General features: G+C 39.8%; 1 protein-coding gene across 1 annotated transcript; it reads right to left on the minus strand.

Moving 5' to 3' along the window:
* Window positions 1-6,003: 6,003 nt before the first annotated feature.
* Window positions 6,004-24,778, minus strand: LOC132825950 (5,6-dihydroxyindole-2-carboxylic acid oxidase-like). Its single transcript, XM_060841620.1, has 6 exons — window positions 24,086-24,778; window positions 21,496-21,700; window positions 15,176-15,343; window positions 10,262-10,441; window positions 7,201-7,344; window positions 6,004-6,221 (listed from the first exon to the last, which is right to left on the minus strand). Exons 1-6 carry the CDS (start codon window positions 24,776-24,778, stop codon window positions 6,004-6,006), a joined length of 1,608 nt encoding a protein of 535 aa, XP_060697603.1.
* Window positions 24,779-72,089: the final 47,311 nt, after the last annotated feature.

Raw genomic sequence — 72,089 nt, forward strand, 5'->3', positions numbered from 1 at the left:
CCACTTCCTCAGTACTATCTGCCTGCCCACCTAACTTTGTATCATCAGCAAACTTTGCTAGAATCCCCCAGTTCCTTCATCCAGATCATTAATATATAACGTGAACAGCTGTGGCCCCAACACTGAACCCTGCGGGACACCGCTTGTCACCGGGTACCATTCCGAAAAAGAACCTTTTATCCCAACTCTCTGCATTCTGTCAGACGGCCAATCCTCAATCCATACCAGTAGCTCACCTCGAACACCATGGGCCCTCACCTTGCTCAGCAGCCTCCCGTGTGGCACCTTATCAAAGGCCTTTTGGAAGTCTAGATAAACCACATCCACTGGGTTTCCCTGGTCTAACCTACTTGTCACCTCTTCAAAGAATTCAAACAGGTTTGTCAGGCACGACCTCCCCTTACTAAATCCATTTTGACTTGTTCTAATCCGATTTTGCTCTTCCAAGAATTTAGAAACCTCATCCTTAATGATGGATTCTAGAATTTTACCAACAACCGAGGTTAGGTAATTGGCCTATAATTTTCCATCTTTTGTCTTGATCCTTTCTTGATCAAGGGGGTTACAACAGTGATCTTCCAATCATCCGTGACTTTCCCTGACTCCAGTGACTTTTGAAAGATCTCAACCAATGTTTCCGCTATTTTCTCAGCCACCTCCCTCAGAATTCTAGGATGTAGCCCATTGGAGCCAGGAGATTTATCAATTTTAAGACCTTTTAACTTTTCTAGCACTTTCTCTTTTGTAATGGCAACCATACTCAACTCAGCCCCCTGACTCCCTTCAATTGTTGGGATATTACTCATGTCTTCCACTGTGAAAACTGACGCAAAGTACTTGTTACGTCCTTCTGCTATTTCCTTATCTCCCATCACTAGGTTTCCAGCATCAGTTTGAACTGGTTCAATGTCTACTTTTGCCTGTCGTTTGTTTCTTATGTATTGAAAGAAACTTTTACTATCATTTCTAATATTACTGGCTAGCCTACCATCTTATTTGATCCTCTCCTTCCTTATTTCTCTTATCCTCTGTTTGTTTTTGTAGCCTTCCCAATCTTCTTTTTTCCCACTGCTCTTGGCCACTTTATAGGATCTCTCTTTTTCTTTAATACATTTCCTGACTTCCTTTGTCAGCCATGGCTGTCTAATCCCTCCCCGGATAATCTTTCTTTTCTTGGGGATGAACCTCTGCACAGTGTCCTCAATTATACCCACAAACTCCTGCCATTTTTGCTCTACTGTCTTCCCCACTAGGCTTTGCTTCCAGTCTATTTTCGTCAGTTCCTCTCTCATGCCCTCATAATTACCTTTATTTAACTGTAACACCATTGCTTCCGATTTTGCCTTCTCTCTTTCAAAGTGCAGACTGAACTCTACCATATTATGATCACTGCTTCCTAAGTGTTCCCTTACTTTAAGATTTTTTATAAAGTCTGGTTCATTACATAGCACTAGGTCCAGAATAGCCTGCTCCCTTGTGGGCTCCATGTTAAGCTGTTCCAAAAAGCCATCTTGTAAGCATTCCATGAACTCCCTTTCTTTGGATCCACTGGCAACATTATTTACCTAGTCCACCTGCATATTGAAGTCTCCCATGATCACCGTGACCTTGCCTTTCTGACATGCCTTCTCTATTTCCCGGTACATGTTGCACCCCTGGTCCTGACCACTGTTAAGAGGTCCCAACTCCCATTATGGTTTTCTTGCCTTTGTAGTTCCTCAATTCCACCCACACAGACTACACACCATCCATCACACGGTAGTGGAATGAGTCTGAGTGGGTTACTCTTCGGAGGGTCGGTGTGGACTTATTGGGCCAATGGCTTGCTTTCATGTTCTAGGGATTCTATGGTTCTGTGGGTAAGTGTGATGGACTGCACTTTAAGAGATCAAAAATTAAGAAAAAGTATACAGTTAATGGCAGGGCTCTGAACAGTATTGATGTACGGAAGGATTCTGGGTTTCAAGTCCATAACTTCCTGAAAGTAGTCACACAAGTAGATAGTGTGGTAAAGAAGGCATATGGTATACTTGCTTTTAATAGTTGAGAGTTAAGAACAAATGTCAGGATGTCATGTTACAGCTTTTTAAGAGTTTGGTTAGGCTACATTTTAGAGTATTGCATTCAATTCTGATCACCACATGGCAAAGCAGAGGCTTTGGAGAGGATGCAGAAGAGGTTTACCAGGATGCTGTCTGGATTAGAGGGTATGAGCTATCAGCAGATACCAGAAAAACTCAGGTTGTTTTCTCTAGAGTAGTGGAAGCTGAGGGGAGACTTGATTGAAGTCTATAAAATTATGAGATGCGTGGATAATATTGTCGGTCAGAATTTTTTTCCCAGAGTTGAAATTGTCTAATACTAGGGGGCATGCAATAAAGGTGAGAGGGGGTATGTTCAAAGGAGATGGGAGGGGCAAGCTTTTTACACAGAGAGTGATAGGAGTTTGGAAAGCACTGACACTGGTGATCATTGAGGCAGATCCGATAAGGGCATTTAAGGGACTTGTAGATAAGCACATGAATATACAAGGAATGGAGGGTTATGGAACAATGGCAGGCAGAAGTGATTCTTTCATTTGGCATCATGCTTGGCACAACATCATGGGCTGAATGATCCATTCCTACGTTCTATGTTCTGTTCACAGAATTTAGATGTCACTGGCTCGGCCAGTATTTATTGCCCATTTCAAATTGCCCAGAGGGCAGTTAAGAGTTAACCACTTTGGTGTGGATCTGGAGACATATGTAGAGTGTTAAGAGTGCAATTTCCTTGCCTAAAACATATTAATGAGTCAGATTTTTTTTTCCCCAACAGTTGACAATGGTTTTATGGTCATCATTAAAGTCTTAATTCCAGATTTGTTTATTATTGCATTCTAATTCTAGATTTGAACCTGGGTCTCCAGAACATGACTTGAGTTTCTGGGTTAATAGTCTAGTAATAATACCACTAGACCATCGCCTCCTCGTCTCATTCGAATCTGCCTGTTTTCCCTGCAAAGAGGCTTATCTCTTAATTTTAATAAACATTGACTTCAGCTTTGGCTTGATAATGTTGTTACCACTTTACGTCATCCAATCAACCGTATATTCATGAATCACAATGCTATGATGATGTCTGCTCTGTTAATTGATAGATACATTATCACATTGTGTCTGTTTTAAAACAAAATTCAGTCAGAAACTATGACAGTTCAGTTATTAGGGCTGAATCATGACAATGATTAAAAAAACTCCCATTCCTTCAGCAAAACACAGAAAAACGTTAAAATCAATTACCTTTTTAATCATTTCACCGTCACCTCATTTTATATGCTTTTTCCACCATTTCGTTTCAATTAATCCAGCAAATTTTACTCAGCCACAAAGATCTTGGCTTCTTTAGATTAGACCAATATAAGTTTATTGAGGAATTCATCATAATCTATTAAATAGTGCATCACATCCCTATTCTAGTGTAAACATTTGACAAAGACCAGGCATGGGTTTAAAAGAAGTTAAGTAGTTTGTCTTTTCTCAAAGAGCTATGAACTTCCAGCTCACCACTCAGCACACCACAGAGAGAGCTGGATCACAATTGGGGCTGAGACCACATCATACAGAAGGTAAAATAACATGTTTATTGAGAAAACTTTCTGATCTACTGGACTGGCCAGAGAAGTGTGCAGAAGAAGGTTACTGGTATGTTTTTTCCTCATTGTTGTTTGCTCCTGTTTTGCTGCCTCTCCCAGCTCTGATGGTGGAAAGGATATGTCAGAGGAAAAGAAATGTTTAGCCAAAAATGTCCTGCCATCATGATGGGGTATGTTGGATGAACCAATTTTCCTATTTTAATATGTGTATAATAATCACATGGTTAAACATAGATGGTGATTAAATATTCCTCAGACAGGAAGGACATTCTCACAGGAAATGAAATGATTTATGGTTATTGTGATATAGTGCCACATCTAAAAGGATTAAAATCTTCCCAGGCCTTAAAGGATGTGAACTGTGACAAGAATTCTGAGAGAAACATGTAAGAAGCTAAGTGAGGCCTTTCTAGATGAAGAATAACATGGCACATTGTCCCATTAAGTCCTGGACATTGTGACAAGATTTTGACTAACGCTCAGCAGGAAACCAATCAACAAGACTTATTACCCATTATTATCCTCATTATTATTTAATCTAACACAATTGACACACAGGTTCCTACTGTGCTGTCTGATAGGTTGAATCTGAACACCAAGACTTCACGATCCAGTACCTGGTGACTCCAGCTTGATGTTTGATTCTCCAGACCTACATCTTCAACAATCAGCACCAACATATCTCAGGGCATGCTCCAGGGCGGTGGCTGCATACTCCTTATATCTGCAAACACTGGTATCTACCATGTGCCAAGCACTCTGCACCGCCATGACACATTTCTGATCAATTCTCAGAACTCTTATGCACTGCCTAGTTGCAATTAGGCATGTATCAGCAACTATTATTGTAATGTTGATCTCTCAAATGCAATGACCCGTTCATAAGTGATGCAAACTGGGAGAAGAAAGATTCACAGCCTAATCAGCACTTACACTCGCTTACTATCTTTGTCACATGAAAGGACATACAAGTTCAATGTCAAACATTCATGTTGAGGCATTCCATGGCCCATCTTGCCAATGTTCCATATCCAACTGTATGCAGGAAACCACAAAGATATTAGTTGTGCATGTGACTACTGACTCCTCACATTGTTAGGGTCTATTCTGTTTGTGTTTCTCACAGTCATTGCAAGCATGGACTGATGGTTTCAGCGACAGGAGTTATCACTTCTGTTACTGCCATACAGATAGCATCAAAAGATGAAAATGGAACAGATGAACTAGTGAACTCAGGACCAGCAGCAACTTTGAGCAGAACAGCATCCACCTGAAGCAGCCGCAAATGAAGGGCCTCTTAGGTTGGTTCAAGACACAAGGGCGAAAGTCTTTCATCCTCATGCCATTTCCTCTGGCTGAGAGTCATTAGGTTGATGCAGTCCAAGGATATCCAGGGACACTGACTGAATTATGCCAGTGGCTGGGTTGGGTTATGATTCCAGAGAATAAGTGACCATCAAGATGGCTTTAATGTGACTGGCTCATTTACAAAGAGTCATGGAGACATTTGTGTGATCGCTTGATTTCTTATTCTCATATGCAAAGACTGTGACTGATGCAATTGTATCACTGCTACATCTCATTCTGTAAAGAGGTCAGTACTGCAGCATAGGCAGTAGAGTTCAGCAAAAAATGACAGTGCTAAAAAGAAACAGTATGTGGGGCACAGTAGTGCATTATTTAGGTTGTAGGACTCAATGCAGTAACCTAGGCTAAGCAGAGAATGCACACTGGAATCTTTGCTTGCAGTTTAGACAAACTGGGAAATGAAAAGTTAAGAAAATTATTCTAGCTGTTGTAAAGGCTGCCTTTGAAGTGATCTGAAATTGGTGTTAAGTTGTAAAGGTGATGAAAAAGAAAAGCGGGTGGAGCATTCACATCATCAAAGGTATAAAATTGTGGGAGAAGTTACCATGTAATGATACCCTGAGAATATATGAACAGACTAGAATCAAAAGAGACATTGAGAAATCAACAAGATGTACCTAATTCTGACAAAAAGAAGCTTGTTTGGTCTAGCAATATATTCTATTTCAAAGGATCATTTTATTTGATGATAAAAGCAATATTAATTTCATGGTGGTTAGTGTGTTTATTGAAGTCAAAGCTTTTGTAAATCAATTTAGCAGAAAAGTTAGATTTGTCAACCAAAGTTCTCAAACTTTGAGTTTTAAACTAAAAAACATTACAGCTTCCATTTATAGGCCAGAAACAACCATTTTCATTACAAAGATTAGAAATCGTAAATCATCCTTCCAGTTTGTCTTTGGTTTGAACAATTCAGATACATTTGCACACAATTACAGTTACATGAAATCAGTATTTTTCATACCAAGCCAATATGCTGGAAGGAAAGGACAAACAGAAATTCAGATCGATGGTGCTGCTTTTTGGGGCACTGTTGGTGCATCATAATCAGAGTAGTGTGGATATGGAGTCTGTAAGAGAGGTTGGTTCAGTTCACTTGCTGACAGTTTTCTTCTTTTGCGGCGTAAAAGTAGCGTGGAGATTGTGAAAACCACAGCAACCAAAAGTAGAGCAGATATGATTCCCACAGTTATCATCTCTAGCAATGAAAGTGGCTGATCTGCAGAGGATATGCAAGTTTAAGAACGTTTCAGTCAGTCCAAGTTGAACAAATATTGAGCAAAAATGTACCCGTGTCTATTATGTGATGTGATATGTAATTGATTCAAGATATGCCTATATGCAATTTTTGAAATACTCAACTGTAGATATATTTTTGAAATCAACTTGCTCAAAATGTGTTATTACACACTTCTACATCAAGTGGAACTTGAACACAGGCCTTGTAGCTGAGGTAGGATGTGTTTTCCTGCACACACAAGAATCTGAGTACTAAAATTTATACCTAAAGCTCGGTATCTTTTGAGCATTTAGAAAGCTGTACTTGCATGTTTTAGTGTTTTTTTTCAGTCTGGAATTCAAAATACTTTTTACTGAGAACAAACTGATTAATACAGGCCTGCTCATCGCTGGCCATTACACTCTGTTCCACTATTCAATAAGATCATATCCGATTTGATTTTAACCTCAACTTTATATTACTCAACATGCCTGGTAATCTGCCTTAAAAGTATTTAAGCATTTTACATCTGCTGCAGTTTGAGGAAGGGAGTGCCAATGGGATCTGTATTGAGAAAGAAAATGTTTCTTCAGTTGTTTTAAATGACATCCCCATATTGTTAAAACATGACCCCTAGTTCTAGATTCTCTTCCACATCCACCCAGTCAAATCCCCTCAGAATCTTAAATATTACAATTAAGTCATGAGGGGAGGGTTGGGGGAAGAGCAGCTGTTTTAAACTCAAGTGGATACAAGTCCAGCCTTTCCTCATAAGGCAACCACACATTCTCGGTATTGTCTACTAAACCTTTTTTCATCAGTTTCCAGCACATTAATATCTTTTAGAAACAAAAGTTCAAGCCTGGTTGAAAGCTACACAAATTAGTCAACACCTTCAAAACCTGATGCTTAAGATTGCTTATCCTATTCACTAAAGGGAGAAGGAGAACAAGTGTTTGCTGGCTAAATGAAAACTTACTTGGCCATTGAATGTCATAGGTGTAGCCAAGATTTTCTGCAGGTACAAACATTTCTGCATTGGTGACTGGAGGCCAAAAAGGAACCATATTGTACTCTTGATTATGTCCTATGGGAGCATTTTCAAATGGAAAGGCAGATAAATCTGAGGAGAGAAAGGGGGAGGAAATGAAGTGATTTTTAAACCAAACATGGTGGCATTAACTAGGCATACGAACCATTTCATTGTACGATATTAGCAAAAGAAAACTCCAAGTGCTAGAATTCATACCAAGTGAAGGGACTGAAGAGATAAACAATGTTCTTTGGGGAGAGTGTAGATCCTTTTTCAGAAATGGAAGATTATTTTGGAGAAAGTGTATTTAACAAAAAGGAACTGGGCAACATGTAAAGCTGAGGGATCACAGACAAATAATGAGAACGATGTGCAGAGTGCTTGTGGCTATGACTAAAGAATGGAAGTTGTGTTCCAGTTAAGCAAAATTTGAAATAGATCCAGGCTTCAGATAGAAGACACCTTTGGTCTAGTCCCATGACACAAACTATGCTAAATGGAACAGAATTAGAATTGGGTACTCTGTGTAGTCATAAGCAACAGAAGTATATTTAATAGCATGCAACATGTATCATATGTCATTTGACCAATTAGGATAAAGTGAAGGGATCAATCCTGGGTCAATGCAGAGTGTGGAACACCAGGTGGAGCGTAAGAAATATGATGCCAACCTGATGAACAAACAATACAGGGCTACAAAAGAGACAAATGCAACAGTGCATCTTAGAACAAAGTGCTCCCACAATCAGGGGAGCAGATCAAAGCTCTGACCAGGACACAGCCACTCTAAATGGTAGTGGACAATCAACCATTATATCAGGTTACACACAGCTTGGCTGATATTTCTAATTATCACAGATTCGTCAGGATGGGATAGAGAGGTCCTTGAGAAGACAAACAGAAAAGATTTACTAGAATTAAATGCATTGTTAGGATGAGGAATTTATTATATGTATAGGTTGATGAAGCTGGGAATTGTGATCAGTGACGCAAGGGGAGATTGGATAGGCAGGTAAAAGGTTATGATAAGTTTGAACAACAAAACGCTGTCCATATCAGCTGATTTTACAATGGTGTTTTGATACAAAGCATGAAATGGGTTGGGGATGGGGGTAAACAGTGGGGAATGGGAGAAAAAAGTTACTTAAAAGCAACATGTCATGATAGAGAATGTGCTGTCCAAGAGAATGCGGGAAACAGAAACAGAATGATTTCTGAAAAAAAGGAATTTGGATTGGCTAGTGGAGTTTAATGAAGATGCCACGGGGACAGGGTTTGGAAGTGGACTGGCTGCATTACTCTGGGCAGAACTGGTTTATGCTTGATGGGCCCAAATTGACCCTGTATGCCATTATGTTTCTAGGACTCTAACTGGCTATGGTCCTTGACAACATACAGGAAATAGCTGAGAATAGGTTAGTATCTGTCAGAAAAGATCATACATTAGTGAGGGGTTTAGATTTGTGATTTAACTTTTTGGAGAGCTAGCCTTGCAATAACAGTTTGCTGTTACTATTGGGGAAGGTTGAAACTAATTTAGCAGGTGAATGGGTTTGAGGAGAGACCACTAAAACAAAGGGGTTAAAAAAGACAAGGTACACAGAATTGGCACAGATAGCACCAGAGTAAGAAATGGTAAAGTAATATATGGGTTAGTGAATGTAAATACAATAAAGCCTGTATTTGATTTACTGAGCTGGGATGTGAATGTATGACATGTTTCATGATATTGGTTTACTGTTTGTAACCATGCAATTGGATAAAAAGCAGTCCAGAATAAAGTTAGTCAATCAGGGTGTGGGTAGGGTGGTTCAGTGTGCTTAAATCACACTTTAACAGACAAAACTGGCACAATGAACCATCTGTAAAGAGCGACTCAGTTAGTCAAGCTACATTCCCACAAGGAGGGTAAAGGTGAAACATCAAACCAGAACACTCTGGATGAAGAAAAAATGACAAGTGATCAAATGAACGAAAGGAATTGATTCATGGAGGCATATGGCATCTATAAAGGGAATAAAGACAGTACTTTGCATCTGTCTTCATCAAGGAAGATACTGCCAAAGTTTAGAGGTGGTAGCTGAAATGTTGGATGGATTACAGATTGGTTAAAAAAAAGACATTAGACTACACACAGTTTGAAAATCCCTATGATCTAATGCATCCAGGGATACAATCATATTGGAATGCTGCAGATAAGATTTGAGAATGGTTCCAACAACCTGCAGCATTGAAGGCTAAGGGATGACTTTAGAGGGTTATAAAATCATGGGCATAGATGAGGTAGAGGGCATAAGTTTAAAAGGAGAGAGGGGAAAGATTTAAAACGAGAGACCTGAGCGACAATGATTTCCCAGAGGCTGGTGCATATATAGAATGAGCTGCCAGAGGGAATGTTTAAGATCAATATAATTACATTTTAAAGACATTTGGACAGGTTCGTGGATAGGAAGGTAGAGAGTGATATAGGCCAATGCAAGCAAATAGGACTAGTTCAATTTAAGAAACCTGTTCAACATGGACGAATTTAGCCAAAGAATCCATTTCTGTTGTAGGATTGTGATTCCATTAAGATTGATTTTTTGAATACTGATTTATAACAAATATAGTCATTCCATCAAGGTCACTGGGTTAAATTCCTGAATCATCCTTCCAAATAGGACTGAAGGTGCCCCTACTTCCAAGGGCTGCAATGGTTCACATGGCAGCTTACCACTGCCTTCTCCAGGGCAATAAGGATGGGTAACAAACGCTGGAATAGTCAATTTTACTCACGTCATGAACTATAAGAAAAATAAACGCTGGAGAAACTCATTAAGCATCATCTGTGAAAGAGAAAAAATGTGTTAAAATTTCAAATTCTATATGACTGTAGAACCCAAGAACTGTGCTGACCAATACACAAATTATTATAAAAATGACCAAACTCTTATCGGAAGTCTCCATAAAAAGATCAATATTAAAAAAAGGTCCAGCAACAATAATTAAAATGAATTTGTCAGATTACCTGCTTTACTCCTCTTCAACCATTCATCAAAGATTGCATCAGTAAATGTATGCAGTAAAACAAAGATAGGGTCATTCGGAGACAAGTGGGTTTGTCCACCAGTTCCGTTAAGAAATAAGTGTGCCAAGTTATGTAAACTGCGAACTGCTGGATCATACAGTCCTGAAGGATCATTATAACCTAAAAGGCAGACCACAACCAATTCAAAAGTTAAAAATTAGAAAGGCAGTATATTTAAGACAAATTCTAAAACTAGCACAGGAGTCCTGTTTGAGTAGACTATTTCCCCTTGAATCTGTTCCTCTCAGCATTCACTAAGATTTGGCTACAACCCAACATGAGTTAACCTGCCTTTGTCCCATATTCTTTAAAACACTTTAGGAGAATGAAAAAAACTCTCAAATAGCATACATTTTTAAATTGTGAAAGAGTTCCCAATTTCTATTAGTTTGTGTGGAAGTCCTCAATTTTGAGGAAGGTCTGGCACTAATTTTAAAGACTATGCTGCCTAATATCAGCAATAATAGTTCCACTAACCCGATTATTTCTTCACTTATCTTTGAAGTTACTTCACCCTTAAAAATCATTCATGGCAATATCATTTTCTCCAGCTTTCCTGCAAGCAGTAAGCTGGTATATTCAGCTCCCAGATCTGATGATTGGAAGTCTGCCCTTTCACCTTTACCCATTATAGCAGTGTGGCCTCAAGCTATATAGAGTTGATGGAAAGAAATGCCTAAAGTCCTTTAAACTAGGTCTCTTGGTTGAATCACTTTTGACCTTTCACTTTCCCTTTTGCGATTGCCCAAAGCACAGTTTTTGACTTTAGCTCTACTTGATGGGCTGAAATAGCCATTATCTGTACTGCAGGGATTATATGACACTAGCTTTTCTATCTGACCCTAATAGTTTCTTCTTTAATTCACAGAATGTGGGGATTTATCCTGGAACAGGAACTACAACCATCATCATACTTAGTACAATAGAGGAGTGTGAGAGAGCAAGAGTTCTCACCACCACTGCACTGCCATGGATTCCAGTGTTATGCAGGGTTATTGACTGCAGATGGTCAAATTCAGCATTGACTGGCCTTGACACCACTGTTCACCAGAAGCTTAGTGGCCCTTGTAGGTCACAAATATAAATAACAATTTATTGCAAAGCATACTTGATAGGACTATTACTGACACCTTTCAATCATTTTACAGATGATGGAGTACAGCAGCAATTGACCAGGTTGCATTTGTCTTGTCCATACAGTACATCCTGGGCAATTATCCATATTTTGAGTAATGGATACTGGTATGTCAAGCTCTTGAGCACAAGTCTTTATTACTATTACCACAATGCTGTCAGGCTCCATATCCTTTGGTGCATCCAGTGCCTAATAGTTTATTGATATCACATGGCGAGAGTCACATTGGCTGAAGACAGGCATGTGATGCTAGGACCTCTGAACTCAAGCTGGATTATGCACTCAGCACTTTTGGCTGAAGTGCAAATGCTTTAGCCTTCTCTTTTTGTCCAAAACTAGATTGTTGAGTTCTACACATAATGGACACTGGGTGAATGGTTATGGAGAGGAGGCTGACTCCCGCTGTAATAACTAAAGCCAAGATATCCAGACAGGCTCACCTCAATCTGTTTAAAATGTAGTAAGATAAGTGGTATAACCCAATCCACGCTTCCCCCCCCCAAATCTGTTAAAAAAGAGAGAAAATGAAAGGAAATCCCTTCACTCATTCTATAATCAACAAATAATTTACTTATCTAACTCCAACAGTGATCAAATTAATAGAACCACTAACAAACTAAGCAATTCCCCTCTTATTACTGGCTATTCCCAAATAAAACAACATTCCAATGGTGTTCCATTAAAAATTAGAATTTAGTCTCAAAATTACAGGCAGAATACATCTTCCTGAATACCCCACACCCTCTCCACTGATCTTTCAGGATGCCTCCTCAATTCTTGCATCAGGAATTACCTCTTTCTATTCTTGTGTTAGGAATTTTAGTTGAGTACCACTGTACATTTCATCATATGATAGTAATTGAGACAGTAATCTCTTTAGATGACAGTTTGCTTTCTCTGATTTTCGAATACATCTTTGATGACCTATTAATCTCTTTACAATCTCATTGGTTCCAGGTTGTCACAACCTTCAGATTTAAATTCAATTTTTCCTTTGCCGAAGTGCCTGGTTTAAATTAATTAACTAAATTTTAAAAATCTGTTGTGCCTGCTAACAGTGTCGTCTTCTGGTACAAATATTTTCAATTTGAGCACCTGGAACTGGCAAGCTGCTGCCCACAGACCTTTTTAATCTTTAAACATTGTGAAAAAAAAAATTTAAACCATGTACTCTTTACACCTTTCCCTCCTGCTATTTTACACACAAATTCTAACATCCTGCCTTCCAATCCACAAATACTCTATCCGACTTCACACATACAGGAAATAGGAATACAGGAATGGGATGTGGACTTAAGATACGAGAGACATAACAGCCTTTGTCCACACCAATCCCTCAACCTCTTATTTTCCCAAATCTTCCTTAGCTCTGGTAATAATCCAGAAATTGTAAACTTTTTAGGCCATGTTAAGACAAGGCCATTAGTAATAAATAGGTGGCCATTTGGCCCTTGAACCTGTTCCACCATTCATTAGGAGTTTGGCAGATCTGACATTCCTCATGCCCATTTTCCTGCCCTTCCCAATAACCTTTTGATTTATTACTGTCACTTGTACAAGTGTTGACTTACATGCTTTACAGGCAGATTGTACTATAGGTACATCAGGGTAACAGAACACAGAATGCAGGGAAGTATTACAGCTGTCAAGAAGATGCAGACAGACATTTAAGAGGTCTATTCAAAGTCTGTTAATAGGGAAGAAGCTATTCTTGTGACAGAAGAGGGTGGAAAAAGTGTAACCAGGGTGGGGGGTCTTTGATGTTGTTTGCTTTCCCAATGCTGCAGGAGTATAGATGAAGTCAATGGATGGGAAGTTGCATAATGGACTGGGCTTTGTTCACAACTCTGTAATTTCTTGCAGTTTTGAGAAGAGAAGTTGCCACACCATGCTGTGATGCTTTCTTTGGTTCAGCTATTAAAATCTGAGAGAGCCTTCATAGACATGCCAAATTTCCTTAGCATTCTGAGGAAGTTGAGGCTTTATGCTTTCTTAACAGTAGTATCAACATAGGACGAATTGTTGGTGATCACCACTCCCAGGAATTTGATGATATTGGCCATCTCCACCTCAGCACCATAGATAAACAGGGACTTGCCCTCCACTCCGCTTCCTGAAGTGGATGACCAGTCCCTAGTTTTGCTAGTGTTGAAGGAGAGATTGTCTTTACACCATGCTGCTAAGTGCTCTTTCCTGTTCTTGATTTTGATGTTTGAGTTATGATGCACAATAGTGGAATCATCAGCAAACTTGAAAATGGAGTTGGGGGGGAATTTGGCCAGTGTGTATAAGGAGTATTGTAAGGGATTAAGTATGCAGCCTTACATACACACAAGATTAGGATTATTATGGAGGTGTTGTTGTCACCTGTCCTTATTGACTCCAGTTTGGTAGTCGGGAAGTTGAGAATCCAGAGACAACTCCATCCTAACCTTCCAAATAAAAATGATGGACAGGGCCCTTTTGAAAAGATGGGGTGTCTTCAGGTTTACAAATTTAACAATGTGATACTCACTTGGTTAATGAAAAATCCAGCCCATCTCCTTTGAGATCCAACCCCTGAACTTTCCTCTGAACCTCCTAAGATTGCAGGATCTCAATCTACTTAATTTCTAGCTCATTAAAGTTAATCTCTGTTTTGAAGAAAGCTGTTCTCCATCCATCTACTAATCATACCCTTGACACTAAGAAGGGAACACATCAAGCATTGAGACTTGCTACCTCGACCCCATAGATATGGAATCCTTAATGGACTATAATTCACACATTTTAAGTGGTGTCTTTCTTAGAAATTTGTCCTATCGTGAAACTGTTTACTTTTGAAAATGTTGTCATTCCCAATACAAATTGGTTCGAGTGTGTCAGACTTCTGTGAATGGTCAGCTCTTCAGATCCTATCAAATGATCTGAAGTAGCTTATCAGTCTTCGGTCGCATTAGTGGTTGAGAGCTCACCACCTTTTAGTCAGTGAAACTTTCAGCCTCTTGAAGATTCTGACACCAGCTGAGCATACAGAGCCTTGTGCTCAGTTTCAATTTCTTTTGCATATGTGGCTGTCTCGACCATACAAAGCATCCTGGGATGCCCTCAGTGCAATACTTATGGGGAAGTACAGACTTCTGCTGACTTTTTTTAAATGAAATAGATTTTTACAGCGAGGTTACTGTAAAAATTACAAATCACTCTTGGAGGCTATTTTGTCATTCAACTACCTGGGTTTGCAAAACTGATCAAACAACACTTGAGCATTTCTTACACTGCTTTTATTCAAGCATATCCCTCAGCATCATTTTCCATTAAAAAGCAAAGAGGCAAGGAACCCACTGTGTAATAAAGTCAGATTTCAATACTGGTTATCTTAAGTTTTTTTTTGTTTATGTAAACTAATTTTATTGTTATCAATATTCAATAGTTTTGGTTACTTTTGTCTCATGTTATTGTATTCACCCAATTATAACAGCTATGCTTGTCTAATTACAATATTCAATTTCTAATAGCATTGTTAGAGCCAAACTTTATCCTCATCAGTGGCTATTATCTTGAATGCTGTCTTATATATCACTTGACAGTTAATTTTTTTTTTGACCCTACATTAGAAAGGTTTTTCTTTGACTTTTGTATTCAGAAGTTTTATTTTCTATCACTGTCAGCATTTTTCTTTAGAGACCCTTATTAAAAAAAACTTTACAAATCATTGTAAAAATATTAACTATACTTACCTTCCACTGTATTTCGGAAGCTATTTTCGGAATTGGAGTAGAAAGGTGGTGTATCATAATCAGATACTTCTAAACATTTTGCTACGTCCTGAGCATCAGGGAGACGCTGCACCATTGGTCTAGCAACATTCCCTCCTGGATTCCGTCGGATAGGACCACCCTCAGTATCTGAAGATAGTGGTATGAACAAGTTAGGATCTTTACTATCTTACTCTTTGTTTAGCAAAGACCAAGCTTAACAGATTGTCAACGTAGCTAGAGGTCTAAGTTGCATACAGATCTGAGTGTCCTCACAGGCCTTGCACAAGGTTAGTATGCATGTACAGCAAACTATTAGGAAAGCTGATTAATAATAATGGTGAGGGGAAATTGAATGCAAAAAAAGTAGAAGGTTGTACTTCAGGGAGAGAGATTTGAATATTGCATACAATCGTGGTCACCTTATTTTAAAATGTGGATTTACATGCATTGGAAGCAATTCAGAGGAGGTTTACTAAATTTATACCTGGAATGCCCATGTTTTGAGAGCTTGGACAAACTAAGTTTGTATCTTTTGGAATTTTTCAAAATTAGGAGACAATTTGATTAAAACACATGGGTGCTGACAATGTACATGTACATAGGATATTTCTTTTTAATAGGAGAATCTATAATGTGAGAGAAGGGTCACTTTGAAAAGGAAGAGAATACCCATTTATAATGGAAATCACACAAAATTCCCTTCCTCTGAACCTCAAAAGTCTTTAAAGCTCACTTCTGGAAAAGTTGGTAGAAACAGTCTTTGAGTATTTAGGGTATAAATAGGTTGATCGATTCTTGGTAAGAAAGGAGTGAAACACTAGACGTAGGCAGGAATGTGGATTTGAGATTAAAAGTCGGATCAGCGATATTCTTACTGAATGTCTAAGCAAGCTTGAGTGGACACTGAAGGCTACCCTCCTTGTGCATAGCCTCAACCACATCTCAAGAGCCTTCAATTCAAGACTTGAAAGAATACCACCTACCACTGTCCCACTAAGCTCCTGAAGCTTGGGTAGTGTCTAACAAATGTTATGTTCAGGCAAGACTTCAGTACCAAAGTTCATAGTTCGCCAATCAGCTGAAATGGCCTAATAGAGCTTGGTCTGGACAGCATTCATGTATGGAATCTTTTGCTCCTGAAAACAATCATGATCTCCGTCTCTCTCTCCCCCCCCCGCCCCCGCCAAATTCTGATAGTGTCAGGCAAAAACATTCAAACAAACCTCGATTTGGAGTGGAAATTCACAGGGGAAGGGACAGCTGGAAAGTGGGAAAGCTTCCCAAATGAGTTAATATGATTCCAGAGACAATATGTTAGGGTGACAGACAAGATATGTAGGTGTAGGGAATGCTAGATGACTAGAGAAAGAGTCAAGAAAAAGCAGCATGTTGAGTATAAACAGCAAGGATCAAGTGAATCACTAGAGGGGTGTCGGGCAGTAAAAGTATACAAGAGGGAAATCAGGATGACAAAAAGGTACATGAGATAGTTTTGGCAAGCAGAGTTAAGGAGCACCCAAAGAGATTGTACAAATACAATTTAGGGCAAAAAAGTAATCAGGGAGAGAATAGGGCCCCTTGAAGATTAATAAGGCTGCCTATGTGTAGAACTGCAGGAGGAGGTTGTGGTGGTGGTGGTGGGGGTGGGGGTGGGGGGTGGGAGGTGGAGTGAGAGAGAAATATTTTGCATCAATATTTACTGTGGAGAAAGTCAGAAATAACATGACATGACATCAGGTTATAATCCAACAGATTTACTTAAAATCAAAATTTCGAGAGTGCTGCTCCTTCATCAGGTGAAGGAGTAGTGCGTTGAAAGCTCATGATTTTGAATACACCTGTTGAACTTTAACCTGATGTCATGTGACTTCTGATTGTCTACCCAGTCCAACACTGGCTTCTCCATGTACTGTGGAGAAAGACACAAGCTACAAAACTTGGGGAAATAAATAGCGATATCTTGGGAAATGTATGTATTAAAAGAGTCTGAAAACAAGTGGATAAATCTGCAGAACTGATTGGGTGTGTCCCAAACCTTTGTGGGAAGCATTTGCTAGGCCCCTTATGGAGATACTTTTATCATCGACAGCCACAGGTGAGGTGCCAGAAGACTGGAGGTTGGCTAACTTGGTGCCATTATTTAAGAAAAGTGGTAGGGAAAAGCCAGAGAACTTTAGACCAGTGAGCCTTACACTCAGCTCTGGGTAAGTTGTTGGAGGGGATTCTGAGGGACAGGGTTGTATGTATTTGGAAAGGCAAGGACTGATTAGGGTTTAGATCAGAGTGGTGCTGGAAAAGCACAGCAGATCAGGCAGCATCTGAGGAGCAGGAAAATCGATGTTTCAGGCAAAAGCCCATCATCAGGACTGATTAGGGATAGTCGACATGGCTTTGTGCATGGAAAATTGTATCTCACTAACTTGAGTTTGAAGAGGTGACAAGATTGATGAAGGTAGTGGACTTTGAAAACATGGTTTGACAAGGTTCTTCATGGTAGACTGGTTAACAGGAATAGATCACATTGGAATCCAGGAAGAATTAGCCATTTGGGTACAGAACTGGCTTGAAGGCAGGCGACAGAGGGTGGTGGCAAAGGGTTGCTTTTCAGAATGAAGGCCTGTGATTAGCAGTGTGCCACAAGGATCAGTGCTGGGTCATATTTTTAGCCATATGATTTGGATTTGATCTGTTATGGCTGCCCATGACAGAAGGAAATAAAATGGCTGACTAAAGCCCCAACAAGCTTTGCAATATATGTTTGACAAAAATTAGAGAATGTGGGAAAGATGTGGTCTCAGCACAGTTTCACTTTGCACAGATATCGGGGATAACAGAACAATAGCTAAGAATATTCCACTCAAATTAATTGTTTCTCTTAAGTTTTCTTCTAATCATTTACAATATTATGAGTGTTTTTAAATGAAGATTCTTCAGGATAATTATAAACAGATTCCAAAGTGGTGATAGATATAATATAACAATCAATATATTAGAATGTTTAAAAACTAATTACAAGTAATGGAAGGAGGCCTCTTCTTCTAGCAAAGATAGCATTTAGTAAAAGTCTGTGTTACAGCCTGGTACAGACAACAGATTAAAATACACTACAGCTGCCATTACTGGATGATAAGGGATTCCTCGCAGTAAAACAAGTATCTGAAGTTTAACTTCTTATGCACTAAAATGGTCCAATCAAAACAATAGCAGCAATTACTAATATAGAGTGATGCACTGAAAACTAAACCAATTGAATAACCCAGCATTAGTTGGCCAATAAAATACAGGGAGAGTGAGGATCTGCCACCATGTTAGAGTCAAGGAAATTTGCTTATATTAAAATCAGACTGCCATTGACCTTGCTTCCAATTTGAGCTAAAGATTAAGGGGGCAACTGAGCCCTCACACAGAGGCCAGATTCATGGTGGTCTCTGGCCTCTCCAAGATACCAGGAAATGCTTGAATAAACTACTACATGCCTGAACTCTGCCATCTCCTGAAATTTATTGCCTTAGAATGAATTGGCCTGGCATGAGTAGGAGAAATGGTTAGTAAGTTTGCAGATGACATCAAACTTGGTGAGGTAATGGAGAGCAAATGTTGTTTCTCAAAACAATGGGATCTTGATCACAGGGTTGAGGAGTGCCAGATGGAGTTTAGTGGAGATAAATGTGAGTTGTTGCATTTTGGGGAGGCAAATCAAGGCAGGATGTATACACTTAAAGGTATGATTCTGGGGAATGTGCTCAAAGAGACCTTGGAGTACAGGTTCATAGTTCCTTGAAAGTGGCATCACCGATAGGGTAGTGAAGGTGGTGTTTGCTACATTCCCCTTTACTGGTCAGTGAATCGAGTATAGGAGTTGAGATGCTGTGTTGTGGCTGCACAGGACATTGGTTAGGTCACTTTTGGAATACTCTGCACAGTTCTAGTCTCCCTGCTATAGGAAAGATGTTGTGAAACATGAAAGGGCTCAGAAAAGATTTACAAGGATGTCACCAGGGCTGGAGAGTTTATGTTATTGGGGGAGGCTGAATTGGTTGGAGTTATTTTCCCTGGTTTGTCAGAGGCTGAGAGGTGACCTTATAGAGATGTATAAACTCATGAGGAGTATGGATGTGATGAACAGCCAAAGATCTTTTCCCAAAGGGTAGAGGAGTTTAAAACTACAGCATATTGATTTCGGGTGAGAGGAGAAAGATTTAAAAAGGGACAACTTTTTTCACTTATAGGGTGATGCATATATAGAACAAGCTGCCTGAGGAAGTGGAGGCAGCTGGCTCATTTATGACATTTATAAGGTACCTATCCAGATGCATGGATAGGAAGGGTTTAAGAGAGATATGAGCTAAATACTGGCATATGGGACCAAATCAATTTAGGATCTGGTCATTGCGGATGAATAGGACAGGTGGGTTTCTTTCTGTGCTGCACAACTCAATGACTAAGATTATATTTGATATCCAGCCAAGTATTCATAATAGAAAAGCTTCATATTGAACCGCTTTCATTTTAAAATGAATTGTCTGACCAGTATAAGGAAACAAATGTAGTCATTTTCTCTTAAAAGCAGGGTTTTGTTAAAAAAAAGTCATTCACTGGTCAATTTAAATCTGAGCACTATGTTATAGGTGAGTTTTGCTTATACGTATTAAATGATGGTACTTTCTCCATTACTAATACTGTACTGCATATGCACAATTATGAACTGCTTATAATGAAGAAAATATACTTACTTTAAAAGAGGGCTATGCCTTGAGACAAATCACTGCATTAAAGTCATATCTACAGTATAATACAACACCATTTGTGACATTTGAAGATAATACTTTAGACTTTTGGTTTTCAGAAAAGTCAACTTCTCTGAACTGAAACCTGGCATTCTCTTAATAGGCTTTCAAAATTCCTCATGACCTGATAGAAATATGCTGGAGAAAAACAGAATTTCAGCCCCTATTAAAAATGCAAATCTGGCTTCGTCAGGAACGTACATTTTGCACCTGAGGCAACTGACTTAACAAAAAAGTATGAAGTAAAAAAGCAGTTCTAAATGTTTAGAACAATTAAGTTGCCTGAAAAAAATGGGATGGCTAATAGACAACACAGATACCATTACATTACCAAGTGTACTTTGCAGGTTAAACAAGTGGGAAAGACCAAGAGGAACAGTTTTAAAAGGAAATTACAAGGTAGTGCCAAAAGGATAGAATGCAACTTAAAAGATACATTGTCAACATTTTGCACTTGCAAAAAATATCAAATGTCAGGGAAAAAAAACATTTTAACCAACTCATGAAAGAGCATTATCAGACAATGAGACAGTTAACTGCCAAGCTTATAGTAAAAAGGCAGAGAAGGAGAGGAGTTCAAAAATGCATTCGGGAGAATTTTCTTCATCAGTATATTACCAATCCAACAAGAAAAGAGTCATTGCTGGACCTGGTTGAGAGGAAGGAGCTAGATCAAGCATTCACTCTGAAGGAAAGTGAAGTGATCATCGTATTTAATGCTTAGGCTGGCTATCAAAAATGACAAGGAATAATCCCAAGTAAAATTATTTTGAAAAAGACCAGCTTCATTAGATTGAACACAGAACTGATCAAGTAAAGTGCAATCAAGATTTGGTGGTCAAAACTACAACAGAACATTGAGGTTTTCTTTGAAGTGGAACTAGTTTAGTTGCAGTCAAAATACATACCCTTGAAGGGAAGGTGAGCAAATTTGATAAACATGTTCAACATGTTGAAGTGGGTGAGATAATAGGTAAAGATTGGCTCATTGGTGACAAGAGAACCGGGATATGCAAATTTTCAAGATTTGCCAAAGAACCAAAGGCAAAGAAAAATATTTTAACCCAGTGAGTGGTTAGGATTTAGAATACATTGCCAGAAGACTGGTTGGTGGAGGGTGGAGGGGGGTGGGGGGTGGGGTTGGAATTAAGCAACCGCTTTCTGAAACCATTTAGATAAACAACTGAAGGAAAAAAAAGCTTAGCAACAGGATAGGAGAGAGGAGTGGGGCTTCCAAGATTGTTCTTGTAGCAAGCTAGCCTAGACCTGATGAGCTGAAGGGTGGTGAAGTGACTCTAAGTGATCGTCAAGACAATAGGTTACTGGCGTCCAAACTTTCAAGGAGCAGAGTGAACTTTGCAATAAGTAACAACTCCTAAGAAATGAGAAAAATACCAAGTTTTTCCCTGTCCAATATTTATTCAAAAAAAAAGTCACCCAGCTTCTAAATAGATAGAGATTAAAGTGTTCCATTTCCTGCAATTTTCTCTTCGTGGTATTTCTAAATGTTACCATTGCAGATAGTTCCCAGAGTATCGTAGTCTTCCAAACTTTCACAGAGGTTACGCCATTGGGAAAAGATCGAGTTTGGACTTATTAGCGTTGGGTCAAAATTGTTTCTAGCTCCCATTAGGTCATCAGTGCAGATGTCACAGGTATTTCTCCCTGTGGCAAAGTTCCAGTATGGAAGTGAAAATGTGGGGTCCTGCAGCATCACCTATATTAATGAGCAAGGCAAAGCAAAACAGTCAGTCAATCAGACTTATATAGGATACAAGCATGTTAATCTGAAAACTTTGTTTACAAAATAATTACTATTGAAGGAGTACTGTAAAAAAAAAGAGTTACAAGGAGGTGGTTTTAGAATTGATTTTATCTTGGCTCAGTAAATCCCAAGTTGTAAGGTGTTTGGTCAAACTATAAAATCAGAGTCAATTAAGCCAATGAAAATCGTGGTCCATTTCCAAATTTTGATATTGTCCCAGCTTCAATGTGCTGCATTAACATCCATTCCCCTCAAAATTAGTCAATGTTATGCCACCTATTAGAAATTAAAACTATCACTTCATCATTGGATGTGTTCAAATGAATAGTTACAAAGTCAATTGCTTAGAGTGATTTCTGTTAATGTTGTCCTTGATAATCGACCTGAAAGATCTGGTATCAGGACTCAACTCCAGTCACTAATATATCTTAGAAATGCTAATACTCCTGCACACGCGCAGTACTTAACAGTTTAAAATTGCCATTGTAGTTTTCAAAAGCCTATCTGGATTGTCACATAATTCACTCCCTTTTAGTCCCAGGCTGCTTACCTATTCTTCATTTTACAGATTTACTGTGTTTTTCACTGTTTAAAATCTGCTCACTTCAGCAATATGAAGTAAAACATTTGGAATATCAAAGTACACCACAGGAACATACATCCTGACACTCAGCCAACCTTCCTCCTAGCTGATCCCCATCCCATTCACCATTGGTGTGAGCATTAACCAACAGTTCCTTAACACTCTCCAAATCCTATCTTATTCCTACCTGGCTATTCTCACCCAATCCCATGTTTACACAATCTCCTGGAATTGCTGCCTCCCACCCATCGTAAAAAATATAGGCATGGAGGCTAAGGCTGAAGGCAGGTGTTGTTAGGAGAGGTGTGGGAGTGACAGCGAGCAGACCTAGCTGGGGCAAGGGGGAAGCCAAGCATTTTGAGGCAAGGGGATAGGGTTGGGTTAAAATTAGCCTTCTTCACTTTAGAAATATTAAAGTCACAACAATTTCACCTCAGTCAATGGATCTAAATTTTATGATGCAGTGATCACTTTTATCCAAGTGACCCCTACAGATGCTTTGTCCAATTGGCTGACCTCTTTCACCAGCACCAGATCCAGTAATGTTCCCTTTCATCCATGGGTACCCACATGGGTTGCAGTTATGCATACATTTGTGGGATATCTGGAACATTTCTTAATACAGTCCTACATAGACAACATTACTCGTGCTGCTTTTATCTTTCATCTGGAACTGGAAACTTTATCCATTTCATTTCCAATTCCCACCCTGCTTTCCTTGAGACCTGTTTCTTTTTCTAGGGGATATGTCAGCACTAATATCCACCAAAAACCCCTCAGACTCCAACCATCTGAACTATGCATCTGCAAGTTCTGCTCTGCCAAGAATCCATTCTCCGGTCCCAGTTTGTCTGATGATTCCAGTAAGAAAAACAATAGGGTTCTCTTGCTCCTCAATAACCACCCAACAACATTCATATCCAAAGCATCATAAGCTGACATTTCAGCAATCTCCATTCGAGACAAAAAAAAATTGCAGATGCTGGAATCCAAAGTAGACAGTCGGGAGGCTGGAAAAATGCAGCAAGCCAGGCAGCGTCAGGAGGTGGAGAAGTCAACATTTTGGGTGTAATCCTTCATCAGGTCTGGCAAGAAGGGTTACACCCAAAACTTCGACTTCGCCACCTCCTGATGCTGCCTGGCGTGCTATGTCCTTCCAGCCTCTGGAAAAGTGCCTCTTGATGTTTCATTACATCAAGACCACTATGAGCCTACACTTCGTTGTAAAATAATATTGTACTAATTCCCTGGTAACTTGTCTGGTTAGGGCATCAATTGCTTGATCTTTCCTGGTGATTTGAGGCATGAGGATTTTTCACTGTGCCAATCTCCCAGTGTTCGTAAGGTAAGGATCATTTAAGTTAGTTCCCTGACAATGTAGTGACCACAAAATGACAACCCTCTCACTGGCGACCAACAAAAAAAATGACAAAATTGACGTTGCATTCACAAAGACTCACTGCATACCTTTTTTTGGTTAGTTCAGTTGGCTGGATGACTAGTTTGCAACGTACAGTACTGCCAGAGTGAGTTCAAGTGGGACCCATATTGATCCAACTTTCTCATTATCTCATCTTGCCAGCAGGGTGATGACCATCAGGTTAAACCACTACCAGTCATTTCCCTCTGACAAGGGGCATCCCTCTAGGACCACAGCGACTTTACATTTACTGCATGCCCTTACCATGTTAAATACAGCCTCTCGCACCCTCCTGTGTGATTTGGGAGTAAGGTGGGGGAGGATCTATCCTTACCTGCATGTCTTGTTCTAGTTGCAGTAGATGGTAGCGGTGCCAGGTGAGAAAGGCAGGCCCCTCATGGGAGAAGTCGATGCCCCCGAAGGTGCGACCCTCGCCCAGGTAGGTTTTACTGACTGAGTAATAGTGGCTCCAGACGAACAGGTTGTAAATAGAGATGTTCTGGAAAGGGGGCAGTTGCCCGGCGCTCAGGTTGCCAGGGTGGCGGATAACTATTACTAGCTCAGGGTGAGGGGTGACCTTGGCGAGGTGCAGGGCACGGACAAGGCGCCTCCTGTTGGTGTCACTCAGGCTCAGCACATCCTGACGGCGGCGTAGCGGCAGAGCCGGGCTCCGGCAGTCAACCCCACTCCAGCCCGGACGGCATAGGCTGCAGTCGGAACCGGCGAAATTCGCAGCGCAGCGACAGCCGCGGCGGAAGAAGCGCAAGGGCCAGCGTTCCCGCTCGTCCAGACCATCGTGCGGGTACTGGGGACCGTGAGGGGCCGAATCGGCCTCTAACTCAACGCAAGAACCCCGTCCCCGGCTGGAGCTGCAGCGGTCAGCGGGGTCCGAACTCGGACCTGGGCAACACTCTCCACTTCGCAGCATCTCTGGTTGCATACACACCCGGGGGAACTGAGCCAATACTGCCCTGGAGTAAAGCACAGCCAGCATCAGGCAGATTGCAGGGAAAAACACTGATCCCATTTGTCCCCCACCCCTCAAAACAACACCTTTCAATTTCTTGTTACAATTTCACTAATTTCTTTCGGCATCAAGATGATGTGGACTGACTTAACTGGGAACTAATCCTCTCCTCGTCTTTTAAATACCCAATTATCTCATACCAAAGTCTGCTGTTCACCTCGTGATAATTCTTTCTCCCTCGAATGTCCAGGTCTCGAATGTTCAGGTCATTGATTAAACGGGAAGCGGTTGAATGACTTTCTTTTAAACATTGTTGCTATATAAGTCTCTTTGCCAACTATTCATGTACTTTCTGAATCTTGACTGTGCACAGAATTTTACTCTTCCCTGCATCTGGGATGGCTGCGAGCATAATCTCTTCCCTCAACATCCTCCCCATCAAATACATGATGCCATGGAAAAAAAAACTGAGCTAGTGTTCTTAGGCTAAAAGTAAAAGGAGGCATATGTAAGGTTGAGGAAACTAAAGGCAGACTAGAGCCCTTGAAGTACGTAAAGATGGAGGAAAGGACTGAAACGAGAAATTAGGAAGGCTAAAATGGGCCATGAAATGTTTTTGGTAAACAGGATCATGAATGTTGAAAATCACACAACGCCAAGTATAGTCCAACCGGTTTAATTGGACGCACTAGCTTTTGGAGTGCTCCTCCTTCATCAGGGACAACCACCTTATGAAGGAGCAGCGCCTCTGAAAGCTAGTGCTTCCAATTAAACCTTTGGACTAGAACATGTTTTTGTGTGATTTTAAACTTGGTACACCCCAGTCCAACACCTGCATCTCCAAATCAGGATGAAGGAAATTCCCAAGTGTTATTTACATGCATGGAGCAAGCGGGGACCGAGGGAAAGGATCCACTCAAGGTCCACTCAAGGACAAAGGAGGGAATTTATTCATGGAGAAGTTAAGAACAAGGAGGCATGTGACTTGTATTGGCAGCTGGGATCAAGTGAATTCCTTGAGGAGTACCAAGGGTGCCAGAGTACACTTAAGAGGCAAATCAGGAGGGCTAAAAAAGGACTTGGTATTTCTTTGGATTCTCCTTTACCTTATCTGTCAAAGAAATTCTATAAATACGTGAATGGCAAAAGAGTAGCTCAGAAGACAGTAGGGCTTCTTAAAAGTTAACAAGGTTGTCTGTGTGGAGCCACAAGAGATAGATGAGAGTCTAAATGAATATTTCTCATCAGTATTTACTGTTGAGAAAGGTATGAATGCTTGTGAACTTGGGGAAATAAATGTGATGTCTTGAAGAGAGTCTAGATTACAGAGGAGGAGATGCTGAAAGTCGTTAGGTAGATGAATCTTTGCCACCTGAAGCATATCCCAGGACTTTTTGGGAGATTAGGAAGGAAATTGCAAGGGTTACTAATTGAGATATTTTTATCATTGACAGTCATGGGTGAATCCTGGAAGATTGGAGGTAGTTAATGTTGTGCCATTATTTAAGAACGGCTGAATGGAAATGCCTGGGAACTGCAGATTCTGAGAGATAGGATGTGCAGACATTTGGAGAGGCAAGGACTCATTTAGGATAGTCAGCATGGTTTTGTGCATGGGAAATCAAGTCTCATGAATTTGACTGAGTTTTTTGAAGAGGTGACCAAGAAAGTAGATAAGATAGACATTGTCCACGTGGACTTTAGCAAAGCCTTTGAGAAGGCATTGCTTGGTAGGTTGTTGAATAAGGTTAAATCTCATGGTATCCAGGGAGAGCTAGCCAATTGGATACAATATTGGCTTGACGGAAGAAGACACAGGTTGCTGGTTCGAGGGGTGTTTGTCATACTGGAGACCCGTGACCAGCACTGTGCCACAGGGATCAGTGCTGGATCCATTGTTACTCATCATTTATATAAATAATTTGGATGAGAATGTAGTAGGTATGGTTAGTACGTTTGTGGATGTCACCAAGATTGGTGATATAGTAGACAGTGAAGAAGATTAGCTGGGAATATAGCAAGATTTTGATCAACTGGGCCAATGGACTGAGGAATAGCAAATGGAATTTATTTTTTTTAAATGTGAGGTGTTGCATTTTGATAGGTCAAATCAGGGCAGGACTTACAGAGTCAATGGTCAGTTCCCTGAGGAATGTTATAGAACAAAAAGATCTAGGGGCACAGGTTCATAACTCCTTGAAAGTGAAGTTATAGGTAGACAGGGTGGTGAAGAAGACTTTTGTCATGCTTGCTTTCATTGGTCTGGCATTGAGTGTAGGAGTTGGAACATCTTCTTGTAGCTGTAGAAGACATTGGTCAGGCCACATTTGGAGTATTGCAAGCAGCTCTGCTTGCCCTACAATACAAAAGGATATTATTAAAGTAGAAAGAGTGCAGAAAAAAATTACTGGGATGCTATTTGGACTAGAAGAGTTGAGCTATAAGGAGAGATCGGTTAGGCTGAAACTTTTCTCCCTAGACTGTAGGGTGATGTTATAGAGATTTTTAAATCATTAGAGGCATAGCTAAGGTAGATAGTGAACAGCTTTTCCCATGGTAGGGGAGTCTAAAACTAGAGGGCATAGATTTAAGATAAGAGGTAATAGATACAAAAGGGTACAGAAAGCCAGTTTTGCCAGAGAGTGGTGAGTGTCTGTAATGGGCTGCCTGGGGTAATGCTGGAAGACAGTACAATTTTATCATTTAAGAAACATTTAGACAAAGTACATGCATGAGATAGATATGGAGGGAAATGGACCAAATGCAGGCAAATTAAGTTAATTTAATTGTGAAAACTGGATGACGTGGACAAGTTGGGCCAAAAGATCTGTTTCCATGCTGTAGACCTCTATGACTGTATCACTCTAAATGTGTGAGATCCTAAATGAATGCTTTGCAATGGTATTCACAAAGGAGAAGGACATTGTGAGTTTCAGGAGGGGTATGTTGATATTCTAGGGCACGTCAATATAAAAAAGATGTTGCGTATTTTGAAAGGCATTCAGATATATATATATTGTGGTACAGTGGCTTAGTAGTTAACACAGTTGCCTCTCAGTACGAGGCACCCAAATTCGATTCCACAATTTGGGTAGAGTTCAGGGTTCCATTTCACCCACTGTGTGTGGAGTTTGGATACTGTCCCCGTGTCTGCATGGGTTTCCTCTGGATTCTCCTCCTGCAAGATACACAGGTTAAGTGGATTGACTACGCTAAATTATGCATAGTGTCCAAGGGTGGGGAGGCTAGGTAAATTAGCCATAGTAAATTCAGGATGTAGTGACTCTGGGTAGGATGCTCTCCGGAGGGTTGGTGTGGATTTGGTGGGCTGAATGGCCTGCTTCTACACTGTATGGATTCAATGATTTTATGACCCCTGGACCTAATGGGATCTATCCCAGAACACTGAGAGAGGCAGGTGAGGAAATTGCTGTGACTTTGCACGAAATCGTTGTACTCGCTTTAGTCACAGAACAGGTCCCAGGGGACTGGAAAATAGCTATTGTTGTTCCTTTATATAAGAAGAGCAACAAGTCTAATCCAGAAAATTATAGGCTGGTGAGCCTTTACATCACTGGGAGGGCAATTATTGGAGAAGATTCTTACAGATAAGATTTGCCAATGTTTGGAAAAACATCATAATATTTATTTGCAGTAGGCAGCATTGCTTTGTGTGAGGTAAGTTCTGTCTCATAACGTTGCTTGTATTTTTTGAGGAAGTGACAAAGATGATTGATGAGAGTATGGTGGTAGATGTTGTCTATATGGAGGCCTTTGACAAGACCCCTTATTGCAATTTGATACAAAAGGTGAAGTCACAAAGGATCTGCGATGAGCTGGTATGATAGATATACAACTGGCTTAGTCATATATGACAGTGTAGTGGTGTAAGGGTATTTTTCAGATTGGAGATCTGTGACTAATGACATTCCAGTGAGTAATTGAGAAGGTGGCAGAGGTAGGTCCTCTCCACAACTTTTAAGAAGCCTATGGGTGAGCACTTAAAATGCTAGAGTATAGTGGACAATGGGCCAATTAGAGATAAGTAAGACTAGTGTAATTTGGTGTTTTTTTTGGGGAACATTGGTGTGTTGAGCTGAAAGGCTTTCTATCCTGTACAGCTTGTTAAATCTATAAACATTCCAAATCAAAAGTGTTTTCTAAAAACCCTGAAGGGGCTATTTGAAGCTGAAAAAGACTACCTTCAGTGTGAAGGCTTTATGAATAGGATATCAGATTCTCAAGGTGGGGAATTAAAACCACAGCTAAATTCAGCCTACTGATGTGAAGTAGGCTGGTTTAAGAGATTTTGCTGTGTGTAAGCTGGTTGCCATTTCTCGTACATTCTAACAGATAACATTAAATTGGTAGCAAAACATATTGTGATGGTCCTGATACCATGAGAGATATTTATGTGTATGTGCTAGTCTTTCTTGTTTTCCTGCTCTGATAAGGTTTGGGCAGAACCAGTTCTGCTCTGATTGTACGTCCATTTTGGCAATGTTGTCTGTTATAATTAAATTGCATTCAGCAATGTAACAGTTGCAACACCTCAGGATTTATCTCCTGACCTCATCGACTCCTAGTTCAAATTAATCTGAAATATGCAGCCCAATTTATACCAACTACTTGAAATGATACAGCACCCTCAATTATAATAAACTGTCTCAAGGTTTATCACAGGAACTCTGCTAAAAGAGAAAGGTTTAAAGAGCATCTTAAATGCGAGGAGAGATCAAGAAGTAAAAACGTTTAGGAAGGGAGATCCAGCATACTGAGGGCCAAGGCACCTGAAGCCACAACCCTCTTAAGTCTCATTTACCATAAATTGTAAGCAAGTATATAAAACCTAACAAGATAAAATTCCTCCCATTCATCAGACTGAACTAGATACTTTAATCAGAAGAAATTCTGATTAATACTGTTTAAAATCTACAATCTACTTGACTCATTGTTAAGCCATGAAATTTTGCTATGACACTTTGGAAGTAAAATAAACAACTGAATGTTTTATGCTCCTTGAGTTGACTTTTTCTCACTTTGCAGCACTAAACCGTTTACGTTGCAAATTATGGAAGTGTGGATTAATAATGAGGCAAGCACGTTTAAAGAGTAGTTGGCGCTGAATAAATCATACAGGACTCTTAAGTCTCATTTACCATAAATTTAGGTCCCTTTAGGTCGCATCATCGTGGACTCCATCAAACCCTTAAGAAAGCAGGACTGATAGAAGAGATGGTTAAGAAGGCATTTGGGATATTTGTCCTTTCTAAGACAAGGCATAGACTTTAAAAGCAGGGACTTTATGCTCGAATAGTATAAACACATTGGTTAGGTTATGGCTCGAGTATTGTGTGCAGTTATGCAAACCACATTATAGGAGGAATGTGATAGCACTGGAGAGTGTGTGCAGGAGATTTACCAAGATGCTGTCTGGGCTGGAGAGTTTCCATATGAGGTGAGTTTGAAAACACTAGGGTTGCTTTCCTTGGCACAGAAGAGACTGCGAGGAGACATGATTAAGATGTGGAAAGCTATGACGAACATAGGTAGGGTAAGACAGTGGTGGAGGAATCAATGACCTGGGGCAGAGTTTTAGACAAGATGAGAGGAAATGTTTTTCATCCAGAGGAACTCACTGGAATTTGGAACTCACTACCCTTATAACATTTAAGAATTTTTTAGATGTGCACTTGTGATGCCAAGCTATACAAGGTTATGGGTTAAGTGCCAGAAAACAAGATTAAAATAGTTAGGAGTTTGTTTTTGACTGGTACAGACTTAGTGGGCCAAATGAGTCTTTTTCTGTGCTGTAGACCTTGATGACACTGTCATTTTCTGGACTTCAAACATCAGTTCTTTTCGCTTGCTGCAGATGCTGCCGGATCAGTTCGTTTTCTTTAGCATTCTCTGTATTTGGTTCAGTTTTCCAGCAGTATTCTGCTTTTGATAATGCGGTCTCTTGAACAATTAGAGCAACCATCCATCTCCTTAAGCAGCAAAGCTTAATAGAAAAATAAACAGATGTGGAAATGGAGTAAATGAAACCAAACAAACAAAAAATAGAGAGCAACTGGAAGGTTTGATAAAAAATGAATAAATGAGCCAGAAAGGAAAAATAAGTAAAAGCATTTCAGTTTGAACCAGACTCCCACTTATGTGAACAAGAGGCTGGTTACCTGACTGTAAATAAATTTAGAAGAGTTGAGGTTTTTTTTAACTTTCTATTCAGGGATCACTCAACCTCCAGGTATATCTGAGGTGGGAAAGCATTATATCGGGCTGTGTACATAAACTTGTGACTTATATTAGAGCATGTTGGATCTTTAATAAGCACAACTTCTAAGTGATCACTCTTTCTCAGAAAAATATGCTGTAGCTGCTCTGTAACAACATTTACCTCATCACCAGGGAAGCAACATACTGGCCTGGAGTCTCATTGAAAGCTACAGAAATGCCTGTCTGATCCCCTGATTATGGATTCCTCTAAGATTACTTCTTCTTCCCCTTCTGTGCAGCTGAGCCAACTGTGGTGCTACCAGCTTGACTCTGACTGCAAGTTCCACCTGCACCTATGTCATAACAGTTCCAAAGAAGTTGACAAGAAAATATCTAGAATGCAAGACTGATTAGCAAGCACAATATTTCAGCAAACTGCTGCAATGCTTGCTTATATTTCTAATACTGCCTGGTGGTGACATCTTCCCTCTCTACCTGTGTGCTTCTAAATCATGATGTGACCACCTCCCGACATGTGCTATAACACAGTTGACAATTTTCCAACCAAAACAACCAGCCCTTTCAAAGTTTAATTTCTTGACAGACCTTAGACTGTTATCTGTAGCTTTTCAGTTGAGCCCCTCTTTATGTTTAATACCTCAGTCCTGGCCTCCTCAAGTTTCTTGGCATCAGCTGGTGTGGCAACCACACTAGGACAGACTGGGTGGATTGGACAGTCAGCAGTAGACAGCAAGGAGGTCTTTCAAGGCCAGGTATGAGTGAGACTTCTCATGAGCTAGGTGGACTGGGCAGTGCATCCTTTACACTGTAACTATGCAAGCAAAGAAACACCTTAATTAAACATGCTGGATGTGGTTTACTCAAGAGGTATTAATTCGCCAGAGCTCCCAGAAGCAATCTACCCAGCCATGTGCATGTATCATAAAACAGAATAAGGTGTGGTTTTCGAAAATGCAGCTTTCTTGATTTTCTTAATAGGATTGTGATCGTGCATGTAATTCAGCAGGTTGAGACGTTAAAGAATATCCATTGAATGTTAATTAATGTAAAAGATATTTCCAATTATCACTGTCAAGGAAGGTTGATTGTCCTGAAGGTTTGAATTTTGGGGCGATGCTTCCAATTAACTTCTATCTTACATCTTTTCAATCATTCTGGGCTAGCCTGGAAGTCATCACTTAATTTTGTTTTGTGTTTTTACAGTCAGAATGGAACCCATTTCCATTTATGGGATTCATTTCACAATAATAGTGAATGTATAGAAAATGTGGTCTCTTTCTTTACACCTTTGGTACTTATCAAAGTTTGATTAGTTTATTGTTATGAAGTTGTACTCCTGAGTGCCCTTTGATATTCAGTGGTGTTACCATCACTGAACCCCGCATTATCAACATCTTAGGAGTTACCATTGACCAGAAACTCAAATGGCCTTTCCACACAGACACATAGTTACAAGAGCCGGTCAGATCCATGAATACTAGTAACTCACCTCATCACTCCCCAAAGCCTGTCTATCACCTACAAGACAGTATCAGCTACAAGGTGAATCCACACTTCTGATCATAGGATAGAGCAAAAGTCATTAAAGCAGCTGAGGACAATTGAAGATGGCCTCTACACTGAGAAACTCCTGCAGATATATCCTGATGTTGAGATGACTGATGTCCCACAACCACAATCATCTTCATATCTGCCTGGTCTGACTCCAAACCACAACAGAGTTTGTCCCCTGATACTCATTGATTCCAGTTTTGCAAGGGCTACTTGATGCCATACTCAGTCGAATGCAGACTTGATGTTAAGGGCGGTCGCTCTCATCTCACCTCTAGAACTCAGCTCTTTTGTCCATGTTTGAATCAAGGCTGTAATAAGGTCAGGAGCTGAGTGACCCGAGCAGAACATAAATTGAGAATTAGTGAGCAAATTATTGCTGAATGTATCGAATTGATAGCATTTTAAAGACACCTTCCATCAGTTTACTGATAATTGCAAGTAGACTGATGGGACAGTAATTAGCTGGGTTGGACTTGTCCTCCTTTATATGTACAGGATATATCAGGGTAATTTTCTACATTGTCAGGTCAATGCCAGTGTTTAACTATACTGGAACAGCTTAACGAGGGAACCAGCCAGTTCTGGAGTACAAGTCTTCAGTACTATTGCTAGAATATCATGAGGGCCCAAACATTTGTAGTCTCCATTGTCTCCAATTGTTTCTTGATATTACATGGAGTCAATCAAATTGGCTGACGACTAGTAACTGTAATGCTAGGGACCACAGAAGGAAGCCAAGATGGATCATCCACTTAGCATTTCAGTGGTGATGGGGATACTTGTGGAGTGAGTTGTTTAATTCTTCAACATCATTCATGACTGATGTCATAGAACTTACATCTGAAACATTAGTTGTGGGAGTGTTTAGCTCTGTCTATAAATTGTTGCTTATGCAGGTTGACATTGAAGTAGTCCTGTTTAGTATCTTCACCAGATTGACACCTCTTTTTTTCAGTATGCCTCATGCCTGCTCCTGGCATGCTCTCCTGCACACTCCATTAAGCCAAGGTTAATCTCCTGGCTTAATGGTAATGGTTTATTAGGAGATAAGTCTAGTCACGAATTGTGCTGGAATACAATTCTGCTGTTGTTGATGGCCCACAGTGCCTCAGGTTTGAGTTGCTAGATCTGTTCAACATCAGATCCATTTAACATGGTGGTAGTGCTGCACAGCACAATGGAAGCTATTCTCAACGTGAAGGCAGGACTTTGTCTCCACATTTGTCATGAACAGATGCATATGCAGCCAACAGACTGATAAGGATGAGGTCAAGTGTGTTTTTCCCTCTCATTAGCTCCCTCATCAACTGCTGCAGATCCAGTCTAGCAGCTATGCCTTTAGGACCCAACCAGCTTGATCAGTTTGCTGCCAAACCACTCTCAATGGTGGACATTAAAATCCCCCAACCAGAGTACATTTTGTGCCCTTGCCATCCTCAGTGCTTCCTCCAGGTGTTGTTCAATATGGAGATGTACTGACTCATCAGCTGAGAGGTTGGTATGTACTAATCACCAGGAGGTTTCCTTGCCCATTAGACATCACTGAGTCTGGAGTCAATGTTGAGGACTCCATGGCAACCCCCTCCTGACTGTATACTGCTGTACTGCCACCCCTTCTGGGTCTGTCTACTGTTGAGACAGTACATATCCAGGAATGATAATGATGGTGACTGCACATTGACTGTCAGGTAAGATTCAGTGAGTATGATGATGTCACGTTGTTGTTTCATTAGTCTATGAGACAGCCCTCCCAAGTTTGGCACTGCTTCCAGATGTTAGTAAGAAGGACTTTACAGGTCTGACAGGATTGTTTCTGCCTTTGTCTTTTCCAGTGTCTGGGCTGATGTCAGGTGATCCACCTGGTTTCATTTTTGTGAGACTTCTTAACAATTGATGCAACTTGGTAGGACACATACGAGTCAATCACATTATTGTGAGTCTAGAGTCATGTATAGGCCCCAGGTGGGGGTGACAGATTACTTTCCCTGAAAGGACATTTGTGAATCAGGTGTTGTTTTTCTGACAATCAACAATGATGTCATGGTCATCAGTAGATTCTTAATTCCTCCTGTGCAAATTACAGAGGAGGAAGTGCTGGATGTCTTGAAACGGTTAAAGGTAGATAAATCCCCAGGACCTGATTGGGTGTACCCGAGAACTCTGTGGGAAGCTAGAGAAGTGATTGCTGGGCCTCTTGCTGAGATATTTGTATCATCGATAGTCACAGATGAGGTACCAGAAGACTGGAGGTTGGCAAACGTGGTGCCACTGTTTAAGAAGGGCGGTAAAGACAAGCCAGGGAACTATGGACCGGTGAGCCTGACTTCAGTGGTGGGCAAGTTGTTGGAGGGAATCCTAAGGGACAGGATGGACATGTATTTGGAAAGGCAAGGACTGATTAGGGATAGCCAACATGGCTTTATGCGTGAGAAATCATGTCTCACAAACTTGATTGAGTTTTTTGAAGAAGTAACAAAGAAGATTGATGAGGGCAGAGCAGTAGATGTAATCTATATGGAATTCAGTAAGGCGTTTGACAAGGTTCCTCATGGGAGACTGATTAGCAACGTTAGATCTCACAGAATACAGGGAGAACTAACCATTTGGATACAGAACTGGCTCAAAGGTAGAAGTCAGAGACGGTGGTGGAGGGTTGTTTTTCAGACTGGAGGCCTGTGACCAGTGGAGTGCCACAAGGATCGGTGCTGGGTCCTCTACATTTTGTCATTTACATAAATGATTTGGATGCGAGCATATGAGGTACAGTTAGTAAGTTTGCAGATGACACCAAAATTGGAGGTGTAGTGGACAGCGAAGAGGGTTACCTCAGATTACAACAGGATCTGGATCAGATGAGCCAATGGGCTGAGAAGTGGCAGAGGAGTTTAATTCAGATAAATGCGAGGTGCTGCATTTTGGGAAAGCAAATCTTAGCAGGACATATACACTTAATGGTAAGGTCCTAGGGAGTGTTGCTGAACAAAGAGACCTTGCAGTGCAGGTTCATAGTTCCTTGAAAGTGGAGTCGCAGATAGATAGAATAGTGAACAAGGTGTTTGGTATGCTTTCCTTTATTGGTCAGAGTATTGAATACAGGAGTTGGGAGGTCATGTTGTGGCTGTACAGGACATTGGTTAGGCCACTGTTGGAATATAGCGTGCAATTCTGGTCTCCTTGCTATTGGAAAGATGTTGTGAAACTTGAAAGTGTTCAGAAAAGATTTACAAGGATGTTGTCAGGGTTGGAGGATTTGGAGGGGCTGAACAGGCTGTTTTCCCTGGAGTGTCGGAGGCTGAGGGGTGGCCTTATAGAGGTTTACAAAATTATGAGGGACATGGATGGGATAAATAGACAAAGTCTTTTCCTTGGGATCAGGGAGTCCAGAACTAGAGGGCATAGGTTAAGGGTGAGAGGGAAAAGATATAAAAGAAACCTAAGGGGAAACGTTTTCACGTGGAGGGTGGTACGTGTATGGAATGAGCTGCCGGAGGATGTGGTGGAGTCTGGTACAATTGCAACATTTATGAGGAATTTGGATGGGTATATAAATAGGAAGGGTTTGGAGGGATACAGGCTGGGTGCTGGCAGGTGGGACTAGATTGGTCTACCCTTTGATTAATAATGCCTGATAGATGCTGAATGCTAAGAATTTCTTATGTGAAAGTCATACAGATACCTGGTGATTCTAGTTCATTGCTTACTCCTCTGGACCACCATCTTGGAACTCCAACATGAATAAATCAGGGCACCATACAAAGGCAGTGGATGCATGCATCCTAACTCCACCGAAACTGTCATCAAACATATGTCTGCCTCTGTTTATCATAATGGTACATTACTAATTTATTAACAGTACACTTCAGCACTTTAATGCCACACTTTGGAGCACACCGACACCTCTCATTATAAGTGGATGTAAGGACACTTTGTGCAGGAACCAGCACCCAGCTGATGGATTGGACCAGCTGCATCTTATGGCTGCTCATTTGCTTTCTTAATTCCCACTTGATTTAACACCTATCTGGATGCTCACAGTATTCTTGCCTTGTCTTGCCTTTTATCACTTTGTCCCATCAAAGGGGATGTGATGGATGTTGAGGTAGAGTGGCAGCGATTTTCTAAATAGGAGGAGGAGAAGGAAGACATTAATCAGGAGGAACATCACCTTCTGCGTGTTTGAATGGTGTAGCATTGGGCACAATAAACAAGATGCAGCTTAATTGATGTCCTGTTCCAGTTGAGGAGAGCTGGGTGCAGTGGTCATTACTTCACTTAAAATTATTGGTTGTTAACAGACAAGTAGTTTATTTGTGTTCCAAGAACAAATGCAGGTTCTATTTGGTTGATTTGTGTTCATTGCTGGTGAATGTTAGACTTTGGTTATCTTCCTTGGAGTAGAGGACACTGAAGAGGGAAATGTTTGAGATGTATAAAATTATGAGTGGCATAGATAGGGTAGACAGGAAGAAACTTATCCCTTTGGTGGAGGGATCAATGCTGTAAGGAGTAGGAAGTTCAGAGAGGATATGAGGAAAACCTTTTTCCAGAGAGTGATGGGAATGTGAAATCCACTGCCTTATAGGGTGATGTTTGGAAGTAGGTAACTAGCTTGTACTAGTTTGAATTTTTGAGGAGAAAGTGAGGACTGCAGATGCTGGAGATCAGAGCTGAAAATGTGTTAGTGACATTTCGGGCATGAAACTAGTTTGAAAGCTTGTACTTCTAAATAAACCTGTTGGACTATGAAATGGTGTTGTGTGATGTTTAACTTTGTTCACCCCAGTCCAACATTGCCACCTCCACATCATGTAAGGGTGATAGAAGAAGAAATCCTCAATTACATTTAAGTATTTAGGCATACAAGATTTTGGACCAAGATGCTAGAACGTGGCATTAGAATAGCTTGGTGGTTTTTTTTGTCAGCGTAGACCCAATTAGCTAATGGGTCATTTCTGTGCAGTAAAATTCTGTGACTTTATATGATGTGATATTCCAGCACTGGAGAGTATTTCAGGCTATGGAGAATGGGAAAATTCCATTAGCATTGGATGACAGGGACACCATGGAGAGTGCAAGTAGTTATTGAGTCAGGTTTGGATCAACAGTGCAAGAAAACCCACAAGACCTCATGGAGAGAAACTCTCCAGGAAACATAATGAAAATAACATTTAGTCAAAATGTGTTAAGATTTAACGAATTATACTAATATCTTCCAGCTTGTACTGGCAGGACTGCAATAGATTCTGGTCCATTACGCATTCTGCTCGGATGAATTCGAGGACTGCACTATATCCACTGTAGCAGCAACAAGTACCCATGTTTGTGCTTTATTACAGGAACTGTTGATTCATTTTAACCCACAACATTGCTTTAAAATACACAACTTAATAAACAAATTAGTTTATATTGCAAAAGTAAATTTAAATTGAGTCTAGTTTTCTTCTAGCGCAGGAATATTCAAGCATACTTCTGGTCTGGTAGTAAACTAACTGAGTCAAAGACAATTTTTTGGTTGATCTGTTATTATCAAATGTGTTTTAATATAATAGAAATCAAATTTGTGGAATGTAACAAGCTGTGTCAAGATTAGCATCCAAGTGATTTTATAAGGTATGAATGCTATCTGTAGCTTTACTGTTCTCTCGATTACAGGTGCAGCTGAGAATAGTCTAGTCTCCAGCTGATTCTAATTATGTTATTTTGAAAAAGAAGGCACAACTCAATATCAAATTTATTAATGATGGTTTACTTTTCAAATTTTTAATTCTGGCCATTGCTGATCATTATTGTTTTCTTAGTATTATTATGTTTCAAGATTGATCTTTGCTTCCCCAGTGCTCTCTGATTCTTATCTCCATTTTGCTTGTTGGTGACATCATCAGTATATCCAATATAAATCTCTACATGTATGCAGGAAAAATTCTCCTCAACGTCACAACAATCTCTCTCAACTTTTCCACTGCTTCTAAATTGCCAGCTTGCCTAACATTCAGGCTTGGATGGGAAGACCTTTGCACCAACTAAATATTGGGAAGACTATTGCTTTTGGTGGTGCCACAGCCTCCATTTGCTATAGCCACTAGCTTGTTCTTTCTGCTTTGTTACCAGCAGCTGTCTGTCACTGAACTGGTGGCCCTGAATTCGCATTTGAGGAAGTGAACCTCAACTTTTCACTTTGCACTTACAACCTTCTGGACCCAATATTGAGTTCAACAATTATTGGTCATGAACTTGTTTGCATCTTCTTCAGTATATTGTTATTTAAGTTTGGAGTTCACTTCTTTTTTTTATCCTTGACAGTTGTATTCAGATGAGTGTTATATAATTGTCTAAACAGAATCTTTGTCTTGTTATTGTGCCCAATACTGTTCTCTTTGGTATTTTGGATCATGGACTTCTGTTATTTAATGTCTTCTGTCCTCAATTTTATCAGAGCTTCACTTTTTGCTCTCCCTGACCCCTCCCCACTTCAACCAACTTAGAAACTTACTACCCACCCTGTCTCAGAAAACCTCAAATATAGCAAGTAAACAGTTAGTAAAAGTACTGTGAAAGTTACCTTTCCAGTTGCAGCAAAGAAACCATGTATCACTGAGTATCCAGTACAGCATCATGTTTGAGCTTTAGTTAGCCACCTCATTCTTGTCATACTTTCAATAGCGTCAAGTTTCAATTATCCCACAGAAGCAATGGTAAATTTTAAACTGTGTTAAAATGTTGTTCCATGTTACCAAATGATAAGGCAGCTCACCTCTCCTCTCCTAAGAGATTTACCCACAATCAACTCAATGGACTAAAATTAAATGCGAAAGGCAAGGTAGAACAGACTTCCTACCCTGCTGACATTCTTACCCTCCTCACCCACACACAAAATCATACACCTTCCCAGACTAAAATCAACCCCCCGGGCACTCGTTAAAACTATGACATACTACCGTACAAGTAAAGCTTCAACTGAGGCACTCAATGAAAATTGAGTGTCCTTTTGTGTTCTTAAATGTTTGTAAAATAGATGGATCTTAAAGTTCTGAAAGGAAAATTTTATTGCATCAATGTAAACTCCTGTGCTTAGTACAAACACCAGATTGTTATAGTTTAAAACTAGTTCATGTTTGTAGTAGAGCATAATGCAATTGAGAACAGAAAATTAAATTCTACAAAGCTGAAATTTAGGCTGTGAAAATTTAGCCTTCAAAGTTTGTGTCCAGATCAGATAGATCTTGGGAATCCTCATCAATTGCTTTCTTTGCCACTTCAGAAAAGTTTTCAGTCTCGGATATCTCCAAGGGACCTTTTGCTCTGAAATGTTAATAAAAACTAATTGAATTGCACAGTAATTGATGTAATGCATATGCAGAGTGTTTATTAAAATAAGCACAAATAACAATAAAGTTGAATTTAACTCACAAGAAATGATGTTGATAATCATTGTAATGTTAATATAAAGGTCAGTATTTAATATTGAATTTGCTCCATTGCAGGTAAATTAAAAAAAAGTGTACTTCACTTGTGTGCTACTATGTGGGAGAGAGTAATTACAGCTAGATATTTAGATAAGCTGTTAATATAATTGTGGACATGTATAATGTATAAAGGAAATATAAGTCCAAGGATAGATTTTAAGTACTGAATCTGAATATGTACTGGTCCAATGAGTATTTGTCCTTTAACCTGCCCCTCCTGCAAGTTAAAAATTACTTGAACTTCTGGCAGGAGTGAACGGGTATACTCCGTCTAAGGAACTTTACCAATGTTATCAAATTTTTAGCTCACACATTTTCAATTTTTATGTTCATTTCTGCAAATAAAATGAAGTTAACCTGACAGTATTATAGCTCTTAATCTGACACTGTAAATAACCCAGTTTTTCTGATCCAATCTTCATCAAAATTCTTATGATCTAAACAACTCTAATTTACTTTAAACTATTGATATTATAATATATAACACAACATGCAATTCAATATATCCTACTAAATTATTTATTTCCTAATCCTGTTATTCTAACTGCAGCAGCCCCTCATTCACCCATTTCCCCCTCTTAACTTTAACCCTGCCATAGTTGCTGAGTCTTTACTCCCTATTAACAATGCCAAAAAATTATTAATTGGTCAATTTTTTTCTTTCATGGGTGTTGCTAGCAAGGCAAGCATTTTTGAACCGAATGGCTTGCTGGACTATTTCAGAGGGCAGTTCAGAATCAGCCATATTGCTGTGGGTCTGGAGTTACATGTCAGTCAACCAGGTAAAGAAGGCAAATTTCCTTTACTAAAGGAATCAGTTAATCAAATGGGTCATCATTACTGATGATGAGGTTTATAATCCAGTGTTATTCACCGAATTTCAGTTCCACCAACTGATTTTTGAATCCATATCTCAAACTTTGACCTATGGATTACTAGTCCAGTGACAATGCTGTCATGCCACTGTCTCCCTCTTGGTATTACGTTATTGGGATTGCATTATGCAGTTCATCAATTCACTCGAATCCCATTTTGGCAACCCTGCTGCTTGGAACTTGCAGTACATAGACCAGACCAGCTCAGAACATCTCTATTCTCAATGCTTTTCTTTCAGATAGCCAAGTTGTTCTTTGGAGAGCTTGACTTTCCTTTTGCATATAGTCTTTGAAAAATTTGGTGATGTTTGAGTCTAATATCCATTTTTGGAGAGGGAGGGAGGCCAAATTTGTAAGCCCCATACCACTAACTTCTCTGATAATGTTGGAAATGTTCATATAGAGAAGATTGTGCATAAACTATCAAACCTGTGTTTATAGCTGGAGGCTGAACTACAGCGTCTGTGACACATCAGGGAGGGGTGTTCACCTGGATTCTTTATATCAGGAGGCAGTCATACCTCTCACATGGTTCTTCTGACATGGTTTGTGGTCAGGGACAGGAGGGTGTGACTTTGAATGAAGCAGGAAAGAAGGGGCAGAGGGCAAGAGTTCAAAAATGTCAGCCTCCGCAATTATTCAAAAGGCTTGAGGTTGTATCATCCTGTTCAGATAAGAGCAATGGCTGCAGGGTGAATATGCAAACTGGCACTGGTATAATGGTACAGGAAGCAAAGTGATTTCAGGGAATTAAGTTGGAAACTAAAAAGCAGGAAGAGCAGAATAGTAATCTCAAGCTTATTATCAGTGCTATGTGCTAGTGAGGTGAAGAAGAGGGAGTGAGTGCAGCTGAATACATGGCTACAGGGCTGGTGCAGGAGTGAGGGCTTCAGATACATAGATGATTGGGGTACCTTCTGGCGAAGGTGAGATTTGTACATGAAGGACAAGTTGCACTCAAACTGGAGGGGCACCAATATCCTGGGCGGGAGATTTACTACAGCACTTCAAGAGGGTTTAAACTAGTTTGGCAAGGGGATAGGAACCAGAGCTACAGATTAGAGGAGAGGGTAGTTGTTGAACGAGCAGAAATCGAATGAAGAGAGTCTGTCAGGAAGGATACACAATTGATAGGGCAAAGAGATGGGTTAAAGTGTATCTGTTTCAATGCAAGGAGGGTCAGGAATAAGAGTAATGAACTTAGAGCATGGATCAGTACTTGGAACTGAGATGTTGTGGCCATAATAGAGACATGGATTTCACAGGGGAAGGATTGGTTGCTGGATGTTCCAGAGTTTAGATTTTTTAAAAAGAATGGGGGGTGTAAACAGGAGGGAAGTAGCATTCTTAATTAGAGCATCACAGCAGCAGAAAAGGAGGTTATTGTGGTGTGTTTGTCTACTGAGTCAGTAACAGGAAAAGAACAGTCACTTTTGGGTGTTTTCTTTCAACTCCCCCAATAGCAGTAGAGAGATGGAAGAACAGATTGGACAGTAGATCTTGGAAAGGTGCAGTTGTAAGAGAGTTGTTGTTATGGGTGACTTCAACTTACCCAATGTTGATTGGAAACTCCTTGATGCAGATGGTCTGGATGGAACTGATTTTGTCAGGTGTGTCCAGGAAGGATTCCTGGCTCAACATGCAGATAGGCTGACTGGGGCGGATGGCCATCTTGAATTTGGTGCGAGGCAACGAGCCAGGCCAGGCATCAGATCTCTTGGTGAGAGAGCATTTTGATGACAGTGACCGTAACTGCCTCACCTTTGCCATAGCCATGGAGAGGGATAGGAACAGACAGTATGGGAAGGTCTTTAATGGGGGGAGGGGAAATTACACTGCTATTAGATAGGAGCTGTGGGGTATAAATTGGGAACAATTGTTCGAGGGGAAATGCACAACAGAAATGTGGAGGCTGTTTAAGGAGCACTTGTTGCGAATATTGGATAACTTATTCCCACTTAGACAGACAAGGAATGGTAAGGTGAAGGAGCCTTGGATGACAAGAGAAGAGGAGCTTCTCATTAAGTGGAAGAATGAAGTTTACTTAAGGTTGAGGAAGCAAGGATCTAGCACAGCTTTAGAGGATTACAGGGTAGCTAGGAAAGAACTGAGGAGAGCTAGAAGGGGGCATGAAAAAGCTTTGGTGGGAAGGATTGGGGAAATCCCAAGGCAGCCTCCACTTATGTGAGGAATAAGAGAATGACCAAAGTAGGGCTGAGCAGGGCAGGGCCGATCAGGGATAGTGGAGGAACTTGTGCCTGGAGTCTAAAGAAGTAGGGGAGGCTCTAAATGAACTTTTTGCTTCAGTATTCACTAGAGAGACGGACCTTGTTGATAGCGAGAACACAGTGTACCAGGTTAATAGGCTTGAACAGCTTGATATTAAGGAAGTGGATGTGCTAGAAATTCTGAGAAGCATCAAGATAGATAAGTTCTCAGGGCCAGACCAGATATATTGAAGGTTACTACAGGAAAAGAGGAATGAAATTGCTGTGCCTCTGGCAATGATCTTTGCATCTTCACTCTCCACGGGAGTAGTTCCTGATGATTGGAGGGAGGTGAGTGTTATTCCTCTGTTCAAGAAAGGGAATAGGAAAATCCCTAGGAATTACAGGCCAATCAGTCTTATGCTTGTGGAAAGCAAGGTACTGGAAAGATTCTGAGAGATAGAATTTATGACTATTTGGAAAAGCATAGTTTGATTAAAGATAGTCAGCACGGCTTTGTGAGGGGCAGGTCATGCCTCACTAGTCTTATTGAGTTCTTTAAGGATGTGACGAGACAAGTTGATGAAGGTCGAGCAGTGAATGTGGTGTATATTGATTTCAAGAAGGCATTTGATAAAGTTCCTCACAGTAGGCTCATTCAGAAAATTAGGAGGTATGAGATACATGGAAATTTGGCTGTCTGGATACAAAATTGGCTGGCTGAAAGAAGAGAGCGAGCGGTAGCGGATGGAAAGTATTCCTCCTGGAGGTCGGGTGACCAGTGGTGTCCTGCAGAGATCTGTTCTTGAGCCTCTGCCCTTTGTAGGTTTTGGAAATGACTTGGATGAAGAAGTGGGAGGGTGGGTTAGTAAATTTGCCGATGACACAAAGTTAATAGAGTCATAGAGATGTACAGCATGGAAACAGACCCTTCGGTCCAACCCGTCCATGTCGACCAGATATCCCAACCCGATAGTATCGAGGGCTTTGCAGGCTACAACAAGACATTGACAGGATGCAGAGCTGGGCTGAGAAGTGGCAGATGGAATTTAACCTGGATAAATGAGAAGTGATTTATTTTAGAAGGTAAAATTTGAATGCTGAATACAGGGGTTAAAGACAGGATTCTTGGCAGTGTGGAGGAACAGTGGGATCTTGGAGTTCATGTACATAAATCCTTCAAAGTTGCCACTCAAGTTGTTAGGTTTGTTAAGAAGATGTTTGGTGTTTTAGCTTTCATTAACAAGGGGATTGAGTTTAAGAGCTGTGAGGTTTTGCTGCAGCTCTATAAAGCCCTGGTTAGATTACACTTGGAATATTGTGTTCAGTTCTGGTCACCTCATTATAGAAAGGATGTAGATGTTTTAGAGAGGGTGCAGACAAGATTTACCAGGATGCTGCTTGGATTGGATGGCTTGTCTTATGAAGAGAGGTTGAGTGAGCTAGGGCTTTTCACACTGGAGAAAAGAAGGAAGAGAGTTGACTTGATAGAGGTGTACAAGATAATAATAGGCATAGATAGAGTAGATATCCAAAACTTTTCCCTAGGGCAGAAGTGGCTGCCACAAGGGGTCATAATTTTAAGGAGATTAGAGATGTCAGAGGTAGGTTCTTCATGCAGAGAGTGGTGGGTGCATGGAATGCACTGTCAGCAGTGGTAGTAGAGTTGGAGACATTAGGGATGTTTAAGCAACTGCTGGACAAGCACATGGACGGCAGTAAATCAAGCGGTGTGTAGGTTTGGTTGATGTTAGATTAATGCCCAGCTCAACAATGTGGGCCAAAGGGCCTATACTTACTGTACTGTTCTACGTTCTATGTTCTATGTTTTAATTCAAATGAGGTAAGCAACAAGGAATGTACTAGGAGTACAGGATAAGCTACTGAGGGTAGTTGACACTTTTTTCTTAAAGAGTTTGAGTCCAAAAAGCTGTGTTGCTAGCCCAGGGCCGGGCTTCAGGACATCTGCACAGGGCAAAACAGGAACTTGCAGTGGGAGGCGAAGGATCCAGTTCTCCACAGGTAGACACAGGTAGTTCTGGGATAACATGTGTTTTGGCATCGCAGTTTGGCTATAATGTCACTGAAGAATTAGGTAACGGTACTTTCAAGAATGTGTGCCTCCGTTCGCAATAGCACGATTCCACTGGGGATCGATTCGCACACTTTGTTCTGCGTGTGTGCTGATGTCAGCACTGTAGTCTCCATGCCATTCTGCACATGTGCAATGTCAGCTGCTGACCAAGCAGCTTTCTATGAGAGGTACTGTACAGAGAGAAGCTTTCTTTTTTTTAATGTATTATGTTAAATTTATTTTTGTTTTATTAATGAAGATGATTTATACCTTCATTCAGAATGTGCTATACTTTGTGTTCTGTTTTTGGGTGATTTGAGTGATTGTGAGTGATATGTTTTGCTGGTCTGCCCCTCGCCCCACTTCTCCCATAGGCCCATTATTTATATTAAGCTTTTCACTATTCAGCAAGGTTTTGGTGGGATGCAACTATAGTGTTATAGGAAAACTATCTGTATATGAAAGAGGTTCTGCATTGAGAGTTTAAAAAGCTAGACACTAAATTAAAATGCAGAACTTTAAAAGTTCTGATCATCCCTGGATTATTATGTGAGCCATGTACAAGTTGACATTCGTACTTAAAAATTAGAAAGATGAATACATGGCTCAAAGATTGTATAGGAGCAGTGAGGTGCAGTTGTGTGCCTCTGGCACTGGAGAAAGAGTGGGCTACACTTTTGGAACAGTCTGCATTTGAACTATGCTGGGGCCAGTGTTCTTGCAAATGATATGACTGAGGAATTAGAGAATGGTTTGATGTAAATAGTGGAGGCAAGTGATCAAATCTGGAAAGATGTGGTCTATCAAAGAGTAGAGACAGTGTAAGAGAAGAAAATCAGGATGTGGAAAATGATGTTCAGAGAATGGCAGGAAGAAACAGACATAAAAATAATAGGAATACACCAACAATTAAGACTAGATGTTACAAGGATAACAAAACTACAAAATGAATGTTTCCATATCTGAATGCAGCTATAACAGAGTAAATTAATTTGGAACACACTCTAAAGTACATTCATGTCATCTGATAGCCATTATGGAGACAAGGCCCCAGCATGACAAGTTTTGGGTCCTGAATTTTGAATAATATCTGAAATTAAAGAAAAACACAGGAAGCTAAGTAAAGGTGCAGGGGTAGCAATGTTGATCAAGGATGGTATTGAAGCAGTAGTTAGAGATAACTTTGCTTTCAAATGTCAGGATGTAGAATAAATTAGGATGGAGTTGAAAATGTGTTGCTGGTTAAAGCACAGCAGGTCAGGCAGCATCCAAGGAACAGGAGCTTAGTAAATATGACATTAATGGGAAAGATCTGCAGGCTGCTAAAAGCAACAGTAATGTGAGATAAAGTAGACAAGAAAAAAATTGCTTGTGATGAAAGGATAGCAAAATCATAAATTACATTATTTTACATGTAAACTAGAAAAATCAGGTTAGCAGTAGTAGAGGAGTGTATAGAATGCTTTTGTGATATTTTCTTTGGATAGAACATTCTAGAATCAAACAAGAGAGTGACTTACTTAAGTCTTGGTATTGTGCAATGTAACAAAATTATTTCAGTACCTCAGAATAAAAGCATTCCTAAGTAGAGTGATCACAATATGATTGAATTTTTCATCCAGATTGAAAAGAACAAAATTGAGTCTGAGATTAGTTTTATGCTTAAATAGCAACATAATGGACATTAAAGCTGAGCTTGCCGAAGTGAACTAGGATACTAGGCTAGGAGATACATAGTAGAGACACCAGATAGTTAAAGGCATATTACAGAATACTTGGAGAAAGTTTATAGAACATAGAACAAAAAACGTTACAGTGCAGTACAAGCCCTTCGGCCCTTGATGTTGCATTGACCTGTGAAAACAATCTGAAGCCCATCTAACTTACACTATTCCATTTTTATCCAATGTCTATCTAATGACCATTTAAATGCCCTTAAAGTTGGCGAGTCTACTACTGTTGCAGGCAGTGCGTTCTACACCCTGACTGTTCTCTGAGTAAAGAAACCACCTCTGACATCTGTCACCCCTCAGTTTAAAGCTATGTTCCCTCATGCTAGCCACCACCATCTGAGGAAAAAGGCTCTCACTGTCCACTCTATCTAACCCTCTGATTTTATTCCTATTTTAAAGAAACAAAATTCAAAAATGGGGTCACAGTCTGTGGCTAACCAAAGAACTTAAAGAAAGCATAAAACTGATGGAAAGCTATGTAACAACACAAAGATGTGTGTCATCCAACTTTGGAACTCCCTGCATTAGAATGTAGTGGAAATAGAGTTATTAAATAGTTTTACAGCTGAGGTAAATAGATTTTTATTGTTAAGGGAATCAAAGGTTATTAGGGTAAAGGAAAGTAGAATTTGAAGCAGGAACTGATCAGTCATGATCTTATTAAATAGCAGAGCAGACTCATGGGCCTATTTCATACATTTGTGTGTTGATAATTGTTAAAACTGTCAAAGTGCTGAATTTGTCGAGAGGGCGGCACGGTGGCACAGTAGTCAGCACTGTTACCTCACGGTGTCAGAGACCTATTTCAATTCCTGCCTCAGGCAACTGTCTGTGTGGAGTTTGCACATTCAACCCAACAACTCCTCACCGACCCTCCGAAGAGCAACCCACCCAGATCCATTCCCCTACATTTACTCCTTCACCTAACACAACGGGCAATTCAGCATGGCCAATTCACCTAACCTGCATATTTTTGGACTGTGGGAGGAAACCGGAGCACCCGGAGGAAACCCATGCAGACACTGGGAGAATGTGCAAACTCCACACAGACAGTTGCCTGAGGCGGGAATTGAACCCACTTTGAGGCAGCAGTGCTAACCACTGTGCCACCGTGCCGCCCAAAGCGCTTGACCTCACACTTTCCCACATTGTATTTCATCTGCCACTTCTTTGCCCACTCTCCGAACCTATCTAACTCTTCCTACAGTGTAGCCACCTCCTCAGTGCTACTTGTCCCTCTATTTATCTTTGTATCATCTGCAAACTTAGCCAGAATGCCCTCAGTTCCTTCATCCAGATCATTAATATATAAAGTGAAAAGTTGTTGTCCCATCACTGACCCTTGTGGAACACTACTAGTCACTGGCTTCCATCCTGAGAAGGAATCTTTTATTCCCACTCTCTGCTTTCTGCCAGACAGCCAATCTACTATCTATGCTCGTCCCTTTCTTCTAATACCATGGGCCCTTAACTTACTAAGTAGCCTCCTGTGCGGCACCTTATCAAAGGCCTTCTGAAAGTCCAGATAGATAATGTCATTGACTCTCCATGGTCTAACCTACTCATTACCTCCTTAAAGAATTCTAACAAATTTATCAGGCATCACCTACGCTTGATGAAACCATGCTGACTTTGCCCTATTTTATTATGCATTTCCAAGTATTCAGAGATCTTATCCTTCATAAAGGACACTAAACCCTTACCACGATTGAGGTCAGGCTAACCGGCCAATAATCTTTCATCATCTGCCTTAATCCCTTTTTAAACAGGTGGGTTACTTTATCGATTTTCCAGTCCTCTGGGATCCTCCCTGACTTCAGTGATTCCTGAAAGATCACTACTAATGCCTCCCACTATCTCTTCAGTTATCTCCTTCAGAACTCTAGAATGTGGCCCATCTGGTCTCGGTGATTTATCCATTATTAGATCTTTCAGTTTTTCCAACACCTTCTCCTTGGTGATGGCTATCACACTCATCTCTTCCCCTTGACTCTATTGGAGTTTTGAGATATTACTCGTGTCTTCCACTGTGAAGACTGACGCAAAGCACTTGTTCAGTTCCTCAGCCATTTCTTTGTTCCCAACTATTACTTCTCCAGCATCATTTTCCAGTGGCCCAATGTCCACCTTTGCCTCTATTTTGACCTTTATATATCTAAAGGAACTCTTGAAATCTTTTTTTTTAATATTACTGGCTAGCTTACCCTCATATTTAATCTTCTCCCCTCTTATTTATTTCTTCGTAGTCCTCTTTTTTAATTCATTCATGGAATTAGAGCTTCTCTGGCTAGGTCAGCATTTAATGCCCATCCCTAATTGATGAGAGAGCAGTTAAGATTCAATCACATTGCTCTGGGTCTGGAGAGTCAGATACCTAATGTAGACCAGACCAGGTAAGGATAGCAATTTCCTTCCCTGAAGGACATTAGTGAACCAGATGGTTTTTTCAACAATCGACAATGGATTCATGGTCATCCTTACAGTCTTAAATCCAGATATTTATTGAATTCAAATTCCACCATTTCCCATTCGAACCCGAGTACCCAGAACATTATCTGGGTCATCAGTTCCACTGCAGGCATGCTGCAAGAATATGTAACGTCCTATCCTTTTGTTTTAAATTTTGTACTCAATCTTGAAACCTTAAGGATCTTAAAGCAAGCTTTCCACAAAGTCCATTTTAGAACCCATCAGTCTCCTCAGTTCTTTCCATGTCCCTGCCCTGTCTTACAGTCCAGTCCACATCCTTCCCTCAAACCTTCTGACTGAAATGCAGAGTGTAGGTCACGTATTTTGCATGGTTGAGGTTTTCAAGCCGGGGTTGTCCCTCCTCTGCCTAACTACCATCCTAAGAAATAAAATTAAAGCCCTTCTCTTCTTCAATGTTCTTGGTCTCCAAGTGAGAATATTTTAGACTTAGAAAAACGGAGGAAAATGACCCAAATAACTGCATAACCAATTAAAACTAAATGGATTTTATTGTTTTGAACAATTCAAGTTATTATTTATCCCCTTTTGGCACATTATGCCATTTACTGCTGGTCAACTTACTGTGCGAGTGTTGTGTTCATTGTCACGGTATTCTCATTGGATTCAGCATTAATTGTTTCAGCAGCTTCGCTGTCATCATAGCTTTTCACTGGCATTGCTTTCCTAATGGGTTAGAGAAACTGGTGAATACTATAGCTATTTACCATTTATATTAAATATTAAGGAGTTATCTAAAACTTCACACATAAATATACATGTCATAATTGTATGGTTATGATCTGATCATTCTTTAGGGGAAAAGTTACTAAATGTTACAGCATTTTGTTTAAAAAAAGTGAACCTAACTGTAACTGGCCAAAAGAAATAAAAAAATAGCTGCTACACGTCACCTGACTCTACAACTGCACGTTCTATAAAACATCAGTGAGACATGGCAGTTATGTAATGACTCCCAGCCAAGAGATAATGAAGTTCCTTGATGACTCATTACAAAATTGTAAATTGGGCATTAACCAGAAAAGAAAACTAATGACCACAAATTGGAGAGGTGCTGTCTCTAGAAGGCCAATGTTCCATACAGAACATGATGCACTTTTGCCACAGTCACCTGGTAACAGCACAGAATCATAGAGCATGGAAACAGATCCTTCATTCCAGCCACCTTAGCATTGAAGCTGAGGATGATTCAAAAAGGTAAAGAGAGATTCAATCTTGAACTAGCTGGGGAAAAAAAAATCCTTCAGGCATTGAAAGCAAGTGGAAAGAGAGAGAGAGGCATGTTGAAATAGCAAGTGATTGGCTATAAAGTACTGTAATTGGGAATTCATAAGCACTATCTTGACAAAACTAGAAAGGGAGAATCCTCTCTTGCTTCTCAAAATCCGCTCTCCTGTGGATCTTGCTTGTACAAAAAAAATTGACTACTCAACTACAGAAGTCATTGTACCAGCCAACTCTAAATTCCCCTCTTCAACAACAAGAAACCCAACCAATGGTCCCAATGGGAGTTGTTAGAACTTTCCTCATATAGGTACTTTTTTTGTCTTCTCTACACAAGTTTCAATATCGATTTCAATAATTTCATCTTAAATTTCTTTTTGTCTCCTAAGTAACCGCCAGAAATAAGAACTGCAGCAATTCAAGAGTTCACCTTCTCCAGGAATTAGGAATAAACAATAAATGCTGGCATGGTCAGCACAGCCCAGTTCCCAGGAATGAATTAAATGAAACTAACTTGTAATGGACTAACCTTTAACCTATTTAAACTAGAAGCTTGATTATAAGTCTACTTCAACTTTAATTGGAGCATTGAGAAAGAGGCTAAATGAGTTTTATTAATTCAGCTCGCTAACTACTAGGAACACACATGGAAGTCACAGTCATAGACGTCTATAGTGCAAAAAAAGGCCCTTCAACCCATCAAGTCTATGCTGATCAAAACCAAACACCAACCTATTCTCATCCCATTTTTGATCATTTGGTCCATAGTCTTGACAACATGGAAGACCTTTTCTGTATATCCATTTTTTTGAGAAAATGTGCCCACTAATATCAAATAAGTAAGTTATCTATTTAAGATGAATCACAATATTAAAAATAAAAGTTTAAGAAAAATGCACATATCTAGTGGTTCAGTAAAAGAACATCTTAAATTGACTCCCTGATTTCTATGTTAGTTGACATCTGTCAGAGAGAGAGGGTCAGTACAATTTGTGTTAGTGTTCTTGAAAATGCTCGACATTGCCACCAGCCTTGATTGTTACCTAGTGTTGAAATATGCCTAAATTGGTATTAGATAATATGACTTTAGATCTAACACCACCCTTCTTCATGCACTTGACAGCTGAAAAGGCTCCTGGTAATCGTTATCAAATTAAATGCACCTAAATGGGGTAGTCGCCAAAGAGCCAGAGAGCTTGTGTGCATGGAATTATAATATATTCTGAGTACCATGGTTCCCTGAAAAAAGAGAAGCAAGAATTTGTAAGAAATACAAGTTATGAAAATATTTTTCTATTAAAATCATTTTGATTTGTTTGCTGTACTTTATTAGATTACTTACAGTGTGGAAACAGGCCCTTCGGCCCAACAAGTCCACACCGACCCGCCGAAGCGCAACCCACCCATACCCCTACATTTACCCCTTATCTAACACTACGGGCAATTTAACATGGCCAATTCACCTGACCCGCACATCTTTGGACTGTGGGAGGAAACCGGAGCACCCGGAGGAAACCCACGCAGACACGGGGAGAACGTGCAAACTCCACACAGTCAGTTGCCTGAGGTGGGAATTGAACCCGGGTCTCAGGCGCTGTGAGACAGCAGTGCTAACCACTGTGCCACCGTGCCGCCCATTAATCTCAAAGTATTAATAAGGACATTACATCAAGCTGCAATGTTATGCACCTCTGCTGTTCACCATTATAATTGTTCACTCTCTGTAATTCATTTTGTATCCTGCTTTTCAAAATTATTTGGTACAGCCAAAATGTGAAAATTCTGCTTACAATTTATGCCTGGAAATGAGAAAAATGTTCAAGGGTGGATTGAGCCAATGTTGTGCACTTTACATTGTTGTCTAAAGTTAGAACGTTATATAACAAAGTTGAAAATGTAATATTTTACATGTCTATTTTGAATCTTTTAATAAAAATTTAGGAATAAATTGTATTAAAATATTTTAATAAATATCAGTTATAAGATTGATTTTTATTTATTTTGTTAAAAAGTGGAAGAGCCTCTTAAGATAATTTATCTATTGCATTGGCACAGACTTGTTTGATTAAGCAATTAGTCAAGAAGAGAAGTTTCTCAGTTAAGAATAGTGTATTTGAAGTTCCAGTGAAAGTGTTCATAAGATCTCTGTAATTCATGGAAACTTTAGTGCTTTTTTTGCAAGCTGTACTTAAATACAATGTAAAAGTATTTTCAACTGTTTTGACCTTAATTATAATGATATTGCATTTATTTCTCAACAAAACACAGAGGGTCTGAACTATTGTTATGTGATGACAGTTTTGACAATCATAAGCTAAAATTGCCTATATCCTTGGCATATCCTGCATGTTATGAAACTTCTGGTTTTACTTTACATGAATGTACCCATTTCACTGTATAAATGTCAAGCCTAGTAGCTATTCTTCAGCAAGGTCAATACGCCATTGTTTCTATTAAACAGCACATATTGTATCAGAAGTTTAACCAAATTTGCTTGGAGAATAAGGGACTGTTATAAATTCATTCCAGATGTGTTTGTGTGAAATAACTACCGTGCTTTGTTCTGCCTGTCTACATCCTTGGTTTTTAGTTAAGCATTTCTAAATAAACTTGATCAGCAGTTTTAATCTACATATTGTTTGGATGAAATTTGGCAAAAACCCACAAAACACAGTTATTTTGTCCACAAATTTGCAGTTGCTGTTTACAGCTGCAAATGTGTTGCTGGTCAAAGCACAGCAGGTTAGGCAGCATCTCAGGAATAGAGAATTCGACGTTTCGAGCATAAGCCCTTCATTATTCCTGATGAAGGGCTTATGCTCGAAACGTCGAATTCTCTATTCCTGAGATGCTGCCTAACCTGCTGTGCTTTGACCAGCAACACATTTGCAGCTGTGATCTCCAGCATCTGCAGACCTCATTTTTTACTAGTTGCTGTTTACACCTTTGTTAAAGATCATTCTCATCACCTGAGAGTCTCCGAACTGGTATTTACTGTCCTCTGAGTTAATACAGATGATTGTATGAATCCCTTACAAGTTTGAATGAGGCTTTCATGCTAATTATGATACTCCTAGGTTTTGGGTGCGTCTATGTCATGGCTAAGGAGAATGAAAGACCAAGGTTTCAGATATATAGCTATTTCTATCTTGCTCTTTGCATGGAAAAAATGATGCTGAAAGAGTGAGAAAGGAAAATTTCATCCTCAAAATTTATTTCAACAGAAAAGCCAAAAATAAATTTGTTCTGACCTATTCCTTCACAGATTAAAATGATTTGCAAAAGAAACAAATGTGAGCTGAGAAGAAAACTGTTTCACCCAGTGAGAAAGGTTTAATACCTAAGTGTGGAGGAGGCAGGCTCAATTGAAGCATTCAAGACAGCTTTGGATGATTATAGATGGGAATAATGTACAAGAGTATAGGGAAAAGGCATGAGATTGGCATGAGATAATTAGGTTCATTTGAAGACCTTGTGGAGACAAAATGGCCTCTTTTTCTGTAGTTATAATTCTGTGATTCTGTGAAATCATATTGCTTTGGATTTTGTCATGGCATTTCAGCATTTCGGAGCGATGATTGTGACTACACCCCTTTCCTCTCACCTCTTCTCCTGGCCTGATGCATGATAGGGTTCTGTTTTCTTCTGTGGCCACCACTCAAAACCCAGGGTTATAATTAACCAGCCTCTTTACTGTTTTGAAGAACAGTTATACAGGACTTGAAATTTCTTGCTTGTATCTTTGTCATTTTGGGTGTATTGGTGAGTCATTGGTGCTTCTTTCTTTTAAAATAAAAAATGTGAAAGCAGGAGTAAATCATTCAGTCTTTAGGTCTGATCAGGCATTCAATATGATAATGACTAATCATCTAGCTTCTTACCCTGTTCCCGTGTCTTCCCATTCCTTTGATCATTTTAGTCCTAAGAACTACTCTTAGCTCATTCTTGAAAATATTTAATGTTTCATCTCCAGCTGTTTTCTATGACAATGAATTCCACAGGCTCACCATTGAGGGTGTTTTAACCGTTTGGATCAGAAGACAAAGGGAATGTTCATCCTGGAGTTCAGTTGCTAGTGGTGTACCGCAAGGATCTGTTTTGAGGCCACTGCTGTTTGTTATTTTTATAAATGACCTGGATGTGGGTGTAGAAGGATGGGTTAGTAAATTTACGGATGACACTAAAGTTGGTGGAGTTGTGGATAGTGCTGAAGGATGTTGCAGGTTACATAGATAAGCTGCAGAGCTGGGCTGAGAGGTGGCAAATGCAGTTTAATGTGGAAAAGGGTGAGGTGATTCACTTTGGAAGGAGCAACAGGAATAAAGAATACTGGGCTAATGGTAAGATTCTTGGTAGTGTAGATGATCAGAGAAATCTCAGTGTCCATGTACATAGATCCCTGAAAGTTGCCACCCAGGTTGATAGGGTTGTTAAGAAGGTATATGGTGTGGTAGTTTTTATTGGTAAAGGGATTGAGTTTTGGAGCCAGAAGGTTTTGCTTCAGCTGTACAAAACTCTGGTGCGGCTGCACTTGGAGTATTGCGTACAGTTCTGGTCACTGCATTATAGGAAGAATGTAGAAGCTTTGAAGAAGGTTAAGAGATTTACTAGAATGTTGCCTGGTATGACGGAAGGTCTTATGAGGAAAGGCTGAGGGACTTGAGGCGGTTTCCGTTAGAGAGAAAAAGTGACTTAATTGAGACATACAAATTATCAGAGGCTTAAATAAGGTGGATAGTGAGAACCTTTTCCTTGGATGTTGATGGCTAGATGAGGGGACATAGCTTTAAATTGAGTGATGATAGATATAGGACAGAGGTAGTTTCTTTATTCAGAGAATAGTAGGGGTATGGAATGCACTGCCTGCAACAGTGGTGGACTCGCCAACTTTACAGAGTCGAGTGTTTGATCCTGGGAAAACACAGCAGGCCAGGCAGCATCGGGGGAGCAGGAGGAATGACATTTTGGGCTGGAGCCCTTCAACAGAATTCTCCTGCTTCTCGGATGCTGTCTGACCTGCAATGCTTTTCCAGCAACACACTCTTGACTCCGATCTCCAGCATTTGAAGACGTCACTTTCTCCTCGCCAACTTTATAGGCATTTAAATGGTCATTGGACAGATATATGGATGAAAATAGAATAGTGTAAGTTAGATGGGCTTCAGATTGGTTCCACTGGTTAGTGCAACATTAAGGGCCGAATGTTCTATGTTCTATGTTCTCTGGGTTAAAAATTTTGCCTCATCTTAGTCCTAAATGGTCTAGCCTATATCCTGCAATTGTAATCCCTGGTTCTGACACTCCTGCTATTGAGACATTGTTTCAGCATGACTCTGTCTAGTCCTGTGAGTAATGTATAAATTCCTATGTGATCACGCTCCCCTCCCCTCATTCTTCTAAACTACGATGGATATAGTTTCAAACAATCCAGTCTTTCTTTATTAGTCAGTCCTGTCATTCCCAGGAATCAGCCTGGTAAACTTTTGGTGCATTCCCTCCATCGGCAGAATATTTTTCCTCAGATAAGGAGACTAAAATTGCACACATTACTCCAGGCATGATCTCACCAACACCCTGTAAAATTGCAGCAATACATCCCTATTCCTGTATCTGAATCGTCTAATTATGAAGGCCAACATACTATTTGCCTTCTTCATACCTGCTGCACATACATGCTTATTTTCAGTGAGTGAAGACATCCAGGTTCCATTGCACCTATCCCTTTCTTAATCTATTACTATTCAGATAATTATTTGCCTTCCTGATTTTGCTATTAAAGTGGAGAGCCTCCCAATTTTCGACATACTTTTCCAGCCATGTATTTGCACACTCACTCAATGCATCAAAATTACACTGAAGGTTCTGTGCATCCAACTCGCAGTTCACTCTATGACCTGACTGTGTGTCATGGCAAACCTGAAGATATTACATTTAGTTCCATCATCTAAGTCATTAATATATGTTATGAATAGTGAGGGTCTAAGCACTGATCTCTGCAATAGCCCACAGAAAAGAACCTACTTATTTCTGCTCTTTGATTTCTGTTTGCCAAAGTTCTCAATTCATGACAGTACATTGCTCCTAATCCCATGCACTTTCATTTTACATGCTCGTCCCTTATGTGGGACCTTATCAAAAGCCTTTGAAAGTCCCTTATCTATTCTAGTTTCATCCTCGAAAAATTCATGTCAGTTTATCAAGCATGATTTTCTTGCAGTGTCTGTTTGATCCTCTCACTGTTTTTCAAGTTTCTGCTCTTAAATCTTTTATAAAGGTCTCTTTCTGTTTTCCTCAATACTGACATCAGGCTAACTAGTCTACAGTTCTCTATTTTCTCTCCATATCCTTTTATCAATAGTGGGGTTACATTAGGTGCCTGCTAATCCATTGGAACTGTTTTAGAGTCTGTAGATATTTGGAAAATGACTACCAATATATTCACTATTTCTAGTGTTAGTTCCTTAACTATTCTGAGATGTAAACTATTGGCCTTTAATGTCAACACTTTCACTCATACTATTTCCCTTCTAATGCTGATTTCTTCAGTTTCGCCCTCTCATTAGAACCTGCATGCCCCAACATTTTTATAATATTATTTGTGTCTGCCTTTGTGAAGATAGAGCTGAAAATGCGTTGCTGGAAAAGCGCAGCAGGCCAGGCAGCATCCAAGGAGCAGGAGAATCGACGTTTTGCGCATGAGCCCTTCTTCAGCCCTTCTTCGGGCTCATGACCGAAAGGTCGATACTCCTGCTCCTTGGATGCTGCCTGGCCTGCTGCGCTTTTCCAGCAACACATTTTCAGCTCTGATCTCCAGCATCTACAGTCCTCACTTTCTTCTTTGTGAAGATAGAACCAAAATCTGTATTGAATCAATCTGCCATCTCTTTGTCCCCATTATAACTCTCCCTACTTCTGTCAGTAAGAGCCCTACATTAGTTTTAACCAACCTTTTATCTCTTTACAACTGCGTAGAAGCTTTTACAATCAGTGTGTATGTTCCCTGAAATCTTCTTCTGGTACTCTATTTTCCCTTCTTAGACAATCCTCTGTCCTCCTTTACTGAAATCTAAATTGTTCCCAATCCTGGGGTCTGCTGTTTTTTTTTATCCAATGTGTATGTCCTTCCTTGGATCTAATTATCACAAACTTCACTTGTCAGCTATGGTTGAGCCACGTTTCCCACTTTATTTTTGTGCTAAACATGAATGAAAAAATTGTTGCAGTCCATTCATTCACTCTTTGCCTTTCCTAATCACTGTCTTCACCTTAAGTAACATATCCCGTTTACCATATTCATTCTGGATGGTGAAAGAAGAGTGGCATCAGCCTCAAGCTTTTGATATTTTCCTGGGTCCAACCAGTTCTGATGAAAAGGCATGACTAAAAACCCTTGAGCCCAAGTTTGGGCATCAGAACGATGATAGGTCAAAAAGTGTGGCACTGGAAAAGCAGAGCACGTTAGGAATGTTTTGATGAAGGGCTTATGCCCGAAATATCGATTCGTCTGCACCTTGGATGCTGCTTGACCTGCTGTACATTTCCAGCGCCACACTTTTCGACTCTGATCTCCAGCATCTGCAGTCATCACTTTCTCCTCCATCAGAATTATGATATCCAACACCATGAATCTGAAAACTTAGTTTCCTTGGTTATGTTTAAAAGGGTCTTATTCTGATGCAGCATCCTGAAGAGCTGCCTTAGCTCAGAAAACCAAGCTGAGACCTGCAAAGAGGATCAGTGTGTAAAACACAAGCCTTCTAACAGCACTAGCTACAGTATGGTAAGCTTAACTGCTCAGTGTAGGGGTGAGTGAGTGATGTGGGAATGTGGGTAGATACGTGAAAGAGTAGGCGGATGAATGGGTATTTGAGTGAGTGTCACAAGGTCCTGAAAGTGAGAAGGTGGCATGGAGCTCATGATAGGTTGAGAAATGTCAGATGCCAAATCTATGAATAACGAATAATTGCCCCTGAATCATCCCCTTAGATGCTACTAGGTGCTGAACCACATGGAGGCCATTAGTTTGCCACACTCTGACTTCAATATTGAGATTTCTCAACAGCTAACTTGTTTGACACATTTGGTAATATAAATATTAATAGCTGGATATTGATGTTACTAAGATGTTTAACAAGCTATAATCATCCGTAATTGTCAACTCACCAATGCCTAGTGAGAAACTGACCTCTTTACTCAGCAGATGCACAAAAGATGCAGTGGTGCTCCTGACTTTGAAATAGGTCTCAATGGACCTTTCTTGCTATTCTTTTATAAATCACACCATAGCACATTTTGATCAGACACCTATAAGATTCGACTCATCTGTTTGCATTGTACCAGTCTTTGGGGATTGTCAGGAGGCAGGCGACATACTGACTTACTTGGCTTTAAGAATTATAGATCCCCAACAGTGTGGGAGCAGGCCATTGGCTCATTGCATCCACATCGACCCTCAGAAGAGCATCCCACCCAGATCCAGCTTAATCCCATAATACTGCATTTCCCATAGTTAATCCATCTAGCCTCCACACTATGGAGCAATTTGGCATGACCAAGCCAACTAACCTGCACATCTTTGGACAGTGGAAAGAAACCAGAACATCCAGAGGAAACCTGTGCAGACACTGGGAGAAAATAGGTGAAATAGAACCACAGATGCTGGAGATCAGAGTCTAGATTAGAGTAGTGCTGGAAAAGCACAGCAGGTCAGACAACGTCTGAGAAGCAGGAAAATTGATGTTTTGGGCAAAAGCCCTTCATCAGGAATTCCTAATGAAGGGCTTTTGCCTGAAATGTTGATTTTTCTGCTCCACGGATGCTGCGTGACCTGCTGCGCTTTTCCACCACCACTCTAATCTAGACTGGGAAAAAATGCAAACTCCACACAGTCACTCAAGATGGAATCAAACCTGAGTGCCTGCCGGTGTGAGACAGCAATGCTAACTACTGAGCCACTATGCTGCCCTTAGTATCCATTAGTGTACTTTGATCCTACTCAGTCAGTCCAAACAGTGGCTACAATTAGTGGTGACTATGTTGAACTACTAGCTCTGTAATTGAGGCATCCTTAATTGTGATGGTCTGCCTCATACCAACAAGATGACGCTCTTGGTCTTGCCACCTGGCAAAATGGGGTTGCCTAGTACCTACATAAAACTCAACCCTGAAGAATGCTGCTATACATTAACATTCCCTTTTTTCCTCACTCTTCATCCTTACTCCACTAACTCAACTGCTTAATTGTTTGCCTGCATAAAACCCATCTCTGCAGTCACTTTTAAACATGTTGTCTGATGTTTGCGTAATTTGCCCTTTTTCCAAACATCCTAATTTTCACAATTTCTTTCTATAGAGAACCAAGTCAATTGGTAACAAAATCTAATATGACAAAACTTTTCATAGAAGTGTATTTAATCAAAGATGAGGTGGACTATATGTTCATTTATCTTTTCAACAGAAGCACAATACATCCCAAAAAAGAACTTGCTATGTGACTGTTATACTATTATACACAGAGAGTTGGGAAGTATATTCTTATACAAATGTATACATGTATATCCAGAATGCAATCTCACTGATCTGTGTACTACAGTGAAAATACTAAAATCAACAATGCAACATTTCACAGGACATTGGACATCATCTTACATATTTGTGTAATACTGTGTGATTGTTTCCAACTTATGGGAGTCATACAACACAACAGGCACCTTTGAAATGACTTGTTCAATGAACTGATCATGTGAGACCAGCAGTGAATGAACTAAGGCCTTACCTGCGTCTCTTTTTGCATTTAGTGCAGTAAATGGCAAGAGCCAGACCCTCTACAGCCAAAAATATTGGGATAACAGCTGAAATCAAACCAAATTTCCATGCCTTTACACCGAAAATATAGACATCTGGTGGATTAGTACCTGAAGAGACAAATAATAAGGTAATTGAAGTTTTGAGTTGATGTTTGTGTGTTTTTATTGACATGAAATTTGAATTGCTGTCTTCAAATTATTTGGTTTTCTACCAATCTTGAATGGAATTTGGAAAGGGAACAATTTGTTAAATAGATCTCTAAGATATCAATGTTTCACTATTTCTGATCACTTGTGCATCCCCAATTTTCATTACCCCATTAATGGAAACCAGGCCTACAGTTATTTAGGGCATAAAGACTGTAGTTTTCTCTCTGAACCTCTCTGTGTCTCTATTTGCTCATCATGGGGTTGTTTCCTAAAACCTGTTGCGTTAATTAATCTTTTGATCACCAATATTAAATTTATTTTGTGTGATGTGCTGCCAGCATTGGGAGGATGATGCCCCCCAAAAGGGCCTTAGAGTGTTTTTACCAGGACTGAGATATGAATTGTCATTCTTAAGTTAGCTTTGTATTAGATATTTCAAAGTTAAATTTATGGTCTTCTCCCTATGTAGAAGTGACTCAATGCTTCTCTTTATAAGAAGTAAGAATTAACTTGGAAAAAATGCACATGCACATCTTTCATATTATCTGGGCATCCAAGGCATCTAACTAATTAATACTTTTCCCCTTCCATTTTCTGAACAGACCATGGGATCTTTTTCATTAAAAAGGAGAAAGTGAGGACTGCAGATGCTGGAGGTCAGAGTTGAAGAGTGTGGTGCTGGAAAAGCACAGCTGGTCAGGCAGCATCTGAGGAGCAGGAGAATCGACATTTTGGGCATAAGCCCTTCATTTCATTCATCAAAGATGGCAGATAGGGCCTTAAAATGTCAATCAGAAGATGCAGCTCTGACAGCAGTGCTTTACTTTACTTCAATTAGTGGATAATTCCTTATAGTGGACTGTGTAATCTGTACAATGCATTGAAAGTGACTGTAGTTTCAAAGGACCATAGGCTGCTCAGTCCTTTAAAGAGATGATTGGTGGGGGTTAAATCTGAGAATCAGGAATTGTGCATAAAACTGGTATTAGAAATGTTGTAAGTCAAATTATTTTCTGGCTTTTAATCCTCAAAAGGAAAAGTCATCTCATGCATTAAATGATCGTTTGGCCTTATGTTAAGTTATTAGAGCACCATAATGAAACAAGCTCTTGATTTAATGCCAGAACGTCACATTTATTTAGGTCAAGCTAATTCAAAGTGAATGTGTTCCCTGCAGGGGTTGTGGAACATCTGACTTGATTACACAGCTGTCTTTGTGGTACATCAGGTTTTTCCTTCCTGGGGTTGAGTTAATCAGAATTCTGTACTTTTATGGCATGATTCATTCTTGGTCATGCAACTTGAACAGTTAGTTGAAAGATATGGAACTTCAAAAGCTTATTTAAATTTAAATTTAAAATAGGAGTTTTATTATTTCTAATTGTAATTCTATTAAATATTGTGGGTGAGTTCATTCAAAATGTTATTTCGTTTTCACTGAAAGGAGAATATAACCCTTGAATTCTGCAACAAATAGCTTGTTACATTCAGAAATAGTAAATATTAACATAAAGAATTTACAATCACATTGACCTGGCGGGAAGGAAATGAAGGTGAGACTTTGGAATCCTATGATGCCTGTGTACTACCAGCAAAATACAAAAAAGCCCCATAAAATTGCTGTCATATGGTCAGTTAATTACCTCATAGAGATTACAGCAAAGAAAGCCATTTCCCATTGAGTTAATGCTAGTTCCCAGAAAGCAATTCATTCAGACCCATTCCCAATCCCTAGTCTCAGTTGAGTTATGATACATCCCGGAGTAGAACAAAGAACAATACAGCACGGGATCGGGCCCTCCAAGTCTGTGCTGACTCATTTTGCTCCTCCGTATAAACCTGTCTTCTCTGACATGATCCGTATCCCTCTGTTTCCCTTCCTATTCATGCATTTCTATGTGCTCCTTGAATGTTGCTGTTGTGTCTGCTTCCACCACTGATTCTGGTAGTGCTCATCAGACGCTCACCCACTTTGTGTGAAAAACTTGCCTTGCACACCTCTTTTAAATTTGCCCCCACCCCATACCTTGAATCTGTGTACACTATTAATTGATCCTTCTACCCTAGGCAAAAGCTTCATACATTCCACTTTATCCATGTCATTCACTACCTTATAAACTTCTATCAGGTCGCCTCTCAAAATCCTGCATTCCAGTGAAAACAAACTCAGTCTATCCAACTTTTCTTCATAACTAAAATCTCCTGTACCAGACCATATCCTGGTAAACTTTTATTGTACCCTTTCCAAAGAATTCACATCTTTCTGGTGGCGGGGTCACCAGAACTGTGAGCAATATTCCAAGTTTGGTCTAACTAAAGTTTTATAAAGCTGCAACATAATTTGTCTATTCTTATACTCAATGCCCCTTCTAAAGGGAAGCACGCCATAGGTCTTTTTTACTTTCTTACCTATTTGCGCTGTGACCTTCAGTGAGCTATGGACCTGCACACCCGGCTCCCTCTGCATTTCAATACTCTTAAGGGATCTTCCATTCATTTTAAAATTTCCACCTATACCTGACATTCCAAAATACATTAGTTCACATTTGTCCAGATTAAACTTCATTTTTCTGCCCATGCCTCCAACTGATCTATATCCTGCTGTATCCTCTGACATAGGGAACATCTCTGGGACACCTACACCAATCAACCACACCGCCCTGTGGCCCAACATTTCAACTCCCCCTCCCACTCAGCTGAGGGCATGGAGGTCCTGGGCCTCCTTCACCGCCGCTCCCTCACCACCCGACGCCTGGAGGAAGAACACCTCATCTTCCATCTCAGAACACTTCAACTCCAGGGCATCAATGTGGACTTCACCAGTTTCCTCATTTCCCCTTCCCCCACCTCACCCCACTTCCAAACTTCCAGCTCAGCACTGTCCCCATAACTTGTCCTACCTGCCTATCTTCTTTTTCACCTATCCGCTCCACCCTCCTCTCTGACCTATCACCTTTATCCCCACCCCCATTCACCCGTTGTACTCTTTGCTACCCTCCCCCAACCTCCTCTCTGACCTATCATCTCCATTCCGACCCCCATTCATCTATTGTACTCTATACTACTTTCTCCCCACTCCCACCCTCCTCTCACTTATCTCTCCACACTGCGGGCATTCTGCCTCTATTCCTGATGAAGGGTTTTTCCTAAAACATCAATTTTCTTGCTTCTCGGATGCTGCCTGAACTGCTGTGCTTTTCCAGCACCACTCTAATCCTGAATCTGGTTTCCAGCAACTGCAGTTATTGTTTTTATCCTGTATCCTCTGACAGTCTTTCTCACTATTTCCATCTCCACCAATCTTTGTATCACCTGCAAACTAATTAAGTCAGACACTTTTTTCACTTAAATCATTTCTGTAAACCATGAACAGCAGAGATCCTAGCACTGATCCCTGTGAGACACCACTAGTCAGAAACCTCCATTCCAAGCATCTTTCCACTGCAACCAACTGCCTCCTATGACTAAGCCAGTTCTGTATTTCTCTTGCCAGTTCAATCCTGATACTTTGTGACTTCACCTTTTGGACCAGTCTGCTATAAGGGAATTTGTCAAAGGCTTGACTGAAATCCATGTTGACACATCAACCACTTTTCCCTCATCAATTTGTCACCCCCTCAAACACCTTGATCAAGTTAGTCACCCCCTCCACACAGAAAACCATGCTGTCTATTGCTAATAAGTCCATTCGCTTCTAAATACTGAGAATCTTTTCCAATGGTGGAACTTGAACTCAGGCCTCCTGGTCAAAAGATAAGGATACAAGTGCTATGCGACAAAAACCCTTCCTCAATCTCAGCAGAATTGTAAGTCTAAGTCTCTCAGATGTACAAGCAGTTTCCGTTTGAAATTATTGATTGACCTGTACCATCCTTCTTACTCTTCTAAACCCTAGTGGAATTCAAGCTTAGCTGGTCCAACCTTGCCTCTTAAGACAATCTGCCTTTACCAGATATTAGTCTAGTAAATGTTCTCTGAAGTGCTTCTAATACACTTACATCCTTCTTTAAATATGGAGACCAATACCATGCACAGTTCTCCAGATATGATCTCACCAGTGCCCTGTATAACTGAAGCATAACATTCTCTCAATTTCCTTTGCTTCAAAGGGAACAACCATTTTCTCTATGTCCTTTCAAGTACACTCACATTCTTCCTAAGATGTGATAAAACCAGAAAAAAAAAGATATATTGTGGACTAACCAGAATTTTATCCATTTAATTCTGCATTCCCTATGTTAGGGGAACAGAGATTAAGACTGTTCTAGGGGGATTTACATTGTGAGAGATGACTGGTTTTACTGAGGATGAGGACAGCGAAGATTGAAATGAGGCTATGAGTAAGTAGATCAGCAACTACAGATGCACCAAAATGAGTTGAATACCAAAATCATGTATGATTTTGAATGAGCAGATGCTGATGAATTAAGATTATTTCAAGTGTGGAAATAATGATTGTAACAGAAAATGCCACAGCCATTTCTTGTTACTTTTCTCAGAAATGCACATCAGTAATGTCGGAAAGAATTTTGTATTATTTTTCATTTTAATTCATTATTTCATCCTTTCTTAAACAACATCTCCAAGATTAAATGCTGGAGAATCTCAACTGGTCTTGCAGCATCTGTGGAGAGCCAAACAAAGTTAAAATTTAACATTTTGAGTTTGGTACAACTCATTTCTGAAGAAGAGTCATATTGACTGTATTTCTTTCTCCACAGATGCTGCCAGAACTGCTGACATTTTCTAGCATTCTCTGTGTTGGTTTCAGATTTCCAGTATTGCAACATATTGTTTACATTCAGCAAATTAAGTTTAGTGGAGAATAAGTGTATAAATGTAAGTGAAGTTTAAAATTTCAAATAAACTGTGTTTAGTAGCTTCCCTTCTACACTACCATCTATATTATACAGATTATCTGAATACTTTACATCTGTTAGTCATAGGTAATAACTACGTACATGTGTTATCCAAACTGGTACCATAAAAAGCAGATGTTGGTGTTGGCAATATTCCATCTGTATCTTCCACAAATTTGGCAAGTGTTGGAGCAGTAGTCACCAGTTGGTAAGCCAAGAGTTCAGCTGATGCAAGAATTTCACTTGGATTGCTCACCTCCTTGTTAACTTCGCCCATTACAGTGCCAATGCTTTCAGATAAATTCAGAGTTCCAGAAACGTTTGACTGTGATAGCAGGTACGTGTGAAGTGGACCCTGGGTAATAGCTGACAGAACAGAGGGAAACTTAGCAAATGTATGACAATTGAAGCTACCTTCTGAAAATTTCAACAGCTTTCTAAAAGCATTCACATATCATGTATATGAAGTGCAAGAAACTCTTGCAGAAATTATGCTTCACAGAATCACAGGCAGAAAGAGGCTATCCAGCCCATCATGTCTCAACTGGCTCTCTGAGTAAGAAAGTTACTTAATAGCATCTCACTGAAACCCTGCATATTCTTCCCTTTTCAAATAACCATCTAATATCCCGCCTGAAATCTTCAATTGAATCTGCCTCCACCGCCCGCTGGAGATGCATTCCAGACCTTAATTATTCATTTTGTGTAAATGCTTTCTTTTCATGTTTCTTTTGCTTTATTTGCCAATTACTTCAGATCAGTGTCATGTGATCCTCGATCCTGTCCTGAGCAGGAACCATTTTTCCTTCTCTGCTCTGTCCAGACCCCTCTTGATTTTGAATGCCTCTCTCAAATCTCCTCTCAGCCTTCACTTTTCCAAGAAAACGTACCTCCTGCTTCTCCAATCTATCTTCAAAACTGAAGTGTCATCCTTGTAAACCTTTTCTGCACTCTCTCTGACATTTTCACTTCATTCCTAAAGTGTGGTACCCAAAGCTCCAGGTGAGGGTATTATATTCCAGCTGAGGCCAAACTAACATTATATTAAAATTTAGCTTAATCTTCTTACTTTTCTCATCTATTCTCCTGTTGATAAAGCCCAAGATACTATATTATTTATTTATTCACTGATTTCTCCACTATCCCGCCACCTTTAATGATTTATACACAGATACACCCACGTGCACTTGCACCCACTTTAGAATACCCTTTATTTGGTTCTGCCAGTGTTAATTTAACAAAAACATATTACCTCAAACTTCTCAGTGCTGAAGTTAATCTGTCAGCTATCTGCCCTCCACCAACCTGTCAATATCGTTTTGAAGTTCCACACTACCCTTGCACATTTCATAATGCTTCTATGTTTTGTCATCATGCAAAAATTTTGAAATTGTCTTTTGAACCTCAGTCTACATTATTAACATATATCTAGAAAGGGTCCCAAGACTGACCATTGAGGAGGATAAATTGGAAAAAAATCTTGAAATGCTTTTCTTTCAGAATACAGGTCAATGTAACAGGACTATCTGCATTTTAGTTTAGAATGTAAACATTGGAGCTCAAAGTTACAGTTTTAGAGTTTTACCATTGATGTTATTAACAAATTTCTATAGATATGCTCACAGTATGCCTGAGATCACGCTAAATTATTGCCATTGGATGCTAACAGCAGGAATTTAATACAGAGAGGTAATGAAGTACTACATTTTGCAAGAAGACATGGGGAGAGGCTATACAGATCTAATACCATAGTTCAAAAGACTGCAGGGCCAAAGAAGCCTGGAGATCATGTGACTTGGAACTTTGAAGGTAGTAGACATTTATTAAACTGTTTAGGAAAAAGATACAGTATTGAGTACAAAAGGAAGGAAATAATGTTGAGCCTTTACAAACCTCTGGTACAGAATCAGTGAGAGTATTACATCCAGTCTTGTTCTCCACACTGTTGGATGATTATAGAATCTACAGATTTGCATTTTTTAAAATATGTATTCTTTTACAGGATATAGGTATCGCCAACTGAACCAGTATCTCATAGAGTCATACAGTATAGAAACAAGTCCTTCAGCTCACCATGTCTATGCTAACTAGCAAAAACCAAACTACATTAATCTCATTTACCTGCAACTAATCCATAGTCAACTGTGCCCTGACATTTTAACTGCTCATCTGGATGCTTCTCAAATTTTGCGAGCATACGACCTGCCTCCACCAGCCTCTCAGACAATGTTAAAAGTGGTGGATGGGGACTAATCAAGCAGGCTGTTTTGTCTTGGATGATTTCAAGCTTGTTGTGCATTGTTGAAGTTGCATCCTTCCAGGCAAATGGAGAATATTCCATCACACTTGTCACTTGTGCTTTGAAGATGGTGGACAAGCTTTAGGCAGACAGGAGGCGAGCTACTCATCAAAGGATTCCAAACCTCTACCTGCTCATGCAGCCACAGTATTTAAATGGCTAGTCAACAGCAGCCCCCCCAGAAATGAATAGTGGGAGATTCAGCATAATATCATTGAGTGTCAAGATATAATTATTAGATTTCACTTGTCGGAGATGGTCAGAGTCTGGCACTTCTATGTTTTGGAAGACACTTGCCACTTGTTGGTCCAAATCTTGATATTGTCCAAGTCTTGCTGCAGTTAGTCATGGACTGCTTCAGTCACTGAGGAGTTACAAATGGTGCTGAATATTGTAAAATTATGAGCAAAACATCCCCACTGTGGATCATATGACAGAGGAAGAGCATTGACGAAACAGCTGAAGATGGTTGGGGCGCAGACTCTACCCTAAAGTACTTCTGAAGTGATGTCCTGGAGTTGAGATGATTGCCATCCAAAAATTACCACCATCTTCCATTGTGCCCAATAGCCTCCAAACAGTAGACAGATTTCCTGATAATTCCCATTGACTCAATTTTTGCTAGGGCTCCTTGATGCCATATTCAGCCAAACACTGCCTTCACGTCAAGTGCAGACATTGTTAACTCACCTGTGGAGTTCAACTCTTTTTTCCATGTTTGAAACAAGGCTATAATGGAATCAGGATTGGACTGGATTTAATGGAACCCACAATTGGATATCAGTAAGCAGTTTATTGTTGATCAAGTACCGCTTGTTACCACTGTTGATTACTGTTGATCAATTTACTGTTGACCTCAAGTACACTGATGGGGTAGTAGATGGCCAACTCAGATCTTGTCCTTCTTTCTTGTGAACTCAACATATCTGGGCAATTGTCATGCAGATGCTAGTGTTGTGGCTGGACTGGAACAGCTTGGCTAGTTCTGAAGCATGAGCCTTAACTTTTTGCCAGTAAGTTGCCTTTGCTTTATTTGATGTCTCAGCATTAGAATAGCTTGAAAAAATGACAGTTTATGTTTTAGACTAGATGACAGTGAAAGTTAGGATTGGAACTTAATTTTTGCATTTTTGCATTCTGCAAAGATGTCTATTACAAATCCTTCAGGTGTACAAATGAATCCCAGTTATCACCCCAACCTGAACATATTTATATACTCAATGACTATACAATGAAGAGATGCAAAGCACAAACAAGATGAGGTTGAGAAGATGTATGGAGACATAAGAAAGAAACAGGAGGAAGTTATAAGTTCTAGACAATGCTTTTCTGAAGAGTAAAAGACTTGTTCAGTTTTTTTTATCTCATAGCAGTATGTACCTTGCAAAGTTTTATTGAAAAATCTTGTTGTTGTCTCTGAATGGCTGAAACTGACATTGTGCACGATGGTATGAGACATTCTGGATTTGATTTTTGTGAATAAAAACTGCATCATTGAGAGTACGTTGGTTTCTTCCAATGTGGCTATTTGAGATGTAGTACAAAAGAGAGGCATTTATGATCAGGAATCTCATTAAGCATCAAACGATGTGTCAGATTTTCTATATCTCAGCACAGGTACAGATTAAATAATGAAGATAAACTAGGAGGGATTTCCAATTTAATAAATTTACAGCAGAATGCATTTCAACAACAGGGTGATTTCTTGTTCACACTCTCGCAACTCTGGGCTATATTCATATATTTGTTTGGTTGAAGAATATAGGTTAAATGTTATAGTCCAATCTTCTCTCTGCACTCTCACTGAAATTAGTCTGTCCAATAGGAGATTTTTGTAATATTTCTTGTAAATAACTGCCACAAGGTAGCAATGTTTTCATAAAAGAGAAAGACAGTGCTAGCCTACACTTGTCTAGTGTTTATCCAGTTTTTAGAAACATCTCAAAACACAAAAGGGAACAAGGCTGAGGGATGATATATTGAATTAACAGACAACACAGCTGAGGTCCATTGTTATGGCAAGTTTCTCATTTTGATCTACTGGGTCTCCTCAAACTTTTATGCAGATTTGAGGCAGTCAGATACAATGTTGTATAATGAAAACAGTTTTGGATTGATGAGACAGTTAAAATTTTGGTCAGAAGATCACAGAAGATTAAACCAATCAAACTTGCAAACGCAGCTACTTGTCCAACTTGTCTTGCAGAACTAAAAATGGAGCTTCATTATGACAAGCAGATTCAATTCCAAGTTTTTCTGTTTTCCTTTTACTGGGATATCATTGTGCATCAAATTGAAGCTGATTTTCTGGGAATGTCATTACAGTGAGTGAACAGAAACAAGTTAATAGTAAGACTTATAGAGAAGTGCCACACAAATCCTAACATGCCTGATTGACACTGTTACTGAATAAGGATCTTTTACAGATCAAGAAAATGACTCTCATGATAGAACAACTTTGAATTTTCTATAATGCCACAGCACAAATTATCACAATTCATTTCCGACCATATATTCATTCATATTAATATACTGAGCATTGAATTTTCTGATTAAGTAATTGGCACGTTCTCTTCAATTAAATGGCTTTACTCTAAACAAAGTAATACATTACAAATAAACTCACTCTGCGATTCACAGAATGCCAGCACAAAAGCCATGAACAATCCTTTTGTCACAGTCAATGCTACCATGGTGATTGAATTTGATCTTCACTGAATGAAGGTTTGATATTTCTGAGGCTACTCTGAAGCTGTCTTTGTAATTATGTGGCCGATACACTCTCAACTATTTGCTTGTGTAATTCCCTGGAGGGAAAGGATATTCCTCCAAACTCGTACCTTCTCGTGACTTGTGACCTGAGGTGCTGACTCCCCTCCAAATATGAACTTCAATTTCACATCAAAGATTTCACATGTTGTTTCAAAATACCTTAGAATTTTATCATTCTACAGTTGGGATGGATTTAATCTGCAGTGAAGAGGCTGACATGTAACATGAATGTTGAAAACCTTAGTTCCAATAAATTTCAATCATATTAAAAACCACATCCCTAAAATACTTGGATTTGTGTCTCTTCGACTGCAATGTCTATAATGCCTTATGCAAAGTACAATGAAAATTGATGGGAATGTATGTCTATAAAATATTAATTTATTTGAATATTTGCAGCAAAGAATTTCTACAAATTCTACAGGTTAGTTCTGAAGAATCATAATGAATGAAGCAGCCTTAACATTTTCATTCTGAAATTCATCAGGAATTGACAATTCTGCAATGACTTTGTGAAACTGAATGTGGTATCAAAATCAATGTTTGCCAAGAATGTCATAAGTGACTGAATTGCCCGAGAGATTGGAAAATGTAAATTTTTTCACCACCTTTGATTTGACCAAGGATTACTGATGAATCTGTTTAATAGTGAATGCAAAATAGTAAATGGCTTTAGAGCCACTCAAAGAGCTCAACCAGTTAGCTGCATGAAGTTGGTTTTGAATTATCATACCTGATATGTAGCAGTACATTTGAATGACATTGATAACTATACTGTGGTTGACACTTAAATAAAGCAGAGGCTGACAGAGCATTAGACAGACTAGAATATTTCAGTTCTCAGCAAACCCAGATTGTGCAACATTTAATTGCCCGAGACCACGTAATTGGGGTTTGTGTAGAATGGTGAACAAAGAGATAGCTGTGAAAGGCTGGGCTGTGCAATAAAAGAAAGTCAAAGCTTGATAGGCTCCAATTGTCACTGATGACAGATTCGTTGCCCAAACCATCAGTCCTCATTCCACCCGCCTCACCTAAACAACATGACAAAAGCAAAGGATCCAGACCCGGTCCAATGGAACCCTAAAGCTAATACTGCTTTTAGGAACTTGAGCCAAACATTATCAGATAGATCCCAGCTGTAAGTCAAAAATGTGTTTTACAACTCAATGCCTCCCGAGAAAAGCAAAACAGCATTATGTGGAAATGTGTATTCTGGTCACGATGGAACTCACTTTTAAAGTATAAAAGATAAATCGAATGAATATGTCTCACTCGTCAGTTTTAATATCTTTGATTTCTTTATAGAAGGTGGGTTTAGAAATTCCATTCTTCAAAATAGATGAAGGGGAAGAACATTTCATGTTTTATCCAGACTGAAAACCTATTTGACATTGACTACAATGATAGAGGGAGAGTGTCCAGTATTAAATAGTATCACACACTCTGAACAAAGACAGAAATGCTCATTTTGCTCACAGATTATTTTCACCTCAACCCTATGGTTTTGAGGTATAATAATTCACTTAAGCTTATTATAGGACTTGTACAATTTCAATGAAATGTTTGCAATTCAGATTTTTGGATTCCTACAGGAATAAATGAATGAATGATGATGAATGATGATT

The sequence above is a fragment of the Hemiscyllium ocellatum genome, chromosome 2 (assembly GCF_020745735.1).
Source record: "Hemiscyllium ocellatum isolate sHemOce1 chromosome 2, sHemOce1.pat.X.cur, whole genome shotgun sequence".
Lineage (NCBI taxonomy): Eukaryota > Metazoa > Chordata > Chondrichthyes > Orectolobiformes > Hemiscylliidae > Hemiscyllium > Hemiscyllium ocellatum.

Excerpts from the sequence above, each read along its gene's own strand:
- LOC132825950 (XM_060841620.1), bottom strand. The coding sequence starts at position 24,778 with ATGGGATCAGTGTTTTTCCCTGCAATCTGCCTGATGCTGGCTGTGCTT. Across the intron at positions 15,344-21,495 it reads TCTGGGAACTATCTGCAATG|ATACTGAGGGTGGTCCTATC; the intron begins GTAACATTTAGA and ends CACTATCTTCAG. Across the intron at positions 6,222-7,200 it reads CTATGACATTCAATGGCCAA|ATCAGCCACTTTCATTGCTA; the intron begins GTAAGTTTTCAT and ends TATCCTCTGCAG.